This window comes from Triticum dicoccoides, chromosome 2A (genome assembly GCF_002162155.2).
Source record: "Triticum dicoccoides isolate Atlit2015 ecotype Zavitan chromosome 2A, WEW_v2.0, whole genome shotgun sequence".
NCBI classification, from domain to species: domain Eukaryota; kingdom Viridiplantae; phylum Streptophyta; class Magnoliopsida; order Poales; family Poaceae; genus Triticum; species Triticum dicoccoides.
The window spans coordinates 79474039-79546127 of NC_041382.1; the positions used below are offsets into that span (position 1 = coordinate 79474039).

Below are 72089 nucleotides of genomic sequence, written 5' to 3' on the forward strand. Positions count from 1 at the left end.
AGTTTTGAGTTTTTTTTTTTTGAGTATGAGATATACAGAAAAACGTTTAAGTTACGGGCAGCCATATCTTGTGTATTATCTGTGATTTTTCCATCGTGAAAATTTACTAGCGACGGAGGGTTAATCATCACATCGACGCCTACGTGCTGATCCAAGGGGGTCATTAATTTTATTCGTGTATTTTCGTACGCGGGTGAAAATTATCTTGAAGGTTGCGAGGAGGAACAGGGGGACGAACTGTTGATCAAGCATCGTCGTGAAAGATCGGGCCATCTACACGCACAAATTAGCATCTCGCTAGTCTGTGCTTCATCAAGTGGTATTCAGAGCTAAGGTTAGTCACGGCGATTTAGTTGGCAATATCGTCTACGGAGGGAAGTATGGAGGTTTGAGCAGGAACGTATTGATGGAGGAGGAAGGCATCGGCGAGGTTGTTCTTTTTCACACCGTTGTGTCGTGAAGGAACGGTGTGTCAATTTGACGATCGATGAAGGTTCTATGGTCAACATGATGAGCATCGAGGTGGTGGACAAATTGGGACTGAATATGGCACCTTTGGAAAGACCATACACGCTGAAGTGGTTCAAAGGTGAATTAAAAATTACGCATCGGATTTTGCTAATTTTTTATTTGGAAAAATATTGTTGTGCGGAATTTTTTTATGTTTGTCCTGTGCCCATGGTGTCATGCCATATGCTACTTGGAAATCCATGGTACAAGCGTGTCGGAGCTGCTCGGAATGCCAAGAAAAATACTTACTCGCTATCATGGAAGAGCCAACGAGTTTGTTTTACTCCAATGCCAACAGATGTATTTGTTTCAGATTGGAAAAGTCGTTTGCTGAAAAGAAAAGAAGAGCAAGAAGAAAAAAAAGAAGTAATCGATGCACTGGTAGAAGGGCTGAATCTTTTGGTGGAGAAGGTGCAAGAGGATGGTGGTGCAAAGGGGCAGCGTTGGAGTGTTTTTAAGACACAGTGCATGATCAAGGATCGTGCATGCAAGATGATAATTGATGGTGGCAGCTTTACAAACGCCATTAGTAAAGATATTGTGCATGCATTGGGTTTGTCCATGTGGCGGCATCCAAAACCGCACCATGTGGAGTGGCTATACAACTCCGGAAAATTAAAGATTACACATAAGGTGCGTGTGACACTTGCTGTTGGAGATTATATTGACAAGATGGACTGTGATGTTGTGCCAATGAACGTGTGTTAGTTGTTATTGGGAAGACCATGACAATTCGATCATGATGCAGTGCATGCTGGAAGATCCAACACATACACGTTCATGCATGATGGAAAGAGACGCATGCTGAAACCAGTGGCAGACAGCGCAATCACCATAGATATGCAAATTCCGGAGAGGAAGATTGTACATAACTTAGACCCGAAACCGAGGACGGTTTCTCTTCAAGGGAGGGAGGATGATACGTTCATGGTAACTTCAAGTGTTGACAATATTCATGTTGAATCCATTGAGAAAATGAGCGCTGTCAAAATTATCAAGCCACATAGTTGTACCAAAAATTACAGCATTGTTGCGAGGGACAAAGTGACAAGCCACGGCCAGACCGTGGGGAATCATGTTTATATGAACAGTACACAGAGAAGCAAGGATGGTGTTTTACGTCAACTATGTGGACCTAAAATTGCTCATGTATTTGAAAGGCATACAGTGTGTGTATACAACCAAAGGCCCAGGTTGGATGCCAATCAGGAACCAGAATCAGAAGAGGTACAACCCACATTTAGAACTCCACCCGAATGAATCAAGATCGGTGCAATTTTAATTGCCATCAAACAAGGAGTGCATGATCACATGCAATCTGAAAAGAGGCATGCATGCGTGCATGATTGATAATTAGAATATTTTATTAGAAGGTTTCCTAGATACTAGCTCCCGTTAAAATTAGTTTGTTAGGATCTTTTATCTTCTTTCCTACTCCAAGTCATGTACATCTTGTTCGGCAATATCTAGCGTTTTTTTATCTTTCTTGCGGAAGGGTCATGGAAGTTGGCTATTTAATGGTCAGGCTACTGCCGTTGTACGCAGATTAGTTTTGAATTTTCTTTTGAGTATGAGATATACAGAAAAACGTCCAAGTTACTGGCGGCCATATCTTATGTATTATCTGTGATTTTTCCATCGTGAAAATTTACTAGCGACGGAGGGTTGATCATCACATCAACGCCTACGTGCTGATCCAAGGGGGTCATTAATTTTATTCGTGTATTTTCGTACACGGGTGAAAATTATCTTGAAGGTTGCGAGGAGGAACAGGGGGACGAACTGTTGATCAAGCATCATCGTGAAAGATCGGGCCATCTACACGCACAAATTAGCATCTCGCTAGTCTGTGCCTCATCATTAACTCCGGACAGTGAAGAGCTGCCGGATCGTGATGGCTGCACGCTTGCAACCAAGTAGAGAGTTCGTGCTTTCGGTTTTCGGTTCGAAGGACTGTTCGTGAGCGGTTCACGGGATCATTCATCGATGGTTCGAGGAACTCCAAGTACACTGACACATTCTTCTTCCGCTGCAACTCGGTGGCGGTAACAATCGTGATCCCTACCCGTAATGCATCTTCGTATTGATCTTGGGTGTGCCTAGGTGCGTTTTTTGTTTTCTACTATGTTTTCCAACAACTCGTTCATCTTTCAAGGGAGTGCTTTAAACATTGATGCACATAGCTTCACTAAACACGCTTTAGGTCTTTCTGAGAATGCATGTTTGGCTTCTTCATCCTCTTGATCTCAATTGTATCCCATGAACATTATATTATATAATCAACAGTGGAGCGTGTATAACCTCAAAATGTATGTTATCTTAGGTTAATCACATAGGATAAATTTTAAGGTGGAGAAGAAAGAATTCATAAAAAAATGTCTTCTCTTATTTAAAAGATAATCTCTTAGTGCATGTTTTTAGGAATAACTTGTCATCTTAGATAAGACTAATAGGTAATTCATTATAGACATGTTATGTCTAAATTATATATAAAGCTTAAGTTATCAACCTCTGTACATGTCATAACCCTAGTAATACAAAAACAATAAATGCGGTGAAATCACTAATTAAGTAGCACTCATTGCAAAGGTCACTCTCACCTTTCTAGGTTATGACAAGCAGTGCATTGCATATCCCATGTTGATAGGTTTTGACGAACTTTTTTTCACAAAAAAACGAGCGAAAAACCGAACTGGGAGCACTTTTTTCCTTTCTGAAAAGAGGCATAAATGTGCCTCCATGAGAAGTAAATCCGTGCCTCTCGCGAAAAAAACACATTTTTTTTCGTTTCGAGAGACACGATTGTGCCTCTCATGGAGGCAAAACCGTGCCTTCACTACAAGCAAATCCGTGCCTCTCGTGAAACGAAACAATAAAACACGTATTTTTTCGTTTTCAAGAGGCACGAACACGATCGTGCCTCTCGCAAAAGACAAAAAAAATGCTTTTTTTCTGTTTTTGAACTTTGGACCCAAAAAAACGACTGTATCTCTCGCGAAAATTAAAAAAAAGTGTTTTTCATGATTTTGAGAAGCACGGTCGTGCCCCTCGTGGAAGCAAAAAAAATGTGTTTTTCGCGCAAAATGTTTTTTTCAAAAATTTGTTTTGTCCAAAAGCTAAGACCGGCTGTCGAAAAACCGAAAAGCCAAAGAATACCGGGAAAAAACCCATCTGAAAAGCTGAAAACACGTGCGGGGAAAAGAAAATAAAAGAAAGAAGCGTTTAGAGCGCGACACATGACGGCAACTGAGAGCGACGCGTTCTCAGCCCACCCCAGATGACCTTTGCAAGGCTCCTGAACGAGTACTCGTTGGTTTTTTTTTTTGAGACAATCTTGCGAAGCTTTTATTTAACTCGTCACAATATTTACAGGGATAAAAAATAGATCACCCGGGTTACCTAAACACACACGACGGCCAACACCAAGTGAGAGAGCATGCTTCGCTAAATTGTGAGCCTCGATATTCGAGCTCCTAAATTCATGGCTAAAAAAGCAAGTAACAAAATGTTTGAATCGATCTACAATCTCCCTAATGATAGCTCCATAAGCCGCTGCACTCATCAGCCCGATATGATCAATGCGGATGTGCTCAAATGTCGCGGAAGCATCCGCGTGAGTCCCTGGGATAGGAAATTCCCACCAAAATGGGCACACAGAAGTGCGCGGGTGGCCGAAAATACTCTAGCACCAAAAATTTCCAGGCCCAGAATACTCCCTGCCCTTCTTGTTTTGGGGCCCAAAACCAACGGCCCTAGGCCCGCTTCGACGCCCACACAGCCCTCGCTGCCTCTTTCGATTCGCTCCCACGGATCCGCTGCTCTCCGGCCGGCGGCGGCGCTACTACGTGTCCGGCTAGGCTGCCAGCCCCCTGTTTTTCCTGTTAATTGCATCAAACATTTACATTGTCCTGATATCCTCTCACAGAAAATATCCTCATATCCTCTCATAGCAATAAATTATGTACAGGTGATGTTCATGGTGCGTCTGGTCGATTGATTTGGGCAGATTCTGGAGCTTTGTGGGATTTTTCGCTCACCAGTTCATAATCTGAGATAGCTTTTGGACAGGTAAGTACACTACACCTTATCCTTCCATGTTTTTGGTTGCAAATTTCTTCCTGGACACAAGCACTATGGTTATTCTTAGTTTAGACGATTGACATTCTGATTTGATTATTTTTACGGTGGATTCTGGATAACTGATTTGATGTGTGCCTCTTCGGCCAGTTTAATTTTCTCTGCACTGCACAAATGTTTGGTAGCCTACTGCCACTGACAGTCTTGATTTCTCAAAAAAAAAAAAAAACTGACTGCTATAATAACACATGAACTGGTCCTGATGCGTATAACATGTTAACATGTCTTGCCTTGTTGTTGACTCGGATGCTACGACAACGCCTACTTCGCCAAATACTCAATTCTTGTGCCTAACCAACATCCTACACGAAAGACACTAGGAATAAATAAGCAAGCTCATAGTTAGTCTACAAATCTCATATTTTTAGTGAAGGTGAACACTGCACATACAGTCATATCTTTGAATTACAGCTAACTGAGGGAATTAAAAATACAAAAATGCTATATGATGCTCAATATATTGTGTGCGACTGACATATGCTGATTTTTAGTATATTATGATTGGATTGTTAAAACATGTTCATTCAGATTGATCCATTGCGGGTGGTGTACTGAAATGTTCAGGATGCCTAGGATCTCTTCTGAAAATCATGTTTCATACTTAGAAAAAAGTATTGTTGCGTGCCAGTAATACTGTGCTTGCTGTTATTTACGTTCCCTTTAATGTTGTATTTTTCATCGAAAGAAAATTACTCCAGTAAAATCCCAGGACCTATTGTATGGTTGTTTGCTATGTTCCTGTATTTTGTGTCCTCTCATCTGCAGACTAACTTTAAGCAACTAAAACCAAATCCATGGCTACTTTTTCTGACAGTAGAAGTTTACTTTTGCTCATCATGTGCTCCAGTTTTCAGGTATGAGTACCGATGGAGATGAACTACAAGCTGAAAAAATAACCTTCCACGTCCCATTCCCTTTGCAAAGCTGCCTGCAAGTTTATCACTTGGAACGAGTAAGGAATCAGTTCCAACAAATCTGCTGCATATATCACCACAGATCAATATACGTACATTTTGTAGTTGCCAATTCTAAATTGAATGCTTACTAACTACTGCAATCTCGCTCATGTACCCATATGTTTAGTCATCCTTTTCTGACACCATACAGCTTTTGATTCCATAATTTGGTAGCAGCAAAAGCCTATGTTTCTAGACATTTGTTGCTAACACAAATCACATGAACACTTTGATTGACTTTCTACTCTACTGGTGCTATCCATGTGTCAGACTCAGATATAAGATGTTGTGTTGATATAGAAGTACTTCCAAGTAAGGGTAATCTATACGCAGAAAATAGAGGTTCTATACGCAGAAAATAGAGGTTCTATGGAGAGACTGCTTGTAAGTTGTAACCCAAATCATGCATTGGAAAGTCTATGCCAAGATGCTATCACACAGCTGATGATACAATGTAATGTTGAGGTTGATGACAGAAATTACAGTCAAATTACTGCTCCCCATAGAAAATTACATGGAGCAACAACCTTTGAGAACATATTCAAAGAAAATAATGGAGTTGGCATGATGTATATAGCTTCGAAAAAACAATCACGCAATATTAAAATGCAGTAAAGTGGACTTGTTCTAGCTACAGAACAACAAGGAGAGCTTGTTGTCGTACTTGCAGATTTAGCATCAATGGAACTTATTGCTGGTATTTTGTCGACCAAACCAGAACATGCAAGTGCACGACATCATACTAAATAGCTTTGGGAATCGGTTTTCACACTACTAACAACTTCAGTTGGAAACTTTTCTAGGAACAATATTGAATGTGGCCATTTGGAGGGCTCTTAACTGATATTCAAGATATCTTCTCCAATATATGACTAATGAAATCCTTAATATTTTCGTACATGAAAGGTTACACATTGTTTTATTTCTCCAAGTAGTATGCATATTATATTTAGCTCAATAAAAGTGTAATGTTTCAGGCCACGTGTTTGTGTGTTAAGACTGAGTAATGCACATGAATGTCAAACTGACCTAGATGGAAGAGACCGCAAAAATTATACATCTTTCTATTCCTAAATTCCACACTTAGTAACAGGTTTACGCACTGGAAAATGTGCCAGCAGAAGAATGTAATACTGAATCAATACTTAAGGTATGACATCATAGATAATTATATACAATAAAGCGAAATGATATATTGTTTATTTCATGATGTCTCTTCTTTACCTACAAAGTACACATTAGAAAACATATTCCATCATTCAGCCCTGGTGTTTATCTCTAGTAGGTTAGACTTCTCTCATATATTATTTTTCATTCTATGATCTATCCAATCTTCAGGCAACGCACAGTCACCATAAAAAATATTTGATGCCTCCGCATATTTATACCAAGCACTAACATAACATTACAATAGACGGGCGCAGCAATGCGCTCCATCGATGATCTAGTACGAGTACTATAGCACGTCCGGCGTCCGTGGATTTCCTTTCTGACACCGCATCAACTGTACCTGTGACGCACGACGGGAGAAAGCTTGCTCGGAACATGACGCGACGCGGTCCGGCCGGAAGTGCATCTGCTTGGGGGATACACCAGTGGCGGGCGGTGTCCTTTCCCGATCTAATGGTGCTGGGTCGCCATTAAGCCGAGCGTGTGATGAGTAATGCTGATCTTGGGCACGAATCTGAAGGCCGAATGTGTGTGTGAGTGTGTCTAATCGGTGATGATCTCTACTCTAAGGCCAACTCCAACAGGACGCGGTTTTGGTTTGCCTTTTGTTTGTTTGGGTCGGCCGAAGGGGGGCAAGGGCGGTGGCCGGCCTTGTCCACGTTTATACTGCTAGTGCGTCCTACCAGCCGACCCATTTGGTCCGTCTAGCCGGTTTTTGTACAAGTTTTAACATTTTTCATTCTATTCATATGAATACAGAATACTAATAAAAAGTTACATAGTTTTACATCATAACAAATAGTTTATCACAACCAAAAAAATCCATAGTTTAACCAGATAAATTTAAATTTATGACAAATACATTGAAAGAAAAATATCTCATACATCTATTGGTTTGCCTAGGTGAGTCCATATATGCTCAACCAGATCATTTTGAAGTTATGACAAATACATTGAAAGAAAAAGATCTCATACATCTATTGGTTTGCCTAGGTGAGTCCATATATGCTCAACCAGATCGTTTTGAAGTTGAATGTGAGTTGCCCAATCACACATTTCATGATGAAATTGGATGAACTCTGCGAACATTGCTGGTCCATGCTTAGGCTCAACATTTTCACCCTGGAAATCAAACCCCTGGTCTTAGATGTTATCATCACGCTCATCCTCTACGATCATGTTGTGCCTGATCAGACAAGCAGTCATCACCTCCCACATCTTTCGTTGGCTCTGTGTTCTAGCAGGGTGTCGAACAATAGCCCATTGAGAGTGAAGCACACGAAAGCATGCTCCACATCCTTCTTAGCACTCTCTTGTGCTTGAGCAAACCTCTCCTACCGGCTTGGATACTGTCTTCACAAGAGTTGACGACTAAGGATAGATACCATCAGCTCCCTCCATTCCTAAATATAAGCCCTTTTAGATATTTCAGTATGGACTACATACAGATGTATATAGACATATTTTACAGTGTAGATTCACTAATTTTGCTCTGTATATAGTCCATATTAGAATATCTAAAAAGACATACTTAGGTACAGCGGGAGTAGGTAGTATCCCTTGTTTTTCTAGAATCATGAGTGGAGCTCCCCATCTGAATATATTATTCAAAAGTGGTAAACTGCAAGCAGAATTACATAGGCACGCCGAGGCATGAGGAGAGGAACAACCGCCAAGAGAAGACAGTGTCCTTATCGCTTATGTAAGCGGTGCGACCAGAAATCTAAGTCCAAGACAATTAGCTTTAGGGTCAAGGAGGAATGAACATCAATACTCTTGAAGGCCTTCTCATTTCTAGCATCTCAAATGTGGCATAGAATTGCTCTTGAAGGTCTTCGGTAGTATCCCTTGTTGTAGTGGTGGCCATTGACCTCAAAGTTGACCTTTGTGGCAGTTGCCTTCTGTAAGCTGAGTGAATACCGAAGATTGTTGAAGCACATTGATGTCATTGTGAGAACCTTCCATGCCGAAAAAAGAGTGATAAATCCAGAGATCTTGTGATGCCACAGCTACAAGTATGACTGCACAAGCTTTGACATGGCCCATATACTGCCCCTGCCAAGCAAATGGACAGTTCTTTCACTTTCAGCGCATACAATCTACGCTACCAAGCATTTCCGGAAAGCCTCTGGATTCATTGATCACCAGCAACCGGGTTGTATCATAAGCATTTTGTTCTCCCAAGTACTCCGGGCCAAACATTGCAACCACAACTTTGCATAACATGTACAATGATGCAAGGCATGTGGACTCACAATGCAGACATACTCATCCATAATATCACCGGGAGTTATGTATGCAAGCATCGGAATAGCTGTAGTACACCTCTGATAAGAGGGGAAGACAACCCTTCTGAGGGCATCATTCTTGCATCTAAAGTGATCATCATACTCCACCAATCCCTCATGAATACGGTTGAACACATGTCTCGCCATCCGGAAGCGTCGCCGGAAAAGCTTGGCATTGAAGAGTGGGGACATGCACTGAAAATAATTGCTATAGAGTAGGCAATGGCCGCTCTCTTATTACGATTCAACCCCCCTAAAATTTGGCCACATCCTAGATATGTGATCATTGAAGACCATAGTAGCAACCACAAAATCCTCACCATCGAGCGAAGGAGGGAGGAGAAGAAAAGGAGGTCGCGCGACCAGCAACTACCCAATCTATAGTAAAATCACACAGTAAAAGGACTGATACATCTCCAACGTATCTATAATTTTTTTACTATTTCATGCTATTATATTATCGATCTTGTATATGTTATATGCAATTTTATATCATTTTCAGAAACTAACCTATTAACCTAGTGCCTAGTGCCAGTTGTTATTTTCTGCTTGTTTTTGGTTTCACAGAAAATCTATACCAAACGAAGTCCAAACACGACGAAGCTTTTTGATGATTTTTTCTGGACATAAGAGATCCTAGAAGCTTCGGGGAGGACCAGAGGGCCTACGAGGAGACGACCAGACAACAGGGCGCACCCTAGGGGGTAGGCGCGCCCTGATGTCTTGTGCGCCCCCCGTGGCTCCGTTTAACCTAATTACAGTGCTATAAATTCTAAAATATTGGAAAACCTCCATAGAAACCAACGAAATAACGTTTCTGCTGCCGCAAGTCTTTGTTCTTCCGTGATTCCATCTGGAGGCCTTCGTCGATACTCTGCCGGAGGGGGACGCGGTCACAGAGGGCTTCTACATCACCTTGGTGTACCTCCAATGATGTGTGAGTAGTTCTCACTGGACGTATGGGTCCATAGTGATTAGCTCGATGGCTCTCTCTCTCTCATCTTTAATACATGTTCTCCTCAGAGTTCTATTTGATGTAATCTTCTTTTGCGGTGCATTTGTTGGGATCCGATGAATTGTGAGTTTATGATCAGATTATTCATTGAAAATAATTGAGTCTTTTATGAACTTTATTATGTGTGATTGTTATAGCTATGTAATGTTTTTCGATCTATGAATTTTCTTTGGCCAAGTTGATGAGTAGATCTTCAGTGGAAGTGGTGCATAGTAGTAGGTTCAATCTTGCGGTGTCCTCACCACGTGACAGAAGGGGTAGCGAGTCACGTATTTGTATTGTTTCGGAAAACGGTGGGGGTTCAATCATATTGCTTTGTTTTATTCTGTCTACATTATGTCATCATACTTTATGCATTACTCTATTTATCATAAACTTAATATGTAGAGAGGCAAGCATAGAAGCGCTCTCGAAGTGGAGTAATAGTAGTAGATGTGGGCAGGAGTCGGTCTACTTGTCACAGATGTAATGCCTATATACATGATCATGCCATGAATAACGTTATAACTATGCACTTTTCTATCAATTGGCCAACAATAATTTGTCTACCCACTGTATGCTATTTTTATGAGAGAGATGCCTATAGTGAAAACTATGTCCCATGGGTCTATTTTATCATATTAGTAAAACCCGAAGTACCTTGTTGTAATTTATTTACTTTTATTTTACTTTACAATTTATCTATCTATTACTATCAGATTTTATCCTTGCAATTAACAAGTACAAGGGGATTGACAACCCTCTTGCCCGCGTTGGGTGCAAATATTTGCTCTTGTGCGTGTAGGTACTAGCGACGGTTGTTTCCGTGGATCTCCTATTGGTTCCACAACCTTGGTTCTCTACTGAGGGAAATACCATGCTCTACTATATTGCTTCATCCTTCCTCTTCGAGGAAATTCCTAACATAGCTCACAAGTATCAGAAATAATTTCTGACACCGTTGCCGGGAGATTTCATCAAACAAAGCAAGGTCCCTACACACACATTATCATTTAGTTGTTCTACTTTTTATTTGCCTGGTTATGCTCTCCTTATCATCGACACGCCAAAACATAAAATAAGAAATAAAAATAAAGACATATGAATTCTCATCCTCTTACTAATCTTTTCAAACTTGCTACATATTGTAAACCAATGGCTAACAATGAAGAAGTGATAAAAGAAAATGTTATTGGGATACACCTTGAATGAAAAGCATGATTGTAATTGCATTAGTATAAATTCTACAAATATGAATTATGCTAATGATCATGATTGGGGTGATAATTATGATGCTTTTTGTTTTCTTGAAAATTTGTTTGAGCTTTGTAATGAATCCATTATTGATAATGATACTTGCAATACTATTAAAAGTGGGTTTGGAAGGGCATCAATTTTAAATAACAATGATCCCACTACTATGGAGAAGTATCAATCTTATGCTTTTTTTGATAAAAGTGGGTTTGGAGAGGTCATGACTTTAGTTGATGTTAATCTCACTATCTTGGAAGATTATAAAACTTGCATACATGTGGATCATGGAGATAATATTTAGATAATAGTTATATTGTTGAGTTTGATTATGATCCTAGATGTAATTATTTTGAGAGAGGCAAATATATTTATAAAAATCTTCATGTGACTATATCACCTCTTTTCATGTTGAAACTTTTAATGTGTTCTTCTTTCTTGCATATGCTAGATATTGCTTGTCTTGATAATTTGTTTTTATAAAATGCCTATGCACAGGAAGTGTGTTAGATTTAAATGTGTTTATTCACACGCTACATGATTCTCCCTTTGTGTTCCAATTATTATCTTTCATGTTAGCATCATTGAAATCTCGAGTCTATCTTAATGGCTATAAATAAAGAGCTTGTTGGGAGAAACCCAATATTTTCTGTTTTGTTGTGATGACATGATTATTGCTATTGTAATGACTGTGTTTTATCTTTTAATTAGTGTTTGTGCCAAGTAAAATCTTTGGGATGATTTGGATGATAGTTGAATTGATTCTGTGCAAAAACAGAAACTTTTTCGGCAAGTGCAGGAATTTACACTTTTTTACTGGAATGTAATCTTGGCCTAAATGTTTTACACAGTATTAAGATACAAACTGTTTATATTTTCCTAATGTTTCATAACTTCTGGAGTTACGTGTGTGTAGGGATCTTGCGCCAATATGGCTTTGTTCAGATCATTACAAATTGTTCTGTTTTAGATAGATTCTATTTTTATTGCATAGTGTGCTTGTTTTATTTATGCTATGGATTATATCGAAGGGTATAAGTCATGGAAAAATTATAATACAATAGGTATTATGCAAGAATAATTATGTATTGGTTTACAATAGTACATAAGTTTATGGTTTACAGATTATACTAATGGATCTCACAAGGTTTTATTGAGTTTTGTGTGTTGATTTTTTTTTTCAAATTTTGGGTAAGTTTGCAATGGATAGAGGAATAAGGAGCGACAAGACCCTAAGATTTGGATGTCCAAGGCACCCCAAGGTAATATTCAAGTAATACCCAAGCGTCTAAACTTGGGGATGCCCCAGATGGCATCCCCTCTTTAGTCCACAATTCATCGGTATATTTACTTGGAGCTATATTTTTATTCATCACATGATATGAGTTCTATTTGGAGCGTCTTGTGCTATAGTTTTATTCTGTTCGTTAGTTTGCCATAATCATTGTCTGCTAGACACACCTTTTGAGAGAGACACACATTCATCATGATTTGTTAGAATACTCTATGTGCTTCACTTATATCTTTTGAGCTAGGCAGTTGCTCATATGCTTCACTTATATACTTAGAGCACTGCGGTGGTTATATTTTATTTAAATGATTGCACTCTCATGCTTCACTTATATCGTTTTGAGAGTCTTAAATAGGAAGTGGTAATAGGCACGGGTTATGAGACTAGTTCAAGAACGATAGGAACTACCTCCGTTCGGGTTTATTAGGCCCCATTGTATTTTGGGCCCAGCTTTGACCACGTATTTGACTATATATATATAAATTATATTATTGGATTTGTATTTGAAAGATGTTTTCTATGGTATCATTTTTGTGACATATAGTTTACATCTTATTGTTAAATTCATGGTCAAACTTTGGCTCAAAATAAAAGGGGGCCTAATAAACCCGGACGGAGGGAGTATATAAGAGTGATATAATAATTTTTTTGATGTAGATCACTGAATATGAAATGTATAATTTAATTATACTGATGTAGTAATATGAAATGGTATTGGTTCATGACCATTGATTAGTAAAAATATTGATTTTAAAGCTTGTTATGTATTACTCATTTAAGTGTCCGTCATGGCATGTCGGGGGTGTTGGAGCATTATTATTCCTCATTGAAATCCTCTGTACTGTTTGAATCCGGGGCGCGAAATGGTTAACTCCTACCCCAACCTCCTCCCTAGGGGCATGCAAGTAGTAATTTGCTTCGGGGGCTAATAAAACTTTCACAATAAATATATGAGTTCGTTATGATTAATGTGAGTTCATGAACTAAGCGGCACTCCCACCTATCCACATATTGTTAGCCTCTCCGGTACCATGCATTGCCCTTTCTCACCTCGAGAGTTGGTGCGAACTTCGTTGGTGCATCTGAATCCCGTGATATGATACACTCTATCATGACATTTCCATAGCCATTCTGAGATATATGGTCATGCAACTTCCATGGCTACTTTCACATGACATGTGTGTTCATCATCATATTGCTTTGCATGATGATATAGATCTGACATGATATTTGTGGCAAAGACATCGTTCTTCATTGTAATACATGTTACGCTTGATCATTGCACATCCTGGTACATTGTTAAAGGCATTCATATAGAGTCGTATTGTTTTGTTTATCGAGTTGTAAGTAAAAAGAAGTGTGATGATCATAATTATTAGAGCATTGTCTCACTGAGGTAAAGAATGATGGAGAGTGATGAATCCTCCAAAAAATGGGGATGAGGTTCATGATATTGTTCTAAAAAAAGAGGAAAAAAGAGAAGGGACAATGCTACCATCCTTTTACCACACCTGCGCTTCAAAGCGGCACCATGTTCTTCATATAGAGAGTCTCCTGATTTGTCATTTTCATATACTACTGGGAGTTTTTACATTATAGAACTTGGCTTGTATATTCCTATGATGGGTTTCCTCAAATGCGCGAGGTCTTCATGAGCAAACAAGTTGGATGCACACCCACTTAGTTTCAGTAGTGAGCTTTCATAAACTTATAGCTCTAGTACATCCGTTGCATGGCAATCCCTACTCCTCGCATTGATATCGATTGGGTAATGACCCACAGGTATAGGGGATCAATCGTAGTCATTTTTATAAGAGTGTCGAACCCAACGAGGAGTAGAAGGAAATGACAAGTGGATTTCAGCAAGGTATTCTCTGCTAGTACTGAAAGTAGTGGTAACAAATAGTTTTGTAGCAAATTGATTTGTATCAAGTAACAAGTAGCAAGAGTAAAAAATATGCATCAAGGTGGCCCAATCCTTTTTATAGCAAAGGACAAGCCGGAAAGTTCTCTTATATAAAGCAAGTGTTCTCAAGGACACGTGGGAATTCTCGTCTAGTCACATTCATCATGTTTAGTTGATTCACGTTCACTATTTTGATAATTTGATATGTGGGTGGACCGATGCTAGGGTGTTGTTCTTACTTGAACAAGCAACCCTCTTATGATTACCCCCTCTCGCAAGCATCCGCAACTACGAAAGAAGAATTAAGATAAATCTAACCATAGCATGAAACATATGGATCCAAATCATCCCCTTACAGAATAACGCATAAACTAGGGTTTAAGCTTCTGTCACTCTCACAACCCTTTGTCTACTCATTACTTCTCAATGCCTCCCCCTAGGCCTAGATATGGTGAAGTGTCATGCAGTCGACGTTCACACAACACCACTAGAGGAAGAACAACATACATATCATCAGAATATTGAATGAATACCAACTTCACATGATTACTTATAATAAGACTTCTCCCATGCCCTCAAGAACAAAAGTAACTAGTCACACATCATATTCATGTTCAAGATCAGTGGTGTGTTGAATATGCTTAAGGATCTGAACATATAATATTCCACCAAATAAACCAACTAGCATCAACTATAAGATGTAATCAACACCACTAGCAACCCATAGGTGCCAATTTGAAGTTTTAGGACAAAGATTGAATACAAGAGATGTACTAGGGTTTGAGAGGAGATGGTGCTGGTGAAGATGTTGACGAAGATTGGTCGTTCCACGATAAGAGGATCATTGGTGATGTCGGTGACTTTGATTTTCCCCTCTCGTAGGGAAGTATCCCTGGCGGAATCACTGCGCCGGAGAGCAAAAGTGCTCCTGTCCAGGTTCCGCCTCGAGATGCCAGAACTTCGTCCCGAAGTCTTATCTTTGTTTTTTTCCTAGGGCAAAAGGCATCATATAGCAGAAGGGGCATCGAAGGGCTGTTGTGGGCCCCACAAGGCATCAGGGCGCGCCCTAGGGGAGTAGGCGTGCCCTATTGCCTTGTGAGCAATAGGTGGCCCCCTCTAGTGGTTCTTCGTTCCAATATTTTTTATATATTCAATAAAAAAATCTCCGTGAAGTTTTAGGTCATTTGGAGCTCCATAGAATAGCTATTTCTATTGTAGCTCTTTTAAGTCCAGAATTCCAACTGCCGATAATCTCCCTTCTTCATGTAGGTCTTGTAAATTAAGAGAGAAATGGCATTAGAATTGCATCATAAAGTGAAATGTGTGAGTAGTTCTCACAGGACCTATGGGTCCATAGTGATTAGCTAGATGGCTATCTCTTCTCTCTCTTTGATCTCCAATACTGTATTCTCCTCAGTGTTCTATTTGATGTAATCTTCTTTTGCGGTGCATTTGTTGGGTCCGATGAATTGTGGGTTTATGATCAGATTATTCATTGAAATTAATTGAGTTTTTTTATGAAATTTATTATGTATGATTGTTATAGCTATGTAATGCATTCCGATCTATGAGTTTTCTTTGGCCAATTTGATGAGTAGATCTTCAGTGGAAGCGGTACATAGTAGTAGGTTCAATCTTGCGGTGTCATCACCTCGTGACAGAAGGGGTAGCAAGGCACGTATTTATATTGTTGTTACTAAGGGGGAAAACGATGGTGTTCAATCATATTACTTGATTTATTTCGTCTATATTATGTCATCATACTTCATGCATTACTCTATTTGTCATGAACTTAATACGTAGAGAGGCAAGCATAGAAGCGCTCTCGAATTGGAGCAATAGTAGTAGATACAGACATGAGCCGGTCTACTTGTCACGGACGTAATGCCTATGTACATGATCATGCAATGAATATGTACATGATCATGCAACGAATCACGTCATAACTATGCGTTTTTCTATCAATTACCCAACAGTAATTTGTCTACCCGTCGTATGCTATTTTTGTGAGGGAGACACCTTTAGTGAAAACTATGGCCTCCAGGTCTATTTTAATCATATTAATAAAACCCTAAATACCTTACTGTAATTTATTTACTTTTATTTTACTTTGCAATTTATCTATCTAGTACTATTAGATTTGATCCTTGCAATTAACGAGTACATAGGGATTGACAACCCTTTTACCCGTGTTGGGTGCAAGAAGTATTTGCTCTTGTGTGTGTAGGTACTGGCGACGGTTGTTTGCGTGGATCTTCTATTTGTCCAATAACATTGGTTCTCTACTGGGGGAAATATTGTCTGCTACTATATTGCTTCACCCTTCCTCTTTGGGGAAAATCTCAACGCAACTCACAAGTAGCAAGGACACATGGGTAGGCAGGTAACTCGCTCCTTCAGTGTGCCTTATTCTGTTTGACTAGATTGTCGATGGTTTGCGCGCGTTGCCGCACCCGTCTATAGAAAACTATATAATTGTTTGTGAAAGTCGAGATGGTACAAATATGAGATTTATTTTAGAATCACAATGCCTGAATATAGACCGGACACATTTGATCAAAATTCTAGTCTTGATCGAAAGCTATATGTCATTGCATAATTTGACATGTAAATATTCCAGGAGAAACAAAGATGATTAACATAAAAAATTAAAATAGCATACATATCTTATATACATAAGAAGTTGATCCCCACTCTCCTATTTATCTCAACATGCACACATGCCACCTCATCAGAGGCCCACCACTATATGCATGAGAAAAAGTTTTCCATTATTAGTTGATCTCATGCACACTTTTCACCCCACCACATATGACACCTCATCAATGGTCCACTCAACATGCATGAAAAGAGTTTTCCAATGCATGAAAAGAGTTTTCCATTATGTTATGCCACTTATATTCAAAATATGTTCTAACTATATAATAATCAAATACAATATATAATATTTATTTTTAGCTTTAGTTTATATATTATTAATTCAACAATGCAAGCTTCATACAATCAAATCATTGAAATATATTCCAATCGATTCCCGCAGCAACGCGCGGGGTATTCTCTAGTATCTAGAGATGGCATGCCATGACATACTTGTGTCACTCAATAGTGTCATGTAACCCCCGCGCGGGGGTGCAGGTGGGTCTTGGTTACGCCATGGTTGAAGGCTTGGAGCAACATGTAACTGATCAGAAGTTAAATGTTTCACTAAAAACAGAGATTAAGTTCATAAAGAGCAAGTTCATTTGACAGCGTGGTATTGGTACGCTATAGGATTTAGAAACGAAGTTACAAATGATTGTATCTTGTATTCTTGTTAGCATGGCAACCCTGTTCATCCAAGTAGGCATAACTATGAGGCTATTATGACTTGCCAGCTCCAAAGCTTATGTATTGATCAAGGGAAACAAATATATACTCCACCGAAGGCTAGCTACGATACTTTGTTCGAATCAATAATCAACTTTTGCTTTTTTTTTACCAGGCCTAAAGCTTAAATATCTTTTTGAAACGTTTTCCCTAATGAATTTAATTCACTCAGTATATGTTGTTCTAGATACACAGATATCTTCTCTAATCTGCAACCAGATGGGATTTTTAGACTCTTAAGCGTAAAATATATTTTACTTGAACATTGGATTTTACATTAACTATAGAATTTTGCAAGGAAAAATATTGGTACATTAACAAAGATTATGATTTTAAATAGAAAATAAAGGGATAAGAGTACATGAGCATTTTGGCAGAAGTTAACAGTTAGCATCATACCTTTTTGAGCCCAAACTGCACAAATCCCTGGGCTGTTATTCTCCATTGGAGCAATAAATCAATTCTCCCACCCTAAGGAGCAAAAACAAAGAAAATATAATTGTTACAAGTTGTTCGTATGGGGTGGATTGCTACACTGATTTAGTAATTGTATGGATAGCTATAGTTATGGCAGAGATATGCTATTTTTACACGTGGCACAGAGCTAGATAATTTCACACCTTTGCTTGGTGAGCTTTGTATGTCAAAAAGATACAACCTAGAACAACATGTGCACATGCACAACCATAGTTATTTCACCATTTGGCAAAATAAAATCTGAGACAACGTTGAGAAGTTTGTATTTCAACTGACCTCATAATTTATTGTATTTGTCGGCATTTGGGCCATCGCTTGAAAAGGGGCCCAATAGCAAATATACAAAAGCCGAAGTTAAGCATCTGTTCTCACCAGCATGAAGGAAGAGGCAAAAACAAGGTCTGAACTGATGCATCAGTTCCTGAGTTGAGAGAGTGAAAACAGCCATTTGTTCTATCTGTTCGTACTGGAGAAAAACGAAACATGCATTCAGTGCAAGTCCATTCCTACCAACAGGACAAAAGAGAGAGAAATGGCAGTGTCGTATAGTTATAATATATGTTCTCAACACGAACAAGAGGCAAAAAAAAAAATGGTTCTCTGTTCCATGGATATGCAAAAATAGAGTTTTTTTTTTGAGTTTATAGGAGACGGAATTTTTTTACTCTGAAGCTTTGCGTACCTACTACCGGCAACAAAAAAGAACAATGAACAGTATCATAGAGAGGTCATGTTCTTAAACTTCCATGGCATTTGCACATAACAGCAGGCAAGAAAATGGACATGTTAATCTAATGAGCTTCGGTCAGTTTGCCATCACAAAATTCTGAGGAAAGTATCGAGGCAGAGACGGCCATATGCCATGTGAACCACTTGATATGCGCCATAAACTGAAACACATAGATGATCTTACACAAAAACTACTTGCTAAAATTGACATTCAAAGTGTCAAAGGATCAGAATAATTACCTGATGACCCAATTAAACTAAGCAGAGGGTTCTGTTCATCTGCGTTATCTCCAAGGATTGAACATGAACTGACCCAGAGGTTTCCTTCCCCCTCCTCTCTCGCAGGTCGCAGCAAGCGCATAGATTATCTTTTGGGGGATCGATCGGCCTCTCTCACCTAAACGCTCGTGGTGCTAATTCTATTTCACTGTGAAACGTGAGCCATTGGGAGTGGAACTGTTTGTTATTTTGTATTTTTTCAGGGGCTTCCCTGTAATCGGCGAGGCATCTTCTCCTAGATGTGCCCGCTATTTTCCCCGTCTCTAACTGGTACAAAATTCAGATATTTTCTTTCCTAAAAAAAAAAACTATTCAACCAACGTCAATGGCGTCGCCGCCGCCGTGGTCCGACGACCTCCTAGGTCTCCTCGTCGCCGTCCTCGACGCGGTGTGCTCTTCCATCTGGCGCTCCGTTGCTTCTCAGCCGCCTTCTTCGCCGTGGTCGGAACTCCCAGACGAGATCCTAAATCTGGTGATGGCCGGCCTCCCTAACCTGGCAGACCGCGCTCGATTCCAGTTGGTGTGTCGATCCTGGCGCGCCTCGGCTCCCCCTCCGCCGCAAGTGCCGTGGATGCGGACGGTGCTGCGTTCCTGGCAAGCGGTTTCCTGCCCCCCTCCGCGGCAGCGGCCTTGGAAGTGGATCGACTCCGCGTGCCGCCGTCCGTCCGTCCCCTCACGTCTGCCGCAGCGGCCTTGGATCGTGCTGCCCGGCGGCTTCTACAACCACGACGGCATCTACACTTACATCAGAGAGTGCACAGGACACGGGTAAAATCTTGTTGTATCTCCATAGTTATACATCCTCATCACATATATAAAAATTTCTTTTTCTTCTTGATCTAATGTATGTATGGATGGTTCTCCTCCCAGGTTCGCCACTGGCAAGCAGGAGTGCACCCCGTTCAAGCGCTCCAACATCAACAGCTCCTTCCCCGACAGCTTGCGATGCGTTGGCTCCACCGACGGCTGGCTCGCCCTCGACTACGCTGATGATAAGAACAAAATTCATACCTACTTCTTGCACAATCCTTTCTCTAAGGAAGTTGTGGCTCTCCCCGAGCTTGATGCCATCGTCGGTAATAGTTCCGAGTTATTTCAGATCCGCAAGGTGCTCATCCGATCGACCCCTGGTGACCAGCTCGTCGTTATCATGACCAACAATTGGAACTATCCGATCATCTTAATCCCACCGGGAAAGGGCGCGTGGTTACCGAGGCCACAAGCAACCCCCTTCATCAACATTATTGACATCGTGCTCTTAGGAAACAGGCTCTACGGGATCACCCAGGCAGAGGACCTCTTCTCCTTGAATGTAAGCTTTAATGCTGATGGCATACCCACAGTCACCAATATCAAGCACCACATCAGATCGGGCGATGCTGATTCCAGTGTGGAGAGCGACTTAGATGAGGACCAACACCATTATTGTGAGAACGAAGAGGATCGGCTTCAGGGCAACTTGTATGAATTGAGGACAATTGGAGACAACATGATCAATGATGGCATCCTGTGGGATGAGATGCCTTATGCTCCCAATGATCACCTCGCCACATTTTGGTACTTACTTGAGTCGTGTGGGAAGCTAATCATGGTGAAGCGTCAATTGCAATTTCCTAAATGTTGTTATGTCAAATTCACTCGTAAGTTGGAGGTTTTTGAGGCAGATTTCAGCGCACGCACATGGTTGCCGGTGTCAGGTGGGCTAGGTGGCCAAGCACTTTTCATCAGCAAACGCTTCAGCAAGTCTGTTTCTGCTTTTGGAGAGAGAGAGGAGGATGCTATTTATTTTATCGATACAGGTGAGGTGTTCAACATAAAATCCAAAACTCAAAGCCGGCCAGTAGAAAGAAGCGTCGATTCCCGTTGCTCAACATGGATCTTCCCTCCAAGCTAGCTGTAAGAGTACACTACTAGATGCTGCAAAAGGAATTATTTATCTTAACTATTCCCTACATACCGCTGCTTATCCATCACATTTTTCATCACTTTCAGTACACTCAAGTCTAAGATGCCGTTATGTTGATTTTTCCACATCCTATGCATGTTTGCATAGGATGATCATTGCAATGCTCCTTAACACATGTTTGCTCCGGGCGATGATCATTGCAATGCTCCTTAACACATGTTTGCTCCGGGCGATGTGCATTCCTATCCCCTTGCTTTTACTTTCACATTGTTCACACGGCAGATTCACCACCAAGATAAATAGTGTAAGGCATGATGAAACCACAGGTCGGCTTTCATGATCTCCTGTCACGTCAAAGCCTGCAAGATCACGACACTATTACAAACCATGGACTTTTTGTGTTTCTGAAGAGGGCACCATAGAGTGTTATACCCATTTGTCCTTGTAATGGTCTTTGGAACGGGGACATTAATCTCCGTTCCTAATCTTACTAGCAAGCCGAGGTGATCAGAATCATGACATCTGATGTGCAGACCTTGTGTAAAATAGGAACCTATGCAGCATCCAGTGGTTGAAGTCACCAAATTTATCATGGGAAGGTGTAGCTTCTTACTGCAGGTTGGTATATGAATGATATCATTTTAACCCTCATCTGCCTTTCCACTGGATCTCCGAGGGTTGCTGCCGAGTACTTTGGTTACATAGTTGTTAGTACCTCCCAATCTACAAGGGCACTCAACTCTTACCTTACCAATGGTGGTTTTCTGAATATACGCGGCAGGGGTTTGTTCTGTATATCCAGCCGGTGCTCTGAATATGTACAACACATAATCAGGTGTGCATTGGAGATATCATCCATCCTTGAGCATTTTATTCAGTAAATATTAGATTCCCAGCTGAAAGCAGCACAGGAGGCACTTGTCTGGACCCTAATTCCTCTGTTTTATTAGGCACATCCACAACTTGTGGAGTCATCAGAAGTATGACCAGTCTCCAAATGCCATCTTGCATAGTACGTATATTTTGGAAAGGAAGAAGCTACTCATGTTGGACAAGATGCAGCCATCTCAGAGAGAGAGAGAAAGAGATAAATTTGGCTTCATCGGGTTGCATCTTTTCTTCCAACTTCCATTTTGGTAACAGAAACAGAGTGCCTTACCTGCTGAATTTATTGTGTTTTTGCACTTCCTCGTGTTTGATGGAGGAGGTGGTGACTGAATTATCCCTCAAATGAATGCCTACCTTTATATGTTGCTGAACATAATATTGGAAGATGTGTACATGTATGTCCTTGCCTACCAAATGAATGCCTGCCTTTATATGTTGCTGAACATCCTCCCTCATGTAATTAGTGGTCTGTGTGATATGATGCCAGAGTGGCCATGGCTGCTCGTTTTGTTCAGTCTGATGCTTGCTGCTTTTTGGGTTGGTGCAACGAAATGAGTAATATCATCAGTTCACCGCTATCTCTTTCGCCAACCTGACCACCTTGCCCTGGCGGCCTGGCTCAGCAGCTCGTGTTGGATACAATTATTGTCTCAAAAATGAGTGAGGCATCTCGCTCTGTCTGTCTGTGCGTTCAGATGGACAGGTCAAATCTCAAGTTGCACACGCTTCATGTCCAATTGTTAAGGTAATTGAGAGCTTGTTTTTGAAAAGAGCCCCAAAAAAGAGAGGAGCTTCTTTTTAGTTCGAATATCAATATCTGCATGTATGTTGAGCTGAGCTGAACGTTTAGTTTCAGCTAAACATAAAACGAGTGGATGGAGAGAACAGTTAAAAAGAAGTGGCAAAGTACCATACTTTACGGAATTTCCAAGTTCCAACTCTAATTAGTTGAGCGATCGAGCACATCGCCACTGCAACAGCAGCATTGATCCTCTATACATTGCGCAATTGGACGACGTTTGGGAGTAAAAAGGAACATCACCAAGTGTACCATAACCAAGTAAATTAAATCTCCACATGAACTACCATCTCTCAAAGCTATCTAGCTATTTCACAAGTGGCAAACATCATCTGTTTCAGAAGCATGCTAAGATATCGATATCTGCAAAAAAGAACACGGACAACAGTTCGAATCACCATGACTTCATTTATTGCATTTTTTTCTTCTTCTTCTAGGACTGGCCTCGTCTTGTTTTTCTCTCGCCACGATGCACCTGTGAGCATCAGTAACATTGTCGAGTTAATAAACCTATATGATAATGAATTACCAACAATTGTTAGTCATAGTCAAGCTACAGCGGTTCGAGCATGTTCTGTCCATTAACGCATAGTGTAAACAAAAGTTTTTACATATTTATTATGCATGTCAGAGTGCCTTCTCTAGTAAAAGCTAAGTGGCAATTTGTTGCTACTTCTTTAGTTTAATCATTGACACAGCATCCTTTTACCAATCTAGCACCACATCATCATAACAACGCCTTAAAAATTTGTGATAAGAGTGTGGCGCTTCTCCTGGTTCTTAGCTCAACCCCCATACTCTGCTTTGGTTAACACTTTGTGGATGTATTTTAAATTTTACTGATTTTTTTTAGCTATGCTCAAACATCATATATAAGATAAAAGATAGACAACCATTAGCTTACTACTTAGGAAGTAATGGGTCCTGTTTACGAAGCAGAAATGAGGAGCACCCAGATCCTAAAATTGAGATGCAACTACCACAGTTCTCATTTACTGCTGGGATTAGTTTGAGGGGAACTACCCAACTGATCGAATAAACTTTTTTGGAGACAGCAAGGGGCTGAGGAACAGCAAGATGCTCTTGCTTATGTAGTAGGGGCAGGAACTGAAGAAAAGAACTAGGAATAGAAAGTGAGCCTATTTTGCATACTGGAACTAGGAAGTGTGAAACATTACTACATTATAGTAAATTGCAAACTAAATACATGTAGCTATCGGAAGAGATGGATCTAGTGTAAATCATAATTTTCCAACTAAAAAAGGTCATTGGATTTTAGGATGGACGGTTATATGAGAGGTGGGATGCTACCAGGCGCACCCGCCTCCAATCCCATTTGTTGTCTTGTCCTCAATTATTCACCTAAATCTTTTCAACCTAATTGGCAGGACCATTTGACTACTCACGTGGCTGTCTTTCCATTACCAAACGGCCATGGCTACAGGTTTTGAGGTTTATACTAGAAGGAAATTTCACCAACTACTATGATTGATGTCAGTTTGCTGAGAATGCGACGAGTTACTAGACAAAAGTCAAGCTCTGAAGATACTGATTATACTTTTTGCATGCTTATAAGATATGGATAATGCCCTTACCATATTATTCTAGCCCTACCACAGCAGCAGTTTATCGTCAACTCCACATAGTGTTGGGTCGCCTTCATTTCCCCGTGCTTGGTCAACTCTACATAGTGTTCGGTATTGGGGTAAGAAAACACAAGACATTTACACAAATATGTACACTATAATTCCATACCTATGTTCTTCAATATGCTCTTCGGACAGCATAATCTTCACTTCCTTCCCACAGGCAGCACATATTTTAACCTCCTCACGCATGGCCCTATAATTCTTGTAAGCTTTGATTGCATAAAGCAATCCACCTGCTGCCGATAAAGCTCCAAAAGCATAAGAACTAATTGCCACAAAAAGTGCTTCAGCCGCCATCGGTCACTAGCAAAGTACACAGAGAACTGTCACTAGCGGATCATCAGATGTAACGGAAATCATAAACTGCTAATTTATGATGTACAGTCAGAACATGTTAATAGCTAGAGGTTCAATAAGCAACTTTAGAAGTCAACTTCTAGAGAAAAAAAACCTGGTGTGGCAGAATCAAACTCTACTCCTAGAAAAAAAATACTCAGCCAATGGCTGGATAACTAACTGTACAGGACCCTTTCACTGCAGATTCAGCGAGACAGCAAGGCATGTCTGGCCCAGTGATATTAGACTAGCAAAAGTCACAGAAGTACTTCCTCTCGAGTCACAACACGTGGTTGATGATAGAACCGTTAGTTCCTATTCTTACACACAATCCATGTGCCATCGATTAGATTGTTTGCATTTGCATATCAGATCAAACAAACCGTAAGGAAGCAGTCTATACTGATCACTGGAAACATATTGCAGGAATTTTGCCAGAGTAGTTTTCTCTTATGCGATTAACCTCCACCTACCTCCAATCTGAAATGCAGTAAACGGCTCTTATCCTAAACTGACTAACAGGCAAAGTCATCTTCAGAAAACAAGTTGCAGATCAAGGTTGTAGCACATAAGAGAACAATCATAGATAAGATATCACGATCTAGACTCTAGAGTTAATAATCTGCATAGGAGGGGCGGATGGGGAGAGAGAGATGATGGAGGGGCGGAGGCAATCGCGTTGGAGGGGATGAGATACCTGCAGATGAGGAGCTGAGGTGGAGGACAGAGCTCGGGCCGACGAGTGGCTGCTCGGGGGCGGGGAAGAGGGCGGAGACGGCGGGAGTAGGCGCCGGGGAAGGCGTAGGCAGGAGGGGCCGCGGGCTAGAACGGAAAAAGATCCAAAATAAATCTTAAACTTATAGGCAAAAACTAAATCAAACTTGAACTCTCAATTTCTGAAATTAGCACACCAAACTCTTCGATCCTGGTTTATTTTGAACCTTGAAAAGATTTAACCCGGTATTCGCTGAATTTGGCCGGCCCATTAAGGTAGTTGCTCGTGCTGCTCCGGTTTTTCTCTTTTTTTTGTTTTTTTCTGTGGTTTTTCTTCGGTTTTCTTCTGTTTTTGTCTTCATTATACTTTGTTTTTTCTCTAGTTTTTCTTTTTTCGCTACATATTTTTTTCTTTTTTGATTTCCTTCATATTGTTTGCTTTTTCTCTTTATTTTCTTTCTTTATCGGTAACCGACTTTCCTTTTTTACACAACTCTAATTATTCTCAGTACCCAATGTGCATTTTTAGCGCAGACATGAAATAATTTTTGATACACTTTTGACATTTTTTAAATATATCGCATAGATTTTTTGAAATACATGTTTTCAATACTCTTTTCAATACACGGTAATAATTTTCCAAATACATGATTTAAATTTTCTTAACAACAATAAACATTTTATAAACCACATAAACAATTTTTTACATTGTTACACATTATTAAAATTGTATACACTTTTTTCAAAACCATGTCACATATAGTCTTTTAAGGGCATGATACATTTTTCTACATCACGCAAACATATTTTTTACATTGTATACACTTTTTTAAATGTCACAAGCACATTGTTTGATTCTTTTTGAATCACACGTATATTTTTTTACATTGTGAAATTTGTTTTTGAAATGTCACATACATCTATCCAAACTTGTGATATTTTTTAGATGTCACAAAAAATTTCTTTACACATTTGGTCAGGTTTCAAAATTTGTTCCTAGTTTTACAATTTTCAAAAGGTATTCGCATTCTTCAGGTTTCAAAATGTGTTCTCTTTTTCAAAATTGATTGCTTTCTAAAAATAGTTGTTTTCCTAAAGTATTCAGAATTTTTTAAAAAGTGCTCACACTTTATAAAATGTCCAAACATTTCCAAAATTGTTTATGTTTTGAATATTTGTTTGCCCCTAAAAATGGTTTCAAAGTTCAACACTTCGGTGTGTGCTTAAATATATGGGGCCTCTTATTTTATCACTCATAATAGTTAGTAGTGCTAATTGGTGATATCTCCATCGATCAATCTACGACGAATCAACATGCTATTATACATACGTACTGTGTCACGGAGCCAGACTCAGAGGGTGTTTGTTTTCAGGGACTTATTAGTCTAGGGACTTAAATAAGTCCCTATAACTCCCATCTAAACCAAACAGAAGGGACTTATAGGGACTTAGAGTGGGCATTTGGGACTTATGAAATAAGACTCTCAAGAAAGAATTTATAGGGACTTATAGTTGTAATATGGTCTTATAGAGACTTATAAGTCTTAGGAACCAAACAGGTAGGGACTTTTTAGGGACTTAGGACTTATAAGCTGAAACTAAAAAAAGTTCTAAGACTTATGAACCAAACAGGGCCTCAGTATCATCCCGTGGTGAAACTTGACCGTGCAATCTCGGAGAGAACACGATCGCTCCGACGTTGGAGCTTGGGATTTTCATCTGATGTGATAATTCAACTACGTGCAGATTATTAGCAAGCTGCGTGCTCCCAAAGTTAAGCTAATTAGGACCGCTGGTTAGGCACGTACCTGGGCAGCGTTGGTTCCATGACCGGCCAAAGGCAGCGCCCACGCAACGGCGACGAGAACAAGTAATTTAGCCATCGTCGCCTCGGCTAATTTGCTTTGCGCTCAATAATGTACGTGGTGATGAGGAGAACACGCCACACATGCGCTTATACAGAGAGAGAGGCTGGTTTCATCCTGATACATTTGAAAATGCTGGCGGGATGGCGCAGGTCGGCCCAGATCTGGGCCCTATGGACCCCATCTGGGTCCTACCGGGCCGGTCTTGGCGTTGCCTCGCTGTTCTCTGCACGGTGATGAGGTGGAGCGGCTTGGATGGCGGGCGGCGGCGCCGTTGGCACGTCTTCTACAGCGCGAAGGCGGGGGCTTTACGGGCATCTGAGCGCCTGGGCGGACTTGTGTGCCCACGGGTCTGGTTTGTTCCTGCTATTGTGTCCGGTCGGTTACCGTCGTTGATGGTGGAGGTTGAGCCCTCCCGCGTACCGACGGTGCTGCTGCCCTAGTCCCGGCTCCTCCTCATCGTTGTGCAGACCCTATTTCGTGGTGCCGTGGTGAGACGGCGTGGAAGCTTCAAGTCCATGTTGGCGCAGGGTGGTGTGGTCGGTTTGGTGGCGCGCTTCGGAGCGCCTGAGGGGTGGGTTGGGATCGGGAGAAATCCCTGTCGGCTTGGCCGACACCGACGTGGCGGCGCCTGCAGGTGTCGTCAGTCCTTCCTGGAGGGCGTCGGAGCGACCCTTCCTATCCCCTCGCCGCGTACCGGGGGAAACCCTTCGCAGCAGCGTCGTCGTCGTCGCATCCCTTCTTGGAGGTGTTGCTTGGTGCCGGCATTCCGAAGTCGTGGAGCTTGACGGGAGTTCTCCGGTGGGCGCAGCGGTCGCGAGGCTTCTTCGTTTTTTGTTGACCTGCCGTTCTTGGCATTTGTTTCTTTTTTGTTTTCTTTTCCGCGAGGCTTCCGTAAAAAAATTTGACAACGCAACCTATGTTGCAATGTTTCTGCAACAAGAGCTTTGTTGCAAAGTAGAAGAAGACGTTCAGCTGCTATATAGACCATATCTGATGGCCCACGAGGCGACGGATCGTTTAAAAACAATTTAACGAGCGTTCGAGAAAGAAAAAGTCATTGGCCGACGCGTAGCAAGCCCCAAAAAGAAACATTTTCTTCGTATAAACCAAAATAATTGAGATAGGATAAGTAAACCACCCATCCGAGAAGGATACTTTTTTTGGAAGCAATTTGTCGTTAGAGGCCGTGTGGGTCTCTACCGTCAGCTTCTTCGTGTAGATTGTAGAGTCCTCTTCCGAGGACGCTCGTTTGTTGACTACATTGACTACACTGCGTCGAGCGCATCAAGGCGATGGAAACATGAACAATTTTAACACCTAAACAAAATTTTGAAACCTGGACAAATTTTTCAGGAAGTATTCCACATCAATATTTTGTTCAGGTTTCAAATTTTGTTCCCATTTTTAATAAAATATGTTTAAATTTTTTGTGTTTTAAAAAAACGCACTTTAAAATTTTGTTCAGGATTCAAAAAATTGTTCCCGTTTGTTACAAAAATGTTTATGTTTCACAAAATTTTGTGTTTTGAAAACTTGTTTGCACTTTAAAATGTTGTTCAGGATTCAAAATTTGTTCCCATTTTTTACAAAAATGTTTATGTTTGACAAACGTTCGTGTTTTGAAAGTTGTTTGCACTTTAAAATTTTGTTCAGGATTTAAAGTTTGTTCCAATTTTTCACAAAAAAAGTTTATGTTTCACAAACGTTCATGTTTGGAAAAATTGTTCGCTCTTTAAAATTTTGTTCAGGTTTAAAAAATTGTTGCTCTTAATAAAATGTTCGAGGATTTCGATAATGGTTCACGTTTTCAAAATTTCTTTGTGTTTTCAGACATGTTTGTAATTCAAAAAATTGTTCACATTTTTGCATATAATGTCTGGAATTTTGAAAATTAATTTTTAGTATTTAGAATATTAGGATTTCGAAACTATTCATAATTTTCATAAAAACTGAGAAAATAAAAAATATATATGTTTTCAAATCTCGACGCTGCGGTATATGGTTAAATATTTTTGTTAGAATAACTATGAGTTAGTGCTGCTCCTCACATGAGTTGTAACGTTGAGCAATTAGAGCTTAGTGCTAGAATATAGAAGGTCTAGAGTTCTCTCTTTATTATCCATGATCATGTGTTTGTAACTGCTACTGTAACTCAACCTGGGTGTTCTGTATATAAAGGGAAGACAGCCGGTGAGGTTCATCAAGCCTTAACACAGCAATACTTCTGTTTACATGGTATCAGACGCCATCTGACCAATGTCAACCTCTTCCTCCTCTCTCATGGCTTCCGTGCCGGCGGCTACCACCGTCGTCACCGTGCGTCTCTCTCGCGACAACCATCTCATGTGGAAGGCACAGTTCCTCGCATTCCTGCGCACCTATCTCCTTGGCATCGCATCTGGCAGAGAGATGGCGCCTGCTTCGACCGTGGACCAGACCACAGGCACAGGCGATGCGCGCACCACCACTCAGGTGGAGAATCCGGAGTACACCATCTGGTACCGTAAGGACCAGACGATCCTCGGCGGCATCCTCGCTACCGTCTCCGAGGACATCTTGCCATACATCATGGCTGCCACCTCTGCGGCTGAGGCCTGGGGGCAGCTAGAGCGGATGTTTGCATCGCGCTCTCGTTCTCGCCTCATTCAGATACGCGCACAACTGGCTACTCCGAAAAGGCGCGACATGACGGCATGGACTACTTCAAGATGAAGAAGACCTTGGCTGACACACTTGCATCCATCGGGCAGCCTCTTCATGCTGATGAGATCGTTTCTTACATGTTGTCAGGCCTTGGGGCGGAGTACGAGTCCCTCGTGGACTCACTGAACGTGAAGACTGATTTGACTCTTGATGATGTCTATGCTGCTCTTCTTGGACATGAGCATCGTCATGAGCAGTACAGCTCCGACTTCCAGCTTGGTTTGAGCTCCTCGGCTAGCTACGTCGGTACGGGCTCCAACCACTCCGCCAACTTCTCCGGCAAACAGTCAGGACGCATCAATCAAGGCGAACAAGGTCGTGGCAATTATGGTGGCGGTCGAGGCCGCGGCCGCGGAAATGGTGGAAATGGTCGTAGCAGAGGCCGTGGTTACGGTGGCAACAATGGAAATGGTGGGGGACAGCGGCCCACGTGTCAGCTGTGTGGCATAAAAGGACATGTTGCCTTGAAGTGCCGCAAGCGCTTCGACAGCTCCTTCCATGGCGATGAGGAGCAGCACTCGGCGAATATCGTTGGCACTAGCGTCGGGTACCAGGTTGATCCTAACTGGTACTCGGACACGGGCGCTACAGACCATATCACTAGCGACTTGGACCGCCTCTCCTTCCGCGAGCGCTACAACGGCCACGAAAACGTCCAAGTCGGCAACGGAGCAGGTTTGCACATCGAACATATTGGTCAAAGTTCTATTAATACTTCCGCTTCTAAACCTCTTATTCTTCGAAACATACTTCATGTTCCACATATAAAAAAGAATCTCATATCCATCCATAAACTTACCAAAGACAATGATGTATTCGTTGAATTTCACCCTGATTTTTTTGTCATGAAGGACCAAGCATCGAAGACAAGTCTGCTCCAAGGCAGATGTAGAGCCGGCCTCTACCCCATTCCACCGTCCACCCTCCACCATGTGAAGGCTGCCATGCTTGCGTCGGTCAATAAAAAGCAGTGGCATCATCGCCTCGGTCACCCGTCGTCCCAAGTCGTTCAGTCAATTCTTAGTTTGAATAAACTTCCGTGTAGTCGTTCTCATGATGCATCCATATGTGATGCATGTCAGCAGGCCAAGATTCACCAACTTCCATATGGTTCATCTAGTTTTTCCGCAAAATTTTCTTTAGAACTCATATATTCGAATGTTTGGGGCCCTGCTACTGTTTCAGTTGGTGGCTATAAATATTATGTCTCTTTTATTGATGCATTTAGCAAATTCACATGGATCTATTTGTTGCGTGCTAAATTTGATGTTCAGCAAATTTTCATCCGTTTTCAAGCCCATGTTGAACGTCTTCTTAACTGAAAAATTCAATGTATTCAATCTGATTGAGGCAGCGAATATCAAGGCTTGCATAAATATCTTCAAGCTCAAGGCATTGCACACCATGTTTCATGTCACTACACCCATCAGCAGAACGGCGCAGCTGAACGAAAACACCGGCACATTGTGGAAACCGGACTTGCTCTTCTTGCACATGCTTGCATGCCCGTTCGCTTTTGGGATGAGGCGTTCCTCACTGCTACCTTTCTTATTAATCGTCTACCAACTCGAGTCATAGATAATGCATCTTCCGTGGAGCGTCTTTTTGGTGACAAACCCGACTACACCATGTTGAAGTCATTTGGTTGTGCGTGTTGGCCGCATCTTCGCCCCTACAATTCTAGAAAACTTGCTTTCCGATCCAAAGAATGCATCTTTGTTGGTTATAGTTCACACCATAAGGGATACAAGTGCCTTGATGCTAGTACTGGACGCATATATATTTCTCGCGATGTGGTTTTTGATGAAGCAGTTTTTCCATTTGCTCGCAAGCTTGAAGCTACGCTTGCACCTGCAAATTCATCAACACAATCATACGTCCAACTTTTACCCCCCACAACAAGTTCACCAGCCCATATTCCAGCAAGCGGAAGGATTAATAGTACTAATGATCTAATGGCCGATGTGCAGTCTGTGTCTTTTGATGCTCATGCAGGCTCTGCGGCTGATTCGGAGTTGGCACCATCCTCACCACATTGCATGGACCGTTCTCTCCGACAAGCATCGCTTGGCTCTACAGCGGCCGACTCTGACACTTCTGGGTCGTCTCCTGGCTCAGTTACTTCCACCACCTCGAGCTCAGGTTCTTCCGTCGGAAATAACTCCGTGGCCCCAGCACCTCCTGCTCCAAAGCAGATGCGTCCGCACACTCGGTCTCAGTCGGGCATTGTCAAGCCATACATCCGCACTGATGGCACAGTTACATATGTGTGCACGACATCATCTAATGAACCAGTAGAGCCTACTAGCTACACTGAAGCTGCACAACATCCATCTTGGAAGGCCGCAATGGATGATGAGATTGCCGCCTTGCATCGAAATGAAACCTGGAGTTTGGTTCCGTTTCGTCCAGGACTCAATATAATTGATAGTAAATGGGTTTTTAAGCTCAAACACAAGGCGGATGGCTCTATTGATCGGTACAAAGCTCGTCTAGTTGCTAAAGGATTCAAACAACGCCAAGGAATTGATTACGATGATACTTTCAGTCCAGTCGTGAAGCCCACTACTATTCGTGTTCTATTGTCTCTTGCAGTCACTCATCATTGGAGTATGCGGCAAATTGATGTTCAGAATGCATTCTTGCATGGTTTTCTAAATGAGGATGTGTACATGTATCAACCGCCGGGCTACATCGACCAACGGTTCCCTCATTATCTTTGCAAACTTAAGAAGTCTCTTTATGGGTTGAAGCAGGCGCCACGTGCATGGTTTTCCCGCCTGAGCTCTCGTCTTCTTGATCTAGGCTTTCGCGCATCGGCTGCTGATGCATCTTTGTTTATATTTCGGAAAGGGGGCATCCACATGTATTTCCTCATATATGTTGATGATATTATTGTGATCAGTTCGAGTGATGCAGCCATTGGTCGTTTACTCGATCAGCTTCGTCAAGATTTTGCCATTAAGGATCTTGGGAGATTGAGCTACTTTCTTGGTGTTGAAGTTCAGACTGTTGAAGGTGGTCTTGCTCTTTGCCAGCGCAAGTGTATACTTGATCTTCTTAAGAAGTCCAATATGGCAAACTCCAAGTCATGCCTTACACCAATGGCAACAACTGAGAAGCTATCCAAGAAGACTGGGACGCCCTTGTCTTCAACTGAGGCCACACGGTATCGTAGTGTGGTCGGTGCACTTCAGTACCTTACTCTGACAAGACCTGATATCTCATATAGCGTGAACAAGGTCTGCCAGTTCTTACAATCACCAACCGAAGCTCACTGGACAGCTGTAAAACGGATCCTACGATATCTTCAAGGAACGTTAACATATGGACTTCTGCTCCGAAGTTCTCCATCCATGATGCTCAGTGCTTTCTCTGACGCCGATTGGGCTGGGTGCCCAGATGACCGACGGTCCACTGGTGGTCATGCTGTTTTCCTTGGTGGTAATCTAGTTGCATGGAATTCTCGGAAGCAACCTACTGTTTCTCGCTCAAGTACAGAGGCCGAGTACAAATCCGTAGCAAATGCAACAGCAAAGCTCATGTGGATACAAGCATTACTGGGAGAACTTGGTATTCCACAGAGCAGACCGCCGTCCTTGTGGTGTGATAATATTGGCGCGACTTATCTCTCCATGAATCCAGTTTTTCATGCTCGCACGAAGCATATTGAGATTGATTATCATTTCGTGCGTGAAAGAGTGGCGAAAAAGGCTCTTGAAATTAGACATATCTCAACTCATGATCAACTCGAAGATGTACTAACCAAACCATTGATGACTCAACAGTTTGAAAGATTCAGAAGCGATCTCAATGTGCTTCCCGCGTTTCAATCGAGGGGGGATGTTAGAATAACTATGAGTTAGTGCTGCTCCTCACATGAGTTGTAACGTTGAGCAATTAGAGCTTAGTGCTAGAATATAGAAGGTCTAGAGTTCTCTCTTTATTATCCATGATCATGTGTTTGTAACTGCTACTGTAACTCAACCTGGGTGTTCTGTATATAAAGAGAAGACAGCCGGTGAGGTTCATCACGGCTTAACACAGCAATACTTCTGTTTACAATTTTCGTTCTTCTCATTTGTAACCAAGAGTCATTAGTTAGAGTGGATAGCAGGAGTAGTTCAGCAGCTAGGTTGCAATGTGAGTATCACATTTTTTTGGTATTTTCAAGTGTCACGTTACTAAAAAGAAAAACATGGTTCACGTCTGGTGGGCCAGCTCAATCGTGTTTAGACGCAGATCGGCCTGCTACGGCAACAATCCGGTTGACAACGCGCTCAAGGTTTAAAATTGACTTTGATCAGAGAGTTTGATGTGCTGATTTAAGGGATTGAAACTTCAGCGTTTGATTTAGCCTTCGTCTCTGAGTTCATGGTTTATTTTGGACGTTTTTCTCAAATCTCGATGAGCCTAAGACGCTCCCATATAAAAAAAACCAAAAATGCTAAACACACATGCTTATTACGGGGGATTATGGGCCCATCCTTCTAATTCTCTTCACCCCCGATTTCCAGATGGGTGGGACACCTCCCTCTCCCTTAATCCAATCAGCACCTAACAAGTCACAAACACTGCATAAAACCCCGTGTTATTTCGTGAATGTAGCATTGCTGAATAAAAAAGCAAATTGTATTAGGCGGGACAACACACATGCACTCGCGTATTAAGATCTAAGGGCATGTACAATGGTTGATAAGGCCATTCTATCTTAAAACTTACATGTAATTCAGATATGACAATAAGTACAAGCCTATAATGGGTTATCTCTTAGTCTTATCTTCAATAACTAGCTATTTCTAAAAATAGATCATCTCTTAAATAAAAGAAGGTATTTTTTTTTCTTATGATTTCTCTTTGCTCCACCTTAGGATTTATCCTATGTGACATCACGCACATGCACCCTAAATCACTCGGTGGAATCCATTATTTTTCCTGAATTTATTGCGCATGCTGTGGAAGATGGGTACCAGCTCAGTACGCTTGATGTTTATCCTCATCTTTATTACTGTCATGCCCATGCCATGCCTGTCACTCACTCCTCACCGGATCGGGCATGTGAATCAGTTTCCCCACGGTAAACCCGCCGTCGACGACGAGGTTGTGCCCGTTGACGTACCTGGCCTCCTCGGACGCCAGGTACACGGCCGCCCGCGCGATGTCCTCCACCTCCAGAACCGCCCCGCCCATCTCGTTCATGCCCGCCTCCACCATTCGCCTCAGCTCCTCCTCGCTCGCCTCCGGGAGCAGCTCCGCCAGCCCGCGCAGCCCGAACGGCGTCGCGACGCCATGCGGCGAGATGGCGTTCACGCGCACGCCGTGCCTCCCCAGCTCCCGGGCCAACGCCCGAACGGCGCCGATCACGGCGGCCTTGGAGATGCAGTACGCGGGGTTCACGCCGCCTAGTACCCCCGCCGTGCTCGCCGTGCAGATGATGCACCCGCTCCGGCGCGGCTCCATCACGCGCGCCGCGTGCTTGATCCCGGCGACGGCGGACTGGGCGTTGGCCGCCATGGTGCGGTCGAAGTCGGCGAGGTCGAGGGACGCGACGGAGTCCATGGTCATCCTCCCGGCGACCCCAGCGTGGTTGTGCAGGATGTCGAGTTTGCCGTGGCGCGCCACCGCGAGGTCGACGGCCGCGGCGATCTGCGCCTCGTCCGTGACGTCGCAGCGGGCGTAGGAGGCGTTGGGGCCGAGCTCGGTGGCCACGGCGTGGCCGAGGTCGTCCTGAATGTCAGTGAGGATGACCTTGGCGCCGTTCCTGACGAACTCCGCAGCGGTCGCCTTGCCCATGCCGCTGGCGGCGCCGGTGATGACGGCCACCTTCCCGGCCAGCCTGCATCGTTCTCCCCGCAGCAAACACACTTAATTAAGTGCGGCCTCTAGCTAGCCATTGGCGACGCCATGAGATAACCCAAACGAGAACCAAGAAGAGAAAACAAAGATTCCACGGCATGGCATGGCATGCACCTCTGGGAACTCGGGGCCGCGGAGAAGCGAGCGAGGCCGACGCTCATCTTACCCCTGCATTCCCAACCACATCAGTTCGGGAGGCACGAAAGCTCTGGTGTTCTTGCAAGAGGCAGAGATTCAGTATGCAGTTTATTTGCAAATACTAGTACCTCAGAAGAAGGCGGTGCGCCATTGCTCTAAACATCTCGAGTAGATTATTCTAGCTAGCTCTGCCGATTTGCTTCTGATGAGCTAGCGAGCTATAGCAGTGAGCCACTTGAATCAGTTCAGTACGGTTGTGAGCAGAGAAGTACTAATTGCTTCAAATTATGACGAGGAGAGGACTGGAGAGACGGTGGCAGACCACCAAAATTATGACGAATCTTCAGCGCATCTTATCTCAATGTTTCCCACTGGTGGGTATTGTACTATGTTTCTTTTAAGGCAATTTGTTGCCAAGGCTTAAACTTTCTAGCGATGGGAAAGCCAAGATTTGATCTATGATGGGAAAAAGTAGTGCAACTATCTATACCTAATAATCAGATAATCAAAATCTCGGTGCTGATTGGAAATCCAAAAGAAAAAAAAAACTCAACCAAAATGAAAAGAGAATATCAATAACCATGTAGGTCAGAAACACATGACATTTTTTTTTCAAATCACAACAAAATATATTTGAAAACATATTTCTTACAGTCCATGCAGCTACAAACCAAATCACACTAATTATAGTTTTTTCTTAGATCTATGATTTACATTATTTTGGTTACACACTCCCTTCACGACACCCTAATGTATACTCCCTCTGTAAAGAAATATATGATCATTCAGATCTCTAATCTGTAAAGAAATACTCCCTCTGTATCTTATATTTCTTTATAGAGGGAGTATAAGAGTGCTTAGATCAATAATAGTGATATAAACGCTTTTATATTTCTTTACAGAGGAAGTACCTAGTGTAGAAAAAACATACATTGAAGGAACAATCAATGCTTATAATTGGAGAAAGAAAAGCACGACAAAAAGAACATGCAAGTGCACCTGTCTATTAGAGTAATGCTAGACCTACTTAAAGTAACGTATGGTTTTTACGTGATAGAAAAACTGGAGATTTGGGATTCGATTGAATGGGGTGGGAGGATCCCACACCCATGAAAATCAGGAGGGCAAGAGAATTAATTAGCCAGGTTACCTAGGATTTAGTAGATGAATTACGTAGGTGTAGCATTTTTGTGTCTATTATGAAGCTGTCTGTCAATATATATATATATATATATATATCCGCCCTTTGGAAATGTATCCCGTAAGATCAGGAGTTGGATGAGTGATATCTGTTGAGGAAACGAACAAAAGGTTAGGCATGACAATACGATCTGCAGGGAAGCAAGACTACTAATCCATTGGGTAGAAATCAAACCTAGAATTTGTTGCCTGAGGAGCCCACATGACCCCCTTCTAATATTGCGACAGGGCAAATTCTTTAGAAGAAAAATTATTAGGTCTATATGTGTTGTATTTGAAATCGACCAATCTATTTTTTTGCTAAAACCTTTAGTATCTAGGATTTCAAAAAGGAATTCCCACTTCAAACAGTCATACTCTTTTTGGTAATCAAGTTTGATGATCACCGATGGTTCTTTCGCTTGATGGATGCTACGTACCACTTCGTGAGCCACCACAAGACTTTCTAGAAAATTTCTTTTTTACCGGATGTCCCCAAAGGGACCTTTCTAGAATATTTCTACCTCTAATGAAAGTGTTTTGCTACTGAGAAACCAGCTGTTGAGTAATCTTGCTATGCATACTTTATTTTCAAGGTGGCATTATAACTATCCATGTCAATTTTTACTTTCGAGGTGGAACCATAATGGTTATGCTAGGTATATTTGATCACAAGGATAAAATACTTTGAGGTGCAACAACATAATTAGATTTAGATAACAAACTAGGTGAAGGTGGTTTTGGCACGGTAACCACAAACTACTCATCGTTAAGAGACTATCATAGAGTTCTCGACAGGGGATAAATGAGTTGACAATGGAGTTGCTTTTGCTTGCTAAGCTACTGCACAAAAACGTAGTGAGAATTGTTGGTGGAAATGCTTGTTTTGAGGAGTAGGGGAACTTAATTGTTTGCGAGTAGCTCCCCAACAAGAGTCTAGACGACCACATCTATGCTATGTTTTTTGTTACTCTTGGTCATAGTACCATTGCAATCCATCTATGGTGTGTCGTGCAGGGGCGGAGCTATGTGTTAGCCTGAGAGGGCCATTGCCCCCCTCCCCCACCCCCACACATCTTTAAACCAAGTTGTGAACAAAAAGTTTATGGGAGGGCTTAGATGAAAATCTTCAAGCATCCTCCCACCACAAACACTCATATTCTATCTTTTCCCTCCCTAGAAGGTGTTGTGCATGCATTTTTAGAGACAAGTGTCCTATTTGACTGTTATGAAATGAAAAATCTCATACTTTGGGTTAGCAAGGGTTTTTGGAGGCAACAGATCACACGAGGTGAGACACGAAGTGAAAAGCATGTCAGGCGATGGAGACGAGGATGGGCCTGCCGAAGGTCACGCGGAACTCGGGCCACGGGACGATGCCCACCGTGGAGGTGGCGGTGTCGAAGGCGGGGATGGCGGGGCTGACCTGGCGGGGGTTCATGGCCACGATCGTGGTGCCGTGGGCGACGAAGGCGTGGGAAAGGCCGTGCATGACGTGGAATCTGACTAACAGGCCAAGTCGGATACTAGCAGCTGGCAAGAGGAAGGAATTGGAGGACACGTTGTGCACTCTGATTCCCGGCCCTCATGTTTCTGTTTCTGTTAGATGAAGAATTATATGTGCGGCCGTGATTGGTACGTTGATTGAAATTAAGAAAAATAGTTCTTTTAAACGAGGCAAAAGATTTGTCATTTTTATTGATTAAGAGAGAAGTCAAGGCCCATGGCCGAATTACAACAATCACTCTCGTGGCATTATGTTACTCAAGTGCCTCGCCTCTGCCATGCTCCAAAGCGACGTCTCCTATTTAATCCTAGCAACGATGACTTCAACTGGGACAGCGGTATTACGAAAGATCCGCGCATTCCTCTTATTCCACAACTCCGAAGAGATAAGAAGCATCAAGGAAGCAAGTGGTCTTCGTGACTGTGTCTTCTTGGTAGCATTGTGGCTCCACCACTCTTTAATGGAAGTCGCATCACTCCAATCACTGGGATGCATGTCATGGAGACCCAGCCAATCTTTGATCATGCGCCAAACTCTCATAGTGTATCTGCATTGGAATAGAAGGTGGGCCGCTGACTCTTGAACCTGCTTACATAGGGGACAAAGGTTACATTTTGGTCACCCACGACGTTGAAGCCTATCAGTTGTCCAGATCCTATTATTGCCAACCAAGCGAAGGATTTGCATTTAGGAGGCACCCAAATCTTCCAAACGGTCGATATCATCTCAGTGTCAGTATGGCCAAAGAACTACGCCTTGTAGGCCGACGTCGTCGAGTAGTGTCCATCAATGGTGAACTTCCAGGTGATAGTGCCAGGCGTGTCGATGTCGAGGTGGATATGGGAGACCTTCTCCCAAAGGGTGACAAACTCATAGAGGTGTTCAACAGTGATGCTACGAAGGATGTCCACCTGGGAAGTCCAGAAATTGTCGTGCAGAGCCATTCGAACCGAGCAATTCTTCTTCTTCGACAATTCATATATTTTAGGGGCCATGTATGTGGGCCTAATCCCACCATCTAGCCAAGGAGACTCTCAAAACTTGGTGCGCAAGCCATTGCCAACTTCGACCTTGGTAGCTGCTGCAAAAATATTTCGATCATTGTCATCACAAGGGGTTCCCAAGCCAACCCATGGCTTGTCCGAGTGGAGCCACTCGGCCCATGGCCATTGGAGACGAAGGGCGATGGCAAACTTGTCAAGATTTAGGAAAAATAGTTAGAAGCTTGTGCATTGCTATGGATGCAAGAGAAACATACAGATGAAGGCAAGTGAAGGAAATATGCCCTAGAGGCAATAATAAAGTTATTTCCTTATATCATGATAAATGTTTATTATTCATGCTAGAATTATATTAACCGGAAACTTAGTACATGCGTGAATACATAGACAAACTAAGTGTCACTAATATGCCTCTACTTGACTAGCTCGTTAACCAAAGATGGTTAAGTTTCCTAGCCATGGACAAGAGTTGTCATTTGATGAACGTGATCACATCATTAGAGAATGATGTGATTGACTTGACACATCCGTTAGCTTAACACAATGATCGTTTAGTTTGTTGCTATTGCTTTCTTCATAACTTATACATGTTCTTATGACTATGAGATTATGCAACTCCCAGATACCGGAGGAACACTTTTTGTGCTACCAAACATCACAACGTAACTGGGTGATTATAAAGGTGCTCTACAGGTGTCTCCGATGGTACTTGTTGAGTTGGCATAGATCGAGATTAGGATTTGTTACTCCGATTGTCGGAGAGGTATCTCTGGGTCCTCTCGGTAATGCACATCACTATAAGCCTTGCAAGCAATGTGACTAATGATTTAGTTGCGGGATGATGCATTACGAAACGAGTAAAGAGACTTTCCGGTAACGAGATTGAACTAGGTATTGAGATACCGACGATCGAATCTCGGGCAAGTAACATACCGATGACAAAGGGAACATCGTATGTTGTTATGTGGTTTGACCGATAAAAATCTTCGTAGAATATGTAGGAACCAATATGAGCATCTAGGTTCCGCTATTGGTTATTGATCGGAGATGAGTCTCGGCCATGTCTACATAGTTCTCGAACCCATAGGGTCCGCACGCTTAATGTTCTGTGACGATTTGTATTATGAGTTATGTAATTTGATGATCGAAGTTTGTTCGGAGTCCCGTATGAGATCGGGGACATGACAAGGAGTCTCAAAATGGTCGAGACGTAAAGATCGATATGTTGGAAGGTTATATTCGGACATCGGAAAGGTTCCGAGTGATTCTGGTATTTTTCGGAGTATCGAGAGTTACGAGAATTCGTATTGGGCCTTAATGGGCCATACTGGAAAGGAAAGAAAGGCCTCAAGGGTGGCCGCGCCCCTTCCCCATGGACTGCTCCGAAGTGGACTAGGGAAAGGGGGCGCCCCCTTCCTTCCTTCTCCTTCTCCCTTCCCTTTTTCCTATTCCATGTGAGAGGTGGAATCCTACTAGGACAAGGGAGTCCTAGTAGAACTCCACACTTTGGGCGTGCCCTATGAGGGCCCGCCTCCTCCTCCGTCCATCCTTTATATACGTGGCCAGGGGACACCCCATAGACACACAAGTTGATCATTGATCTCTTAGCCATGTGCGGTGCCCCCTCCATCATAATCCACCTCGGTCATATCGTAGCGGTGCTTAGACGAAGCCCTGTTCCGGTAGCATCATCATCACCGTCATCACGCCGTCGTGCTGACGAAACTCTCCCTCGACACTCTGCTGGATCGTGAGTTCGTGAGACGTCACCGAGCCGAACGTGTGCAGATCGCGGAGGTGTCGTACCTTCGGTGTTAGGATCGGTCGATCGTGAAGACGTATGACTACATCTACCGCGTTGTCATAACGCTTCCGCTTACGGTCTACGAGGGTACGTGGACAACACTCTTCCCTCTCGTTGCTGTGCATCACCATGATCTTGCATGTGCGTAGGATTTTTTTTGAAATTACCGCGTTCCCCAACAGCAAGAGCATAAGTTGCGGTCATCTTTTATCTTCTCCACCGAGATGCAGTCCTTCATCTTTTCTATATACATAGCTAATGTACTCGTACATACATATCAAAATTATAGAAACAACATATTGGTCTCTAGGGTCCGCATTTCCAAAAATCTGTAATACATATACCATGATAAGAATAGTGGTCGTGACTCCGTGAGCACCACATTCATGCACAAGAGCAACGCCTGGTCGTGCATAGACGCGAACACGTACGCACCACCTGTTCGGACCGCAGCGGCGGCTCGCCCTCGAACAGGTAAGCCATTGTCAAGACATGCAGAGCATCACCGCCAGTGCTGGCGAAGAGACGAAATACACGAAGACATGGAGGCGGCCCCTCTGCTTCAACTTGGCAACATGCATGATTGATCGACACCAAGGTATGGCGACCGGCCACGTGCTGTGGAGAATGGAGATGGCACATGGAGGTGGCAGCCACGCAAGGTTCCTTATACAGTTTCTTTGTAAAAAGAAATCTCATTTTTAGGACGCCGATAACTGTCATATGAATGGCACAATGTACATCCAATCACAAGACTCGTCGGGTCGTATCTAGGGAACAGCCCACACCATCATGTGTGAGAGAATATTAAAACTGCCTACACGTTTGAGTGCAGCTACGACGGCCCACACGACCCTGTGTGACAACTATTCATATGGCTTTATCTTCTCTAGATCTACTGCGGATTTGTTATTCTTTTACCTATACATATACATGAATGTGATGTCCCTCATAAAGAGGAAGCTGAGTTAAAGGAAAATCTAGATTTACTTCGACGTGGTTTAAGAGAAAGCATGTTGCCAATTGTGATATTTTGAAACTTTGAGAAAATATTCAAGAGAAGCATTGTTTTCGGGACGCTAATTAGATAGTAGATGAGCTAGCTAAGCATTCTCTTACTGCTAGATCTTCAGGTTCTTGGGATGATGTAATACTTGACTATGTTTCTCATTTACTTGTAAATGACAACGATCATCATATGAGAAATAAAGTCTATTTGCTGAGCTCACGGCTGATGTGCATCATGCATTACACTGTTGGGATAGGGAGGTTCTTAAGGGACCACGTACTAGACTCAGGGAGTTACAGAAGAAGTTAAACGAGGTTCTCTTGGATCCCTTAACAGATGATGCGGTGGTTAGACAACATGAACTACACTTGGAGGAGGAGCTTTACTGGATGCAACGGGGCTGAGCGGACTGGCTCACTCACGGGGATCGAAACTCTGAATTTTTTCACAGAGCAGCAAATGGACGGTGCAAGAAAAAATTCATTAAGCGCTTACAGGAAGATAATGGCTCATGGATCGAGGACCAGGAGGCAATTAGAACACATGCTGCAACGTACTTCTCTAACTTATTCACAGGGGGTGTGCTTGCTCCAGACATGAATGTTGTTGAGAAGGTGAAGCCGAGAGTGACTAACGCAATGAATGACGAGCTGAATAAGCCCTATATAAGAGAGGAAGTTAAAAAAGCTTTATTTAATATCGGTGATTTAAAAGCTCCTGGTCTGGATGGGTTACATGCTGTGTTTTACAAACGATTTTGGCATATCATTGGTGAGGATTTGGTTGATGAAGTACTGATGGCTGTTAATTCTAGGAAGATTCCAGAAGGGTGGAATGATACCACTGTCGTGCTCATACCAAAGGTTGATGATCCATCAGTCATAACTCAGTTTCGGCCAATCAGTTTATGCAATGTGGTGTATAAGGTGATCTCAAAATTACTAGCTAATCGTCTATAAACATATTTTGTGCGAGATTATATCTCCCAATCAAAGTGCGTTCGTTCCGGGACGTCTTATCACGGATAATTTTTTGGTAGCTTTTGAGTCATATCATGCAATCAAAAAGAAGACTACGGGCAAATATGGGACATGTGCGGTTAAACTTGACATGCACAAGGCATATGACATGGTCGAGTGGACTTTTTTGGAGACCATACTGTTGCGTCTAGGGTTCACACCAAACTGGGTGGCAATGATCATGGAATGTGTACGTACAATGAAATATCAGGTACGAGTAAACAATGTGTTAACTGATTTTTGTGTCCCTTCTAGGGGACTCCGACAGGGAGACCCTTTATCACCATACTTGTTTTTGCTCTGTGCTGAGGGCCTGACAAGCTTGATCACATATGAGGAGGAGGCTGGTAATATTATGGGAGTGAAGGTGTGTCGTGATGCTCCTTCGGTATCTCATCTTTTATTTGCGGATGACTCTCTTATCCTTATGCGAGCAGACGCCACTAATGCTATCAGCCTCCGGTGGGCACTTGATGATTATTGTGCAGCTTCTGGACAAATGGTGAGCGAGGCCAAGTCCAGTATTTTCTTTAGTCCTTGCACCCCTGTTGATACTAGAGTGGAGGTTTGCACTGCACTAAATACCATGGTGGAAGCCATCACGGATAAATATTTGGGATTGCCTCCAATTGTAGGTGTGGACAGAACAGATTGTTTTCAACACCTCATTGACGGAGTTTTGAGTAGAATAAGAGGTTGGAAGGATAAATTGTTATCCTATGGAGGTAGGGAAGTGCTACTTAAGGCTGTCATACAAGCTATTCCTTCTTACGCTATGTTAGTTTTTAAACTACCCAAACAGGTTTGCAATAGTATCACCACAGCTATGTCTAAATATTGGTGGGGAGATGATGATCTGCAAAAACACATGCACTGGTTTGCTTGGTGGAAAATGTGTGTCCCAAAGGAAAAGGGTGCAATGGGTTTTAGAGACTTGCATTGTTTTAATTTGGCTCTTCTCGCAAAGCAGTGTTGGAGGTTGTTATGTGAACCAAATTCTTTATGTGCTAGAGTTTTGAGAGCCAAATATTTTTCTGATGGAGACCTTAACTGCGGCCTTAAGAAGGGTAGTTCTTATACATGGCAGAGTCTATGGAGTGGAATTCAGTCTTTTAAACGAGGGCATATTTGGAGAGTTGGAGATGGGTCACAAATTAACATCTGGGAAGACCCTTGGATACCAAGTAGTCCTACTCGAAAGGTAATGACGCCAAGAGGTAACATTGTGATCACAAAATTTTATGAACTCATTGATACGGAAAATAGAGTGTGGGATGAACAGTTGATATCGGAGTTGTTTTGGCCTATTGATGTGCAACGCATATTAAACATCCCACTGGCTTTGGGGATGATGGATGATTTTGTGTCATGGCACCATAATAGAAGTGGAATATTTTCGGTTAGATCGACATACCATGAAGAGTGGGAGCATCAACACGGACGAAAGTTGAGGATGACTAACTCTATACAAGCCTCAAGTACTAGTCCAGATTGGCGTACCATTTTGAAATTGTGTGTGCCGACAAAAATCAAAATTCATGTATGGAAAACTTTGCTTGGCGCCATCCCTTGTAATGGAGTCCTTGCTAACAGGCATATGATCACAATCTCTCAATGTCCTCTCTGCACTTCGGATTGTGAGAGTATTAGACATGTCATGTTCTTGTGCCCTAGAGTTCAAGAAATCTGGAGGATATTGGGACTGCAAGATGTGGTTCAGGAGGTGTGTGTGCGCTGGAGAGGGATGGCGGATCGGTGCTGGCTGACCTTTTTTCTATCAACGAACAATACCATGGCTCATATGACTGATGTTCAACGCAATGACCTTGTGGCCACTACAGTGTGGTACGTTTGGTGGGAAAGACGCTGCTACACTCATGGTGAATATGTGTATGAACCAAGCAGGTCAGCGCAAGCAATTTTAGCTCTTGCTAAGAATTTTCCAAGGCAAAGTCGAAGCAAGCGAAACTGAGAAGATATGGATGGAGTAAGCCACCAGAGGGAGTTCTCAAACTTAACGTCGATGCCACTTTTGATCCTGATAGGGGAACAGGGGGCACGGGTGCAATCTTACAAGACGAAGCTGGTTTCTTCGTCACAGCTTCATGCAGTAATATCCTTTTTGTGGAAGACGCGGCGACAGCAGAAGCTAGAGGTATGCGAGATGGGCTCTTACTCGCAAATGAAGTTGTGTGCAATAAAATTTGCGTCGAGTCCAATTGCATGGAGGTCGTCGAAGTCATGCAAGGGGGTGGTAATTCGCTAGGCCCGGCAGCCGCAATTTATGAAGAATGTTCTTTTCTTGCTAGAAATTTTATTTCTATTATGTTTTCCCACTGCCATAGGGAGGCCAATGCGGCGGCAAATTTATCGGCTACAAACTCGGAGTTCTCTCATACAATTGTTTGGAAATCGGAGCCTCCGGGGTTTCTAGTAGATGTATTAACAAACGATGTATCACATTTTGCGCATGAAATATAAATCGTCATGACGGCTTTCCTTAAAAAAAAGTCTATTTGCTGTTAAAAAAAGGTATAGCGACGGGCATGTGCTGTGGTGGACGGCGAGATGGCAGCAACCCAAGGTTCCCTTATATAAGATAAGATAAGATAATATACAAAAGGGAATCTTATCTTCTATATAAATATGTGCTATTTTGTGGGTGCTCCTGGACTAGTTTTTTTTCTACGGGAGGACTAGTTTGTTTTTTATGGAGAGAAACGCTTAGTAATAATATTAGAAAAATGCAAGTACATACTTTTAGTTATATAAATAATTAGTTGCATTCTTTTGGAGTCTCCAGGTTGGTTAGATTTTTCATTGAGAGAAATCCAACATTCTTATTAACCATGGTAATTATAACGTTGTATATTAACAAAAAAACTTGTAAATGCTTTTACATATAAATCTCATGGTACATGGTCTTATTTCTTATACAAATCGTAAAAATGAGAAATAAATTGTTACATGTGGACAGGCCACAATTTTACTAGAAGAAAACATGGTAAAAAAGTATAGAGGAAATGCTAAAAAAAACTCCTATGGGAATGTATCTCGTAACCCACCCTTGTAATACTACTGGTGCACCGGATGGCGTAGCAACTTTTAAAATGTTGGAAAAAATCTGAAAAAATATCTAAAATATTGACACAACATTAATGTATGTTGTCACAAAATTTCTTATCACAATTCCATCTACTCTTCTTATTTTTTATATATTTGGTTAAACTTTATAAAGTTTGATTTAAAACAAAATGCTAATATGTCAAAAATAAAATGAAAGGGACATAATACACATAAAATGGAAGGGACATAAAATGAAAGGCACATAAAATAAAGGGTTGGAGCCGTCCATCATGCATGGGCGTGGGCGTGGGCGTGGACGTAGATAAACACGTCCAGGTCGAGGACGGCGTTCTTGCGTAGCTGCCAGCTCGCCGTCCTCCAGAGCACGTACCCCGTCGCCATCCTGAACCTCCCTGTGCCGCCCACCACCGACAGCTCCCGCAGTGGCTCGACGATGTTGTCGCGGCCGACGACGGCGAAGGTGCTCCCGGAGTAGGGCCCCGCCGTGAGCACCACATTCATGCAGAAGAGCAGCGCCGGGTCGTGCATGGACGCGAACACGTAGGTCCCCTGCGCACGCCCCACGGGCCTCGACGCCGGGTCCGGCCCATCCGTGAGCGCGTCGTCGATCACCACCACCTGCCCGAACCGCAGCGGCGGGTCGCCCCCGAACAGCGATGGCCCCGTGCCGTTCACGACCTCGACCGCCGTGGCGCCCGGGCCGGTGAGCACGTCGTGCATGAACAGGCGCATGCGGGCGGGCCGGGCGGATGCCCCGGCAAGCCATTGCCAGGACGCGGAGAGCAGCACCGCGAGCGCTGCCGAAGAGGCGAAGTACAGGAAGACGAAGAGGGTGCTCCTCTGCTTCGACTTTGCAACAGGCATGATTGGGGATGAATTGTTGAGGTGTGCTACACGTTTGTTGACGTATAAATAGCACGCGCAGATGGTTGGTCAGACACTATGCTCTGTTCGGGTTGATCACAGACCTGCTCCGCCAGCTACACGCGCTGTACGGCTGTGTTTGATTTGACCATAAACCTGCTCCACCAGTAATTTGACGAATGTGCTTTTGCGCATCACACATGTGCCTCTTCAAAGCCTCTCTAACAGGAAATTTTGGCACTTCTGATCATTACTTTGCGCTAGCAACGCATCCATGCTCTCATACACGTCCGTGCCCACTCCCGTGTGCTTGCTACTACATATGCCGCGGGTTCCAGTTTGTGCCTCCAACTCGCTTCCGCCTAGGGATGTCAATTGATAGGGTATGGGCGTGAGTACAATCCTCTTCTACCCAAACTCATATTCATAAGAACTTTTTATACACACGCACTTCAATATCCACCAGCAAACATGCCCGTGCGTTGTAACGGAAGAAAATAAATTATCCCTCAAACACACTGGACGGCATTAGCAAAAGTCTTTTTTTTTAAACGGAGGTAAAATTTTTGCCTCATCCATTAAATAAGGGGGAATAGAGTTTGTTACAAGTCACCCAATTACACGACATGCGGACTACTCACACAAAATTAAAGCCCCTAGCTTTTTTGCACCGGTGACGATCCAAAGGTTGGCCTCTGTAGAGATGGAGGAGAGCAAGATTGTCGGTGAGACGCTCTTATGTTTAAAAACTCTTGCGTTACGCTCGTTCCATATTGTCCATGACATGAGCATGGTGAGGGATGCCTTGGCATGTCTGTTTGGCGTGCCGTCGGTGCAAGTACTCATCCACCAATCTTTAACCGAACTAAAGGAGGGCCAAGCGGAAGTGTCTAGCCCGAGTATGTAGTATTTCTCAATGACCAATGACCAAAGCCTTCGAGAGTAGCCCGAGTATGTAGTATTTCTCTTGGAATTTTTCATGATGCTATGCCAAGCAACATGATAAGTGGTGTTGTACAAATATTTTTACATGATGCTACCTAGTTGCTGATATATGTTTACGCCTTTGTTGTCGTTTCTCCTTAGTGATGCCAACAAATATTTTGTTATAATGAAAATAGTAACTATATTTTAGTATTCAATGATAACATGTGCATAAGAGCATTATTTTTGTCTCATTGATTTATGTGTTTGCAACTGTAATCCAAATCAAGACTTAATTTAGTTGCAAACATATTAGACAGCTCCACTGAAAACAATTAATCTGTAAGGACATGCACGCCAAATATTCAAGGTTGCATATCAACATCGATATTCTTAAGAAATAAACTATGGGCACAATTTCAAACAATATGGAAATGAACGTTAAACCCTTAGTTTACATAAATCTTGTATCAGCAGTTTCGTGTACATCACCGTATATAGGATGATTATTGTGCACTGTGCGAAATAGAGATGATGATTATGTACGTGTTGTAATCTTTAACATATAGTATTTGATAGAAATCAACATCTCATATATAATAGTTTTTTGTGAGAACGTCAAATAATCTTATTTACTCCATTCAAATGAGTTGGAAACATATATAATAGACATTTTCAAAATACCCCCCATAAAGAAGGTATTAAACTATTAATGAAGGTTGCATCCAAAGCGTAATTTTAAAATGATTAACATGCAAGATAATGGCATATTTGGAATCTACATATTTTCTGAGGCATTTCCATATATAATATGTTAAATTTGAAGTTAGGGTTTAAAAGATATGAATATTTACAAACACATTTTGAATCTGCCAAAAAAAGAAAATAAAAAGTAAAACAGAGTAGCTAGGCCAAAAAGTGCAGCCCATAAGGTACCCTACGCCCATAAAAAATTCAGAGAGAAAAACAAAGGGGAGTGGGACTCAAACCCAGGTCACAAGAGTGACATTCCAACCAGTAGGATGCCCATGCAGTTTTGTAATATTGGAGGACCACTTCATCTTAACCAATGACAACAACCGATGTGAAAAACAAATCGTGTTCTGTTACTTCTTGAGCTTGCATTGGTTTTTCCCTTGAAGAGGAAAGGGTGATGCAGCAAAGTAGAGATAAGTATTTCTCTCAGTTTGAGAACCAAGGTATCAATCCAGTAGGAGACAACACACAAATCACCGAATACCTGCACAAACAAGCAAACAACTTGCACCCAACGCGATAAAGGGGTTGTCAATCCCTTCACGGTTACTTGCAAAACTGAGATCTGATGGAGATAGATAAAGGATAAAGTAAATATTTTTGGTATTTTTGGTTTATAGATCGGAAAGTAAAAGCTTGCAAAATAGTAGATCGGAAACTTATATGATGGAAAATAGACCCGGGGGACATAGGTTTCACTAGAGGCTTCTCTCAAGATAGCAAATAATACGATGGGTGAACAAATTGTTGTCGAGCAATTCATAGAAAAGTGCAAAGTTATGACGATATCTAAGGCAATGATCATGAATATAGACATCACGTCTGTGTCAAGTAAACCGAAACGATTCTGCATCTACTACTATTATTCCACACATCGATCGCTATCCAACATGCATCTAGAGTATTAAGTCCATAAAGAACGGAGTAACGCATTAAGTAAGATGACATGATGTAGAGGAATTAACTCAAGCAATATGATGAAAACCACATATTTTTATCCTCGATGGCAACAATACAATACGTGTCTTGCTGCCCCTACTGTCACTGGGAAATGACACCACAAGATTGAACCCAAAGCTAAGCACTTGTTCCATTGCAAGAAAACCCAATCTAGTTGGCCAAACCAAACCGATAGTTCGAAGAGAATTACAAAGATATCAAATCATGCATAAAAAAATTCATAGAAGACTCAAATAAAATTTTTAGATAAGCTGATCATAAATCCACAATTCATTGGATCTCGGCAAATACATTGCAAAAAAGTATTACATTGAATAGATCTCCAAGAACATCGAGGAAAACATGGTACTGAGAATCAAAGATAGAGAAGAAGCCATCTAGCTACTAGTTATGGACACATAGGTCTGTGTTAAACTACTCACGCTTCATCGGAAGGGTGATAGAGTTGATGTAGAAGCCCTCCATGATCAAATCCCTCTCCGGCAGGGTGCCGGAAAAGGTCTCTAGATGGGATCTCATGGGTACAAAAGGTTGCGGCGGTGAAAAAGTATTTTCGTGGATACCTCTGGTGGTTTGAGAATATTTGGGAATATATAGGCGAAAGAATTAGGTCAGGAGGTGCACGAGGGGCCCACAAGGGTGGGTGCCGCGCCCTACCCCCTGGGCATGCCCTCCGTCCTAGTGGCCGCCTCGTGGCTCCTCCGACTTCATCTCCAAGTCTCATGGTTTTCTATTGGTCCAAGAAAAATCATCGCGAAGGTTTCATTCCGTTTGGTATTCCTTTTCTGCGAAACTCAAAAACAGGAGAAAAACAGGAACTGGCACTAGGCTTTAGGTTAATAGGTTCGTCCCAAAACTAATATAAAATAGCATATTAATGCATATAAAATACTCAAAACAGATAATATAATAGCATGGAACAATCGAAAATTATAGATACATTGGAGACGTATCATGTTCCCACTTACCGGTGGCATGGTGGGTAATTATTCACATCATCGGGGGCAATTTCAGTGACGGACGACCAGAAGCGATAGACGCTTTATTATTAGGTAAATAATAAAGATTGACAGAAATTGACACTCTTACTCATATTCATCGAGTATCCTATACCCAATGGATACCCGGTGAGAAAAATATAGCATTTACATTTTAAACAAGTAATGAAATGGTAGGATTCAAGTTATAATAGGCGATCGGTCTAGTAACTACGTGACATCATATAGTGGGTGCTTCTCGGAGATGGCAAGGGAGTACGAGTAGTGGTTGGTGGAAGCCCGACGCATTGGGAGGAAGCGGGAACTAGGGAACGATGGATCGAGAGTTGGACAAGAGTCTTGTGGCGATGAGTCAAGATTTCATCATTTCAAAGAGTCACATAGGACATATGAGGAGTGGTAAGCTGGTGGCTCTGGGCCTATGAGCTATGGCCAATTTAGGGAATAAGTGATTTAGGGTTGGATCATAAGAGCTTGATGTTGACCCCACATGTCGTTGGAGTTATTTTCATTTATTAACTTTTGGTGGGTATCCATAGGGTTGTTCATGGGCACAATTTCATACCTATGCCTACCGATATATTGTGTGGGTATGGATACCCATTATCCGTGGGTATAAAATCTCACCAAAGCTTGTCCATGTGCGCTGTTTTCGGATAGAGTCCCACAGGCATCCATAACCATGGGAAAAACTGATATCCCTACTTTCACACTTCCTCATTTCCTTTTTTTTCTTTAATGTAATGGTTTGGTTATTTTCTTTCAGAGTTTTGCTTCGGTACATCCTTTGAAAAGTTAACATGAATCTTAAAGTAACTTAAAAGAGTATTCTCGTACATTCATGATCAATTATTTCTAATCTATTCTTCCATTGATCAAATAAGGGTCCACCTTTGCATCAAAATCTGTAAACTTTTCTGGGGGTTATACCGAAGCAAAACTCCTACCATTATAGAAGTGATGGAAATACGCCTAGCCTGGTTCTAAAAAGTGTCGTTGTCCCGTGGTCTTGCTTCACCTCACTTTGTCAATCTATTTTGTACCTGATCTTTTCTCCATGTTGGCTGATGACGTAAATGTTGGTCGTCCCTGAAAACATTTGATGTTGTGTCTCAACTTCGACCGATGAAGCTGAAAGATACTCTTTTTCTCTAGTTGTGTAGGGCATGTGTTCCCCGAAAAATGCCAACGGTGTCCGAGCTCCTTGGTGCCCGTGTTTAAAACACCATTTTCTACAACGCATAAAGTTTCAAATATTTTTTAAACATGCATACACGTGTAAACTATGCATGTGTGAAACTTCATAACATTTTACTTACACATGTGATCTACCAAAAAAGACAAATATGTATTTTCAAATTGACCGTTCTTTTGTTGGGCCGGAATTTGTTTTTTTTGTACATCTTACAAATTGTTATTTTTTTCTAACGGAATTTGATGGATCTGTAATGAACACATACAAGTTTTCATGGATTTTTTTTAATTTTCTAAATATGGTTTTTGATTATTATTATTTTTAATGCGGGCCTCCATGGTGCCCGAGCACCATAAGTCCACACTCATGTGTTTCCTTCCTCTACATGTGCTTTGAAGGTGTTAGACTGTATTTATACATGGCTTCTGTATATTGTATTGTACACTTCATGTACCCTTATATATAGGTAAAATTGTGTCTACCATAGTTTGCCACGGAACTAGTTAAGGGTCGCTAAACTTTTAACAGTTTAAAAATTATCTAAAAATATGAAATAAATATGAGAGCATCTCTCTAATGTAATAAGATGATCCTACGGAGGGATTGTCAAAATATGCATCTATGTGTCCTCGGCAAAAATAATAAGCATTTCAGCTCACTGCGATATAAATATATACTGAACTATTTGTTTTTTTGTCCAGGACACATACAGTCATTTTTTTAATCCCTCCGTTGAATCATGTTATATTATAGGTGTGTTGGTTTAGTATTTTTTTCAGAACTTTTAAGAATTTTTGCACCGTTGAAACCCTTAACTACTTCTGTGGCAAGCACTATATATATATATATATATATATGAGATAGTCATACCCATTATGGATGTCGAGCAGTTTCCCAAACCCTAAGTCTAATATGGTATCAGACTAAGTCAATCGATATCTTTCGCTGCCCCGATCGCTCCTGTTCCCACACCTACTGCCTCTGCCCTACTTGTCCCGATCGCCGTCGCCTCGGCCGCCGCTGTCGCTCAAGCCGTTGATGCCCAGGCCGTCGCTGCTCACGCCACCGCCGCATCTCCGTTCCTAATGTCGCACCCCCTGAGAGCAACTCTAGCAGACCCCGCATCCGGCCAGTCCGCAAAATGCGTTTGCGGTTCGTGGAAAACGGCCTTTGCGGGCTGGCTCGGACGGCCGCAGATGCAGACCCCCAAACGGACCCGTATAAAAGGATATTCGTGGAATATACTTTTTTATGGATCGGCTTTTGCAGGGTCTACTCGGACACCGCCGCGTCGACCCGCAAAAAGAAAACGCCCAATTCTCGCATTTGGCATAGGTTCCCATAAATAAGTTCAAATTCAAAACAACATAACACAGTTTACGCGCAAATAAAAGCCAAGTTTAGTAGGACAAACGCAAAAAGAGGGTCTTGCGAAAGTGACGCCCACGTCAGGCATCATCTTGGTCGATCTTCACTTCGCGCCATCGAGTCCATCTTGAAGTTCATCGCCACCACCAAATCCACCTCCGACACTTGTTCCAACTCCCACACCAAAATCATCAACATTGACACCATATGGAGCAGAGAAAACATCTTCGGAATTGTAACACACACCGGCCGACGCAATCATTCTCCTCTTCAAGATTTCTCTTCTTACCATATCATGCCATGTTTTGGTGAGGTCGTCCATACCATTGCGGTTCATTGACATAATATTGTTCTCTTTGGCGAGCAACTTGGACATGGCTTTGTTTTCAACGGCGCGTGCTCTTCTCTCCTCAATGGGAGCTTTGCGCAGCCCCTCTTCCTTGAGCAATTTACACTTTTCATGCTTCTCCTTTGCCTTCTTCTCGGCCAATTCTTTCTTTATCTCCAACGACTTCAACAACATCAACTCGTTTGATTGCGCCGTGCATGGCATCAATCTTCTTCCTCAAGCTCGATGCTTCTTGCTCTCTCTTCATCTTCTCCTTAGTCTTCTTGTCGCCATCGGGCTTGTTTAAATTTCTTGGGCCATCATCATCCTCATCTTCATCCATGTTTGTAAGTGAGCCTCTCTTCGGTGGGGATTCTTTGTTGATCAACTTCCACTTCTCGCACTTTTGGAGCAAGTCCCAACAATGCTCTAGTTTGAAGAATTTGCCTTCCGAAGCTTTCATGTCTTTGTATCTATGTTGGGCAATCTTTTCCTACACAATGTGAACAAAATGAAATGATGCAATCATTTCATATGATGCAATATGATGATGCACAACTTGAATAAAGGCAAAACAAACTCACATAGTCGGATTCCATGGTTCCACTTGAAGGTGCATTGCGTACTTACTCCAAGCAAGCTGCCCAACGGCTGCACATAGGCTTGATCACCTCCCAACGCCCTTGAAGCGACCGAAATATGTGTGTAGTCCTATTGGGGTACTTTGCCATCGTGCGGAAGTATTGATCCTCGAACCTTTGCCAATACCTCTTGGCGGTTTGAGAAGTACCCGTGCATGCATCAAGAGACACCGCACTCCATGCATTGATCAGAACTTGATCTTCCAAGATCGTGTAGTTCTTCAATCTCTGGCTTTTCCCAGTTTTTGTTTGCGATTGCTCATACGCTTCTGCTTCAATCTCCTCTAATTCCTCCTCACAACCATGATTGTCCACGCCGCCCTCCATTTCATTATAGTCGAATGTGGCGAATGGGGCTTGATCAATGTCAACGGCGTTGGTGTCCAACAAGTTCATGAACTCAGCAGTTGCATTGTTCGGACCACCGCTATAGTGAATGACAACAAGTCACGAGGTATCGAAAAATGGCGTAAAGCAAAGAAAATTGCCATGACTGAAGACGCATACCTTCCGGCCATTTCGTCAAACACCTCGCTTGCGGGGGGAGCAGCACCGTTGAGCGGCATCGCCGGGGCACCTCTTTCCGGGGCGGAGTGAGCAGATGAAGGAGGCGGCTTCTTTGTAGCCGGAATCCTCTTCCTCTTGCCTCCGGCGGTCTTGGCGACCTTCTCCGCTGCCGGCCGAGATCGCGCAGCAGCTTTGGCGCCCGGAGCGCGGGCCTTCGCGGCGGGGGCTGCCGGATTCCCGCCCTGCACGACCACGTTGCCCTGCCGCTTGTGGGCAGGCGCGACATTACCTTGGGCGACGGCGGGGCCAACATGGCCGGCGACGAGATCCGTCCGAGGGGAAGGAGTGTGCGCGCCCTCGGCGGTGATGGGGGACAACAGGGAGTCATCCATGGCGGCGAAGGACGGCCGGGGAAGATGCACCGGGGCGTGCGGTGGCGGGGCAATGGTGGCGGAGGGTGGGGGAGCAGGAAAGGCCGCGCGGAAATGCCCCTCCTGCCAAATCTCGCTGCGGATAGGGGCTGAGCTTGGGTCTCCTCCTAGCCCGTGAATCTAGAGGTTGGGGGAGATGTTTTGCCGCGCCCCACAAAAATATTTTGCGGGTAGGGGCGGGATGCAGGGTCTGCTAGAGATGCTCTGATCTCTCTTGCTAGTAACTCCGTGGCGGTCACCGCGGCGGACGTCGCTGATTCGTCGTCTTCAGCAAACGGGGTCAATGTAGCCCCGCCGCCCGTCTATGAGGCCTCGCTTCTGTTGGGGAACGTAGTAATTCAAAAAAATCCTACGATCATGCAAGATCTAACTAGAAGATGCATAGCAACGAGAGGGGAGAGTGTGTCCACGTACCCTCGTAGATCGAAAGCGGAAGCATTTAGTAACGCGGTTGATGTAGTCGAAAGTCTTCATGATCCAACCGATTCAGGCACCGAACGTACGACACCTCCGTGTTCAGCACGCGTTCATCATGATGACGTCCCTCGAGCTCTTGATCCAGTTGAGGACAAGGGAGAGTTCTGTCAGCACGATGATGTGGTGACGGTGGTAAATCCTAATCTTGATATATGCCAACCCAATAAACACCTTCGGAGACACCTGTAGAGTATCTTTATAATGACCCAGTTACGTTGTGATGTTTGATAGCACACAAGGTGTTCCTCCGGTATTCGGGAGTTGCATAATCTCATAGTCAGAGGAATATGTATAAGTCATGAAGAAAGCAATAGCAATAAAACTTAACAATCATTATGCTAAGCTAACGGATGGGTCTTGTCCATCACATCATTCTTCTAATGATGTGATCACGTTCATCAAATGACAACACATGTCTATGGTCAGGAAACTTAACCATCTTTGATTAACGAGCTAGTCAAGTAGAGGCATACTAGGGACACTTTGTTTTGTCTATGTATCCACACATGTATCAAGCTTCCGGTTAATACAATTCTAGCATGAATAATAAAAATTTATCATGATATAAGGAAATATAAATAACAACTTTATTATTGCCTCTAGGGCATATTTCCTTCAGTCTCCCACTTGCACTAGAGTCAATAATCTAGTTCACATCGTCTTGTGATTTAACACCAATAGTTCACATCTTAATGTGATTAGTTCACATCGCCATGTGACTAATACCCAAAGGGTTTTACTAGAGTCAATAATCCAGTTCAGATCGCTATGTGATTAACACCCAAAGAGTACTAAGGTGTGATCATGTTTTGCTTGTGAAAGAAGCTTAGTCAATGGGTCTGTCACATTCAGAGCCATATGTATTTTGCAAATTTTCTATGTCTACAATGTTGTGCATAGAGCTACTCTAGCTAATTGCTCCCACTTTCAATATGTATCCAGATTGAGACTCAGAGTCATCCAGATCGGTGTAAAAGCTTGCATCGACGTAACTCTTTACGACGAACTCTTTATCGCCTCCATAATCGAGAAATATCTCCCTAGTCTTTAAGGATAATTTTGACCGCTGTCCAGTGATCCACTCCTGGATCAATATCGCACCCCTTTGCCAAACTCATGGCAACGTACATAATAGGTTTGGTACACAGCATAGCATACTTTACAGAACCTATGGCTGAGGCATAGGGAATGACTTTCATTCTCTTTCTATTTTTTGTCGTGGTCGTATTTTGAGTCTTACTCAACTTTACACCTTGCAATACAGGCATGAACTCCTTCTTTGACTGTTCCATTTTCAACTACTTCAAAATCTTGTCAAGGCATGTACTCATTGAAAAATCTTATCAAACGTCTTGCTCTATCTCTATAGATCTTGATGCCCAATATGTAAGTGTCTTGATCTATCTCTATAAATCTTATCAAGGAAATTATGTATTATTTCCAATCAACAATTGCGACGCCCGGATAATTAAACTACAGTAAACCCTTGTTAATGGTGCCATGTCATCACTTTACTATTACTAATCCGCGGTTGATAAAAATCGCAATCCAAATTCAAGTTCAAACTAAAGTGCAAAATTCAAATTTCTCAAACATGCAAAATAAAATGTTCAAAGTGTTGCAAATATTCCATCATTATTTATGGTGGTGATCCAACATTGTTTTATAGTCTTTAATTGCTCCCAAGTATATATATCAGTGGCTAAAAACAATAATTAAATGCCTTTTATAAATTATAAAATATTAAAATAAATTTTTTAGGTGTCAAGCTTTTTTTGTGGCAGTGCTCAATATTTCCTAGTATTTGTTTTGTCCAACTCCACATTTTTGCAAAGTCGTTTGATGGCTTATTTAAATGCAAATGGAGGCTGTTAAAAGAAAACAGAATAATAAAAAGAAAACCGAGAAGAAGAAAAGGAAGAGAGAGCACGTGCCCCCACTGGGCCTCACCCAAGTCAGCGCACCTAACCCCCGGTCGTCTTCTTCTGTTCACGACCGTGCCCGAAAAGGATCGCGTCCCCGTCGAACCACCTCGCCGGCCATGCCGTGGGAGGATAAGGCCTTCACCGAGGCGCCCCTCCCCCCAGATATTTTCTTCCCACTCGCCTCACTCCTCCTCGGCGCCCTCCCTCCCAGATCCATCTTCTCTCTCTCCCCCTCACCGTCCTCTTGGCTCACCCGAGCGCCTACGTCGCAGTCGTTGGCCACCACCGCGGCGACCATCTCCCCCGTGCCTCTCCAACTTGTCCATCTGCACCAACATCGTCGACTGCGTCCTCCCCATCCACAAGATCGAGCTCGGACCGCCTCGACCATCGGGATCGGGTTCTTCCCCGCACCTACGGCCACCGACGAGCTCCGTCCGCTGCGACCGTCCTGCTACTACTAATCCGTCGCCGGCCTTTCTTGTGCCACACCGTGAGCCTCTACTCCTTCTCCTCCTCTTCCCCGTTGGATTCGGTCCATTAGCGCATCTTCCGCTTGTTGCCGTAGCCTACGGCCGCTAGCACGACTCCCTCACCCGTGCTCCGTTGGCCTCTGGCCATGACCGGCTGCACCCGACCGCGTCCCCGTGCGTGCTCGCCTGCGCGTGGCGGTGCCTCCGCCGAGCCCACCGTCCTGCTGCCGCTGCTCATCGTCGGCCGGTGTTTCGGACGCCATGGCCGGAGCTCCGCTCCCGCGCGCGGTCATGCGCCCCTGCCGTGGCCCTCACACGCACGCGAACCCCACACATCGCCGCTCCCTGCGTTGCCGCCCACCGCGCCCTGTCTCTGCTCGCGCCCGCCGTGGCCACGTCCTTGGACTGCATCCTGTAGCCGCCCCACACCTGCTTCGCGCGTCCTGGCCGCGACCGCCTGTGCCCAGCGCGCCCTTGCCCGCACGCCCGTGCGTGGCCTCGCCATCGCCTGCTGCTGCTCGCAGCACTGCTGCCCGTGCTGCAACCTACTGCTCTACTGAATCTGCTGCTGCTAATTAGTGTAGCTATATGGCTAGCTTTAGGGATTTTACACTGATTAACCCCCCTAAACATCCCCTAATCAGCAGTTAAACAGTTGTTAGTATGTGTGAAAATAATATGAGTAGGTAGTACACTTGACAAGGCTCAAATGTGTTCATTGGACCAAATCCATTTGATGCCTGGATGAAATCATATGAAAATCACAAATTGCTATGTTCTGTCAATAGAGAACATAATTAACACCTAGCATAGTGTGTTGCGTGTCGTGTGTGGTCTGTGCGTGTGTGCACAACCAGCCTCACGGTTGTGCCACCAGGCCGGCCCTTGTTTAGTTTAGTTAGTAATACTTTAGTGCTCAATTAGTATAATAACAAATGACAAGTGGTCCCCTCTGTTTATTAGCTTTAGTTAGTTGTTCTAAAACGGCTGAGTCTATGACAAATGGGCCCCGCTGTTAATTAAGCAAGATTTCCTAAACAACTAAACTTAGAGTCAATGACATGCGGACCCATTTCTACTATTCACTGGTTGACTAGTCTCTATTGACCTGGTCAACTGGGCCCTCTGGCCCTATCTGTCAGCCACATGTGCACAATGTTGGGTACACTTCTGTGTACCCGTAGCATTTACTGTTTATTTTCGAAATAATAATAATTTTAGAAAATCAATTAAAACTTTGAAATTCAATATAAAATTAACCATAGCACGGATGAAAATACTTTGTACATGAAAGTTGCTCAGAACGACGAGACGAATCCGGATACGCAGCCCATTCGTCTGCCACGCATCCCTAGCATAGCGAACACGCAACTTTCCCCCTCCGATTCATCTGTCCGAAAAAGCGAAACATCAGATATTTTCCCGGATGTTTCCCCCCTTCATCGATATCACCTCATACTTCGTTAGGTCACCCCTAACACCGCGCATTGCCATGTTATGCTTTGTGTTGCTTTGTTTACTCTGTTATTTATTGTGTCCCCCCTCCGTTACTTCTTTCCGGTAGACTCGAGACCGCTGCTGGTACCCCCGATCGACTACGGTGTTGACAACCCCTCCTTGCCAGAGCAACCAGGCAAGCCCCCCCCCTTGATCACCAGATATCACCTATTCTTCTCTATACTGCTTGCATTAGAGTAGTGTAGCATGTTACTGCTTTCAGTTAATCCTATACTGCTGCATAGCCTGCCCTTGCTACTACTGTTGTTACCTTTACCTGCTATCCTACTGCTTAGTATAGGATGCTAGTGTTCCATCAGTGGCCCTACACTCTTGTCCGTCTGCCATGCTATACTACTGGGCCGTGGTCACTTCGGGAGGTGATCACGGGCATATACTATATACTTTACACTGTTACATTACCGGTGATACTGTTCGGAGTTGGGGGCTGAAGGGGCAGGTGGCTCCATCCCGGTAGAGGTGGGCCTGGGTTCCTGATGGCCCCCGACTGTTACTTTGTGGCGGAGCGACAGGGCAGGTTGAGACCACCTAGGAGAGAGGTGGGCCTGGCCCTGGTCGGTGTTCGCGGATACTTAACACGTTTAACGAGATCTTGGTATTTGATCTGAGTCTGGCTACTGGCCTATACGCACTAACCATCTACGCGGGGACAGTTATGGGCACTCGACGTCGTGGTATCAGCCGAAGCCTTCGTGACGTCAGCGACTGAGTGGCGTGCGCCGGATTGGACCGTAAGCCCGCTCTTGTATTAAGGGGGCTAGTTCTGCTTCCGGCCGCGTACGCAATGTGCAGGTGTGCAATGGGCGATGGGCCCAGACCCCTGCGCCATAGGATTTAGACCGGCGTGCTGACCTCTCTATTGTGCCTAGGTAGGGCTGCGACGTGTTGATCTTCCGAGGCCGGGCATGACCCAGAAAAGTGTGTCCGGCCAAATGGGATCGAGCGTGTTGGGTTATGTGGTGCACCCCTGCAGGGAAGTTAATCTATTCGAATAGCCGTGATCTTCGGTAACAGGACGACTTGGAGTTGTACCTTGACCTTATGACAACTAGAACCGGATACTTAATAAAACACACCCTTCCAAGTGCCAGATACTACCGGTGGTCGCTCTCTCACAGGGCGACGAGGGGAGGATCATCGGTTAGGGTTATGCTATGCGATGCTACTTGGAGGACTTCAGTCTACTCTCTTCTACATGCTGCAAGACGGAGGCTGCCAGAAGCGTAGTCTTCGACAGGATTAGCTATCCCCTCTTATTCTGGCATTCTGCAGTTCAGTCCACCGATATGGCCTTTACACATATACCCATGCATATGTAGTGTAGCTCCTTGCTTGCGAGTACTTTGGATGAGTACTCACGGTTGCTTTCTCCTTCTTTTCCCCCTTTCCCTTCTACTTGGTTGTCGCAACCAGATGCTGGAGTCCAGGAGCCAGACGCCACCGTCGATGACGACTCCTACTACACCGGAGGTGCCTACTACTACGTGCAGCCCGCTGACGACGACCAGGAGTAGTTAGGAGGATCCCAGGCAGGAGGCCTACGCCTCTTTCGATCTGTATCCCAGTTTGTGCTAGCCTTCTTAAGGCAAACTTGTTTAACTTATGTCTGTACTCAGATATTGTTGCTTCCGCTAACTCGTCTATGATCGAGCTCTTGTATTCGAGCCCTCGAGGCCCCTGGCTTGTAATATGATGCTTGTATGACTTATTTTATTTGTAGAGTTGTGTTGTGATATCTTCCCATGAGTCCCTGATCTTGATCGTATACGTTTGCGTGTATGATTAGTGTACGATCGAATCGAGGGCGTCACAAGTTGGTATCAGAGCCGACTGCCTGTAGGAATCCCCCTTCCACACTCTTTGGCCGAAGTTGAGTCTAGTCATTGCAAAACTTTTACTAACATGGATGTGCGGCTTACGGGCCCACGTCGCCATTGGGTGGTAGTAGGATCTTTTATTTCTTGACCTATACTCTGGGACTCTGACATCTCTTCTATTCGGGTTAAATGAATTTACTAAAACTCTAACATTAGGTTCTTGTAATTACTTTCTCCCGGAGAGCCTCTTCAGTCCAGATGATCGCTGGCTGCACCAGAATATTTTGAAGATACTCTCCGATGTTTCCCTGAGACCCTTGTGCCCTTCGCCGTTGCACTTCCATACCACCGATAAATCCCTATGGAAGGCTACATACACTTGTCGTCCATAACTTCATTTCCAATTGTTGTTGTTATTACAATATACACTGAAATACTTCGGATATTCCGAGGATCCTTTGTGTCTACTGTCTTGCGGCTCCTTTTCCTCATGAATACATGTATGAATAATTCCTCGCATTTGCCGGGGATTCGTTCATCTCCAGTGGTTCAGGTATTTCGCAAAATTCTTCGAAATGCCATTCGATCTTCCGAAATCCTCAGTAGCCTATTGCTCTTGATCTTCTTTACCTGCTTGCATAATGGTTAAGTCCATATGTCAAGCAATATTCGTTAAAATCCTTGTGATGAACATTCTGACCATATTGATTCAGCATGTGTGTGAATGCACGCAATCATCAGTTGATCCTTATAAATTATCTTTTCGGCTCGGATGTCTTCCCAAACATGAGCTGGTTTCGACCATTCAAATAGTTGTTGATTGTACCCCTAAAGCGACTCAACTTATCCAACCCTAATCAGAGTGTTGCTTCTGATCCCTTGATTTAAAAATCATAATTCCGTTGCATTTGAGCTTAAATTAGTCAGTTGTTTCTATGGTCTGATCTTCTTACCTTTTTCTTCCTCTGGTTGAGTACCGATGCTCACATTAGATCCCTTGTGGACCACCAGATCCTTTTTTGGATTTTATTCGACACCGTCCTTCATATTCATTAAACATTGTGAGCTTTTCTTTGGATACATAATGCCTTTGGTAAATTGTATCCTCTGCTTTGTGAACCATGCTCTACTTTTGAACTTGTATTATTTACTCCGAAGTTTGTGGTATATGTTCGTAAGATGCCCTGATGGGTTGAACCTACGCCTTCCCTAATCCGTGTGAACCCGAAAGATTTCACGGGTCATGCTTATCTGGTATTGCACCAGGTAAAACTTTCAACAACTAATGTCATTTTCAAAAAGCGAGAAGTGAATGGAAGGTTATACATTGAAGAAGTAGGAGTCGACCTTGAACCTTGTGTTCATGCCCATGGAAACGATGTAGATCTTATCATTGAAGCTTCTCTTACATTAATTATCCCCTTGGTATAAGTTCATCTCATATCTGGGATTTGGCCTTTTGCAATCGTGGTTCCGACCATGTTCTCCTTTAAATACCATTTCATGTGCAAGTTTAAGCGCTTCTCTTCTGTAGAGCAATACCCCAGTCCAACCTCTACTTTGATTTGTTATCGAGTATTACCCCCTCTGGTATCTCAAGATTATCACGGAACTGCATAATGTCTTATGAGTCCTTCTTCAAGTATTATTTGACTTTCGCTGCACCATCATTTGACTTGATGTCATCGCCGACCGATTACATCTTCATGAAATCTCTCAACAATTGTGTCGTGATCATCATCAATCTTATGAGCTCTTCTAGGATATCAATCGAATTCATGATGAGAAATACCATCCTTGCCACTCGATGAATTGTGTTATCATCGACAACTTTATTGCCTTCCCTCCAAGACAAACTTGTTCATGTTCTGTGTTATACCTTGAGTTCCTTGCTATCCAACATTTGGTCTTCTTTACCTTGGAGTATTACCATCTTTTATATCAAGGATTTCGTGCTTAGCACACCCGGCCGGAGGCCCTATGGTTATAGATTCCTTTTCAGCAAGGTTATCCATTCTTCCATGAGGAAATTGTAAGACTTATTCTACAAGTTATTCCTGATGGATCCTTTGTGTTTCCAAAGTCTGAACTTTGCATGAAGACCATGTCCATGCTATCTCGAAGCATATATATGGTACTCCTATTTTCAACAAGAACATTTAAAGCCTAATGTTAAATGTTTCCTGCTCAATTATCCAAACACCGTTGTATGGGTAATGTCTTTAAAGTTCTCTTCCCTTTCCTAAATGGTTTTCTACCTTCTATCATGTCATGGATATCATCTGCTTGTCCTTGGGAAGGATATACCCTTGAAATATGTGTTTAAACACATGTTCTTTTCCATTGTTCTGTTAATCTGATGATCACATTTTCCATTCCATTGTTTTGTTTAACCTTTCTGGTGATCTATATGATCTAAGTAGTAATGTTCTTTTGCTTATGTAAACACCTTGGTGTACAACCGTGTCAGTAAGACCCTGTTGCTTTTGTTGGTAGCATTCCGGTAACCACCGATGGACGAGAACTTTGCCTATTGGTCCGCCTCGTTCAACGAGCAGGAAAATGGTTCTCTTCGTCCCTCGCCCTTGGTACCGATGTTATTGTTGACATAAATGACATGCTATCCTCTGACATGCCTTGTTATCATGACTGTGCAAAATATCACCGCCCTTTCTACTTTTAACCCACATGGTGGGCCCATAACCCACAATTCCACATGATCGAAACCTGACTCTCCTGTACACCCCTTGTTCCCAAGGTTGTTCCTCGTGCGTGGCCTCGTATGTAATTCATGAGCCACCTTTCGAGAGATCATCAATTCTGGCATCAGACGCAATACTTATTCCCATTGCTCTGAACCCCTTTAACACTTCGTTTTGGGAAACGAACGATTGCCTATGTGCTTGAAACTTCTATTTTGCCCCTTCTTATTTTGCTCTCGAAAATTTCTTAAGTTTCAATTCGAGAGTTACTTTCCCCCACTTTCCCTGATGTCATCTACCAGATAAGCAACCTTGTAGAGGTCGGTCCTTTCGAAGCTACCCCTTATAATTTTCGTACATATGATGGTGATCCTGAAGAAGGGATGCCGGCTTCATCATGATGACTGAAGCATAGGAATGAAGACATCAACGGAAAGGATCAACTACTTCGAGAAGTGCAACAAAGACCGAGAAGACCCATTAGAATTTCGCAACCTAGTCTTTCCCCCGTAGTCCCCTCCTAAATCTCGGGATGAGATTTCTTGTAGTGGAGGAGAATTGTGACGCCCGGATAATTAAACTACAGTAAACCCTCGTTAATGGTGCCATGTCATCACTTTACTATTACTAATCCGCGGTTGATAAAAATCGCAATCCAAATTCAAGTTCAAACAAAAGTGCAAAATTCAAATTTCTCAAACATGCAAAATAAAATGTTCAAAGTGTTGCAAATATTCCATCATTATTTATGGTGGTGATTCAACATTGTTTTAAAGTCTTTAATTGCTCCCAAGTATATATATCAGTGGCTAAAAACAATAATTAAATGCCTTTTATAAATTATAAAATATTAAAATAAATTTTTTAGGTGTCAAGCTTTTTTTGTGGCAGTGCTCAATATTTCCTAGTATTTGTTTTGTCCAACTCCACATTTTTGCAAAGTCGTTTGGTGGCTTATTTAAATGCAAATGGAGGCTGTTAAAAGAAAACAGAATAATAAAAAGAAAACTGAGAAGAAGAAAAGGAAGAGAGAGCACGTGCCCCCACTAGGCCTCACCCAAGTCAGCGCACCTAACCCCCGGTCGTCTTCTTCTGTTCACGACCGTGCCCGAACAGGATCGCGTCCCCGTTGAACCACCTCGCCGGCCATGCCGTGGGAGGATAAGGCCTTCACCGAGGCGCCCCTCCCCCCAGATATTTTCTTCCCACTCGCCTCACTCCTCCTCGGCGCCCTCCCTCCCAGATCCATCTTCTCTCTCTCCCTCGTCGTCCTCTTGGCTCACCCGAGCACCTACGTCGCAATCGTTGGCCACCACCGCGGCGACCGTCTCCCCCGTGCCTCTCCAACTTGTCCGTCTGCACCAACGTCGTCGACTACGTCCTCCCCATCCACAAGATCGAGCTCGGACCCCCTCGACCATCGGGATCAGGTTCTTCCCCGCACTTACGGCCGCCGACGAGCTCCGTCTGCTGCGACCGTCCTGCTACTACTAATCCGTCATCGGCCTTTCTTGTGCCACACCGTGAGCCTCTACTCCTTCTCCTCCTCTTCCCCGTTGGATTCGGTCCATTAGCGCATCTTCCGCTTGTTGCCGTAGCCTACGACCGCTAGCACGACTCCCTCACCCGTGCTCCGTTGGCCTCTGGCCATGACCAGCTGCACCCGACCGCGTCCTCGTGCGTGCTCGCTCGCGCGTGGCGGTGCCTCCGCCGAGCCCACCGTCCTGCTGCCGCTGCTCATCGTCGGCCGGTGTTTCGGACGCCATGGCCGGAGCTCCGCTCCCGCGCGCGGTCATGCGCCCCTGCCGTGGCCCTCACACGCACGTGAACCCCACACATCGCCGCTCCCTGCGTTGCCGCCCACCGCGCCCTGTCTCTGCTCGCGCCCGCTGTGGCCACGTCCTTGGACTGCATCCTGTAGCCGCCCCACGCCTGCTTCACGCGTCCTGGCCGCGACCGCCTGCGTCCGGCGCGCCCTTGCCCGCACGCCCGTGCGTGGCCTCGCCATCGCCTGCTGCTGCTCGCAGCACTGCTGCCCGTGCTGCAACCTGCTGCTCTACTGAATCTGCTGCTGCTAATTAGTGTAGCTATATGGCTAGCTTTAGGGATTTTACACTGATTAACCCCCCTAAACATCCCCTAATCAGCAGTTAAATAGTTGTTAGTATGTGTGAAAATAATATGAGTAGGTAGTACACTTGACAAGGCTCAAATGTGTTATTGGACCAAATCCATTTGATGCCTGGATGAAATCATATGAAAATCACAAATTGCTATCTTCTGTCAATAGAGAACATAATTAACACCTAGCATAGTGTGTTGCGTGCCGTGTGTGGTCTGTGCGTGTGTGGACAACCAGCCTCACGGTTGTGCCACCAGGCCGGCCCTTGTTTAGTTTAGTTAGTAATACTTTAGTGCTCAATTAGTATAATAACAAATGACAAGTGGTCCCCTCTGTTTATTAGCTTTAGTTAGTTGTTCTAAAATGGCTAAGTCTATGACAAATGGGCCCCGCTGTTAATTAAGCAAGATTTCCTAAACTACTAAACTTAGAGTCAATGACACGCGGACCCATTTCTACTATTCACTGGATGACTAGTCTCTATTGACCTGGTCAACTGGGCCCTCTGGCCCCATCTGTCAGCCACATGTGCACAATGTTGGGTACACTTCTGTGTACCCATAGCATTTACTGTTTATTTTCAAAATAATAATAATTTTAGAAAATCAATTAAAACTTTGAAATTCAATATAAAATTAACCATAGCACGGATTAAAATACTTTGTACATGAAAGTTGCTCAGAACGACGAGACGAATCCGGATACGCAGCCCATTCGTCTGCCACGCATCCCTAGCATAGCGAACACGCAACTTTCCCCCTCCGATTCATCTGTCCGAAAAAGTGAAACATCGGATATTTTTCCGGATGTTTCCCCCCTTCATCGATATCACCTCATACTTTGTTAGGTCACCCCTAACACCGTGCATTGCCATGTTATGCTTTGTGTTGCTTTGTTTGCTCTGTTATTTATTGTGTCCCCCCTCCGTTACTTCTTTCCGGTAGACCCGAGACCGCTGCCGGTACCCCCGATCGACTACGGTGTTGACAACCCCTCCTTGCCAGAGCAACCAGGCAAGCCCCCCCTTGATCACCAGATATCACCTATTCTTCTCTATACTGCTTGCATTAGAGTAGTGTAGCATGTTACTGCTTTCAGTTAATCCTATACTGCTGCATAGCCTGCCCTTGCTACTACTGTTGTTACCTTTACCTGCTATCCTACTGCTTAGTATAGGATGCTAGTGTTCCATCAGTGGCCCTACACTCTTGTCCGTCTGCCATGCTATACTACTGGGCCGTGGTCACTTCGGGAGGTGATCACGGGCATATACTATATACTTTACACTGTTACATTACCGGTGATACTGTTCGGAGTTGGGGGCTGAAGGGGCAGGTGGCTCCATCCCGGTAGAGGTGGGCCTGGGTTCCTGATGGCCCCCGACTGTTACTTTGTGGCGGAGCGACAGGGCAGGTTGAGACCACCTAGGAGAGAGGTGGGCCTGGCCCTGGTCGGTGTTCGCGGATACTTAACACGTTTAACGAGATCTTGGTATTTGATCTGAGTCTGGCTACTGGCCTATACGCACTAACCATCTACGCGGGGACAGTTATGGGCACTCGACGTCGTGGTATCAGCCGAAGCCTTCGTGACGTCAGCGACTGAGTGGTGCACGCCGGATTGGACCGTAAGCCTGCTCTTGTATTAAGGGGGCTAGTTCTGCTTCCGGCCGCGTACGCAACATGCAGGTGTGCAATGGGCGATGGGCCTAGACCCCTGCGCCATAGGATTTAGACCGGCGTGCTGACCTCTCTGTTGTGCCTAGGTAGGGCTGCGACGTGTTGATCTTCCGAGGCCGGGCATGACCCAGAAAAGTGTGTCCGGCCAAATGGGATCGAGCGTGTTGGGTTATGTGGTGCACCCCTGCAGGGAAGTTAATCTATTCGAATAGCCGTGATCTTCGATAACAGGACGACTTGGAGTTGTACCTTGCCTTATGACAACTAGAACCGGATACTTAATAAAACACACCCTTCCAAGTGCCAGATACTACCGGTGGTCGCTCTCTCACAGGGCGACGAGGGGAGGATCATCGGTTAGGGTTATGCTATGCGATGCTACTTGGAGGACTTCAGTCTACTCTCTTCTACATGCTGCAAGACGGAGGCTGCCAGAAGCGTAGTCTTCGACAGGATTAGCTATCCCCTCTTATTCTGGCATTCTGAAGTTCAGTCCACCGATATGGCCTTTACACATATACCCATGCATATGTAGTGTAGCTCCTTGCTTGCGAGTACTTTGGATGAGTACTCACGGTTGCTTTCTCCTTCTTTTCCCCCTTTCCCTTCTACCTGGTTGTCGCAACCAGATGCTGGAGTCCAGGAGCCAGACGCCACCGTCGACGACGACTCCTACTACACCGGAGGTGCCTACTACTACGTGCAGCCCGCTAACGACGACCAGGAGTAGTTAGGAGGATCCCAGGCAGGAGGCCTGCGCCTCTTTCGATCTGTATCCCAGTTTGTGCTAGCCTTCTTAAGGCAAACTCGTTTAACTTATGTCTGTACTCAGATATTGTTGCTTCCGCTGACTCGTCTATGATCGAGCTCTTGTATTCGAGCCCTCGAGGCCCCTGGCTTGTAATATGATGCTTGTATGACTTATTTTATTTGTAGAGTTGTGTTGTGATATCTTCGCATGAGTCCCTGATCTTGATCGTACACGTTTGTGTGTATGATTAGTGTACGATCGAATCGGGGGCGTCACAACAATATGTTATCCACATATAATATTAGAAATGCTACAGAGCTCCCACTCACTTTCTTGTAAATACAGGCTTCTCCTAAAGTCTGTATAAAACCATATGCTTTGATTAACTCATCAAAGCGTATATTCCAATTCCGAGATTCTTGCACCAGTCCATAGATGGATCGCTGGAGCTTGCACATTTTGTTAGCACCTTTAGGATTGATAAAACCTTCTGGTTGTATCATATACAACTCTTCTTTAATAAATCCATTAAGGAATGCTGTTTTGACATTCATTTGTCAGATTTCATAAAATGTGGCAATTGCTAACATGATTCGGACAGACTTTAAGCATCGATACAAGTGAGAAAATCTCATCGTAATCAACACCTTGAACTTGTCAAAAACCCTTTTCGACAAGTCGAGCTTTGTAGATAGTAACACTACTATCAACGTCCATCTTCCTCTTGAAGATCCATATTCTCAATGGCTTGCCGATCATTGGGAAAATCCACCAAAGTCCACACTTTGTTCTCATACATGGATTCTATCTCAGATTTCATGGCCTCAAGCCATCTGTCGGAATCTGGGATCATCATCGCTTCCTCATAGTTCGTAGGTTCATCATGTTCTAGTAACATGACTTCCAGAACAGGATTACCGTACCACTCGGGTGCGGATCGTACTCTGGTTGACCTACGAGGTTCGGTAGTAACTTGATCTGAAGTTCCATGATCATCATCATTAACTTCCTCACTAATTGGTGTAGGCATCACTGGAACTGATTTTTGTGATGAACCATTTCCTAATTCGAGAGAAGGTACAACTACCTCATCAAGTTCTACTTTCCTCCCACTCACTTCTTTTGAGAGAAACTCCTTCTCTAGAAAGAATCCATTCTTAGCAACAAATATCTTGCCTTCGGATATGTGATTAAAGGTGTACCCAATAGTCTCCTTTGGGTATCCTATGAAGACACATTTCTCCGATTTGGGTTCGAGCTTATCAGGTTGAAGCTTTTCCACATAAGCATCGCAGCCACAAACTTTAAGAAATGACAACTTAGGTTTCTTGCCAAACTACAGTTCATATGGTGTCATCTCAACGGATTTAGATGGTGCCCCATTTAACGTGAATGCAGCTATCTCTAATGCATAACCCCAAAACGATAGTGGTAAATCGGTAAGAGACATCATAGATCGCGCCATATCCAATATAGTACGGTTACGATGTTCGGACACACCATTACGCTGTGGTGTTCCATGTGGCATGAGTTGTGAAACTATTCCACATTGTTTTAAATGAAGTCCAAAACTCATAACTCAAATATTCACCTCTGCGATCAGATCACAGAAACTTTATTTTCTTGTTACGACGATTCTCCACTTCACTCTGAAATTCTTTGAACTTTTCAAAATGATTCAGACTTGTGTTTCATTAAGTATATATACCTATATCTGCTCAAATCAACTGTGAAGGTTAGAATATAATGATACCCGCCACGAGCCTCAACACTCATCGGGCCTTATACATCGATATGTATTATTTCCAATAAGTCAGTGGCTCACTCCATTGTTCCGGAGAATGGAGTTTTAGTCATCTTTCCCATGAGGCATGGTTCGCAAGTATCAAATGATTCATAATCAAGTGATTCCAAAAGCTCATCTGCATGGAGTTTCTTCATACGCTTTACACCAATATGATCAAAACCGCAGTGCCACAAATATGCTGCAGTATCATTATCAACTTTGCATCTTTTGGCATCAATATTATGAATATGTGTATCACTATGGTCGAGATTCAATAAACCATTTACATTGGGTGTATGACCATAGAAGGTTTTATTCATGTAAACAGAACAACAATTATTCTCTGACTTAAATGAATAACCGTATCGCAATAAACATGATCCAATCATATTCATGCTCAACGCAAACACCAAATAACATTTATTTAGATTGAACACTTATCCCGAAGATAGAGGGAGTGTGTGATGGTGATCTTATCAACCTTGGAATTACTTCCAACACACATTGTCACCTCGCCCTTAACTAGTCTCTGTTCATTTTGCAACTCCTGTTTCGAGTTACTAATCTTAGCAACTGAACCGGTATCAAATACCCCGGGGTTACTATGAACACTAGTAAAGTACACATCAATAACATGTATATCAAATATACCTTCCACTTTGCCATCCTTCTTATCCGCCAAGTATTTGGGGTAGTTCCGCTTCCAGTGACCATTCCCTTTGCAGTAGAAGCACTCAGTTTCAGGCTTAGGTCTAGCTTTGGGTTTCTTCACTGGAGTGGCAACTTGCTTGTCATTATTTCTTGAAGTTCCCTTTCTTTTCCTTTGCCCCTTTTCTTGAAACTAGTGGTCTTGTTAACCATCAACACTTGATGCTCTTTCTTGATTTCTACCTTCGCCGATTTTAGCATCGTGAAGAGCTCGAGAATCATTTTCATCATCCCTTGCATATTATAGTTCATCACGAAGTTCCAGTAACTTGGTGATAGTGACTAGAGAACTCTATCAATCACTATATTATCTAGAAGATTAACTCCCACTTGATTCAAGCG

General features: G+C 43.3%; 3 protein-coding genes and 1 long non-coding RNA gene across 5 annotated transcripts; 1 reads left to right on the forward strand and 3 right to left on the reverse strand.

The window, feature by feature from the left end:
- Positions 1-19645: 19645 nt before the first annotated feature.
- LOC119353411 lies at positions 19646-21457 on the forward strand. Of its 2 annotated transcripts, XM_037620040.1 has the most exons (3): positions 19646-20122; positions 20225-21250; positions 21347-21457. In XM_037620040.1, exons 1-2 carry the CDS (start codon positions 19680-19682, stop codon positions 21246-21248), a joined length of 1467 nt encoding a protein of 488 aa, XP_037475937.1. In that variant the 5' UTR covers positions 19646-19679; the 3' UTR covers positions 21249-21250; positions 21347-21457. The 2 variants fall into 2 exon arrangements, with proteins under 2 accessions (XP_037475937.1, XP_037475936.1); XM_037620039.1 differs by having other exon boundaries at positions 20225-21457.
- A 1712-nt stretch (positions 21458-23169) lies between these two features.
- On the reverse strand, positions 23170-24888 carry LOC119359018. Its single transcript, XR_005172357.1, has 3 exons — positions 24703-24888; positions 24543-24630; positions 23170-23422 (listed from the first exon to the last, which is right to left on the reverse strand). It is a non-coding gene; the product is annotated as an uncharacterized LOC119359018 (long non-coding RNA).
- A 9974-nt stretch (positions 24889-34862) lies between these two features.
- On the reverse strand, positions 34863-36544 carry LOC119359019 (momilactone A synthase-like). The gene is made up of 3 exons (XM_037625376.1): positions 36340-36544; positions 36188-36241; positions 34863-36053 (listed from the first exon to the last, which is right to left on the reverse strand). The coding sequence occupies exons 1-3, from the start codon at positions 36372-36374 to the stop codon at positions 35249-35251; spliced, it is 894 nt and encodes a 297-aa protein (XP_037481273.1). The 5' UTR covers positions 36375-36544; the 3' UTR covers positions 34863-35248.
- Positions 36545-47000: 10456 nt separating this feature from the next.
- Positions 47001-47681, reverse strand: LOC119357652 (dirigent protein 1-like). Its single transcript, XM_037624525.1, has one exon. The coding sequence runs from the start codon at positions 47679-47681 to the stop codon at positions 47085-47087; it is 597 nt and encodes a 198-aa protein (XP_037480422.1). The 3' UTR covers positions 47001-47084.
- Positions 47682-72089: the final 24408 nt, after the last annotated feature.

Coding starts and splice junctions, on each gene's coding strand:
- LOC119353411 (XM_037620039.1), top strand. CDS start 19,680: ATGGCGTCGCCGCCGCCGTGGTCCGACGACCTCCTAGGTCTCCTCGTC. Junction 20,123..20,224: donor AGAGAGTGCACAGGACACGG/GTAAAATCTTGT, acceptor TTCTCCTCCCAG/GTTCGCCACTGGCAAGCAGG.
- LOC119359019 (XM_037625376.1), bottom strand. CDS start 36,374: ATGTTTAGAGCAATGGCGCACCGCCTTCTTCTGAG. Junction 36,242..36,339: donor GCGCACCGCCTTCTTCTGAG/GTACTAGTATTT, acceptor TTGGGAATGCAG/GGGTAAGATGAGCGTCGGCC. Junction 36,054..36,187: donor GCGGCCCCGAGTTCCCAGAG/GTGCATGCCATG, acceptor AGAACGATGCAG/GCTGGCCGGGAAGGTGGCCG.
- LOC119357652 (XM_037624525.1), bottom strand. CDS start 47,681: ATGCCTGTTGCAAAGTCGAAGCAGAGGAGCACCCTCTTCGTCTTCCTG.